The following is a 72,089-nucleotide window of genomic DNA, read 5'->3' as shown; positions in this document are numbered from 1 at the left end:
ATTACTTTCACTTAATTTATTTTAATATTAATATAATACTATTTTACTGTATTCGGTTATTAATAATTATAAATATACAGGACCTTACAGCAATAATATTGCTGATCTATGGTACAACGATGGTGTCAAGATGGTACCATGGTTTTGAATGGTTATCATGGTAGACTACATGTCTAAAAATGGTAAAACCTTGGTATATTTCTGAAAGTTATTAGTATAATGGCTTATTAGTTTCAACAAATAACAAACTTGCCTTGGCTGAACCAGACAGCTTCTTCAGTTTAGAAACCGGCATTATGGACACCATTTTTATCCCCCTCCAGCTCTCTCTGAAACACAGAACAGCTATAGAGATAATATCCCACAGGTGTCAATCCTTACCATTCTCTTTCTCCTAGCCTCTCTCCACAGATGTTGCTCGGCCACACCCACATCACCACAACTAACTGAATGTCTATCACTGAAAGCGATGTGACCGCTCCCTTTCTAATTAATAAATCTGTCTACACTTCTGGTGTGCAATGTCAGAAATGCAGTAGCAATACTATTTTGTCACAGAAGGTGGAGTTTTGGCTATTCAGGGCAAGACAGTCTTTGAGTTGGGGAACAAAGCAGAGAGAGTCTTTTTCTACCATTCCCTCAGAGAAATCTGCTGGTGGTGAAATATTTACCTATTATATACTGTATGCCATTGATATTAATAATAATTTTAAATAATTCTATCTTGATTTCTATAGTTCCATGTATTCATCTACTAGACCATCCTAAACTGACGACTGAGCAAAAAAATTATCTTGATTCTGAGTTAACCTTGGAGGAACTTGGCGAGGTAATTAAGGCCTTGCCTACAGGAAAGGCTCCGGGGCCAGATGACTTTGCCGCATAATTTTTTAGATCTTATGCTACAGAAGTGGCTTCACTTTTGCTAGAAGTTTATACGGAATCATTAAAGAATTGAAAGCTTCAACCAACTATGACACAAGCCCGGATCAGTCTGATTCTTAAAAAGTACAAAGATCCAAACGAGTGTAAGGGTTACCGTCCAATTTCCCTGATTCAGCTAGATGTTAAAATATTGTAAAAAAAAATTGGCTAACCGATTAAGTAAAGTTATTTTTGGGGCCATAGCTCTTCTGATAACATTAGGCATTTTGGGGAGTCACGTGGGACCGCCGAGGAAGATGGCAGCATAGTTGTGTAGCTCCATAGACCCACCAATATTTTCAATTTATTCGAGCATACCCACTCCGAATTTGTATATTAAAATTAGTGTTCCTGGTGATATTAAATACTAGTGCAGTAAAAAAGTATATTAGACCGCAAATGTCGACCTCCACATCCAAGTATTTTAAGGGGATAACAACGAGCCGCATGACAACCAGACAGACATCGCCGGCGCATGAGTCGTCATCACCCCAGCTGACAGACCAAGGTTCAAATATGGAAAACTTATTATCCGAAATAAGTAAAATGAACTCTACCTTACAAGTGGTTGCGACAGATGTGTCTTCGATCAAAGAGGTTGTTACGGACCTTAAAAACTCAGTGAATGCAATCCAAGAAAGGCTTGAAGAAGCGGAGGGCCGTATCTCCAATTTAGAAGACGTCACTTCGAAGCTCGTTGGTGATGGTGAGCGACATGATAAACGCTTGGAAGTTTTGTGGAATCGAATCGAAGACTTAGAAAATAGGAGTCGCCGTAATAACGTGAGGGTGATCGGTTTGAAAGAGGGGCTGGAGGCAGGTGGAATGATCAAATGTATGTATAAAGTCTTATCGGAGGGACTGGGTATCGATGCGAACGGAGAGTTCGAGATTGAGAGGGCGCATCGCGCTCTCGCTCCCAGGCCCAGTGTTGATCAGCCACCAAGAATAGTTCTGATCAAGTTTCTGCGATCGTCAGCAAGGGAGAAAGTATTACAAGCGGCCAAAGAAAAAGGAACAACTGAGTGGGAGGGATGTAGAATTTCCTTCTTCCCTGACTTGTCAAGAGAGCTGGCCAGAAAACGAAGGGAATTCACCGCTTCGCGGAGATTGCTGAGAAACGTCAACGTTAAATATACGCTGGCATATCCAGCCTCACTTCGTTTCACATGGCAAGGGAAGAATAAGGTGTTTGTATCGAGTGCGGATGCAGAGCATTTCATTAAAGAACATTGCAGGGCAACAGAATGATGGGACCCAATATTATTTGCAAGATCACCAAAGTGGAGCGTATAGGGTAATGTATGGTCGGTGGGCAGGAGAGTCGAAGGATAACTGTGCTGTCTCGGAACAGCTTTAGCAGCCGTAGCTGATTCGGCACTCCACGGACCGCAATCTCGGGGTGTTTAAACGAAGATGGTCCTTGTTATTTGATATGACCATTTATTTATTTATTTTTTGTTTCTTATTGGTTTTGGTTCTGATTTTTGTTGTTGTTAAGTTCAGGGTAGGGAGTTGTATAGTCTGTTACAGTTTGTTAAGCAATATAACTTTGAAAAAGGTAGTTTTTGTGTTTGAAATGTTCAACTGCTGTTTGTCAGATTTGAAGAGATGTACATCACAGATTAATATGCCATTCACCAATAGGGGGCAGTCACCCAAAACATTTGATTACACGGACGTTTATGTGCGAGTTATTTGTTATAAACACAGGTAGCCACATCAGATTTATAACATGGAATATTAACGGATGTGGAAGTCCGATTAAAAGAAAAAAGTTCCTGTCACATCTTAAACATAAAAAAGTGGATATTGCTTTTGTGCAGGAAAGTCATGTAACAGATAATGAAGCGCTCAAATTCAAATGAGATTGGGTGGGACATGTATTTTATTCATCATTTACAAGCAAACAAAATGGGGTAATAATTCTAATAAACAAGAAGCTGAATTTTGTAATGCTAACAGAAACTAAAGATGACGTAGGGAGGATTATATGTATAGAAACCCTAATTAATGGAGTTAAAGTGATATTATGCAATTTTTATGCCCCCAATAACACAGATCCGGGTTTTATTAATAAAGTGAACAAAATTCTTGGTGACAAAGAGGGGCAAATCATTTTGGCTGGAGATTTTAACCAGGTTATGGACGGGGTTTTGGATAAAAGTTTATATCAGGGACCTTCTATACCAAGGGATAGGGCTGCCCTTCATATGCTAACAGAGGATATTGGATTGACTGACATATGGCGCCTAATTAATCCAACAGAAAGAGAGTATACTTTTTTCTCTCACTGTCATAAATCTCACTCTAGGATAGATTTTTTCTTGCTTTCAAATTGTTTTATTAATCAGGTAGTAGATTGTAAAATTGGAGCTATAGTATTGTCTGACCATGCGACAGTGGAACTGGATATAGCTCTAAACATAGAAGCAGGTAGAAGGGGAAGATGGCATCTAAATACTGCATTATTACAAGATGAGGAGTTTAGCTCATTGTTGGCTGATGATCTGACCTCATTCTTTAAATGGAATGTGGGAAGCACTGATAGATTGGCATCTGTATGGGAGGCCTCAAAAGCCTACATTAGGGGAAAGTTGATTGCACATCCAGCTAGAAAGAAAAAGGAAGGAAGAGATCTGGTTAAAAACTTGGAATCAAACATTTGTGCACTGGAGAAGGAGTTGGCTAGGCATTACTCTAATGATCTATATCAGGATATCTGTAAATACAAATTTCAATTGCATGATATTTATAATAAAAAAGCTGAATATGCACTATTTAGACTACGGACAAGGTTTTATGAAGGAGGTGAAAAAACAGGCAAACTCCTGTCCAGACAATTAAAACAACAAAATGCTGCTAACATTATTCCAGCCATTAAAAAAGGAGATACTATGGTTTCATCAACAAAAGAAATAAATGAGGTTTTTCAAAAGTTTTATAAGCATTTATATACATCTTCAGGTAATCTGGATGTAGAAAAACTGAAACAATTTTTTTCAAATATAGAGTTACCCAAATTAGATACATTGCAATCAGAGTCTCTTGACCTTCCTATTATACAAGAAGAGGTCAGAGCTGCAATAATCTCTATGAAATCTGGTAAATCACCAGGGGCGGATGGGTTTCCAGTGGAATATTATAGAAAATATGTTGACACAGTGGCCCCAATTCTAATAGAAGTTTATTTAGAGGCATTTGAAGCGGAAGTATTACCTACTACTTTCATGGAAGCATTAATAACACTGATACATAAAAAAGATAGAGATTCAGCTGACCCAGCTAATTTTAGGCCAATAAGTCTTATTAATGTGGACTGTAAGGTATTAGCAAAAATTTTAGCTTCACGTTTAGAAAATGTTCTACCAAGTATAATTCATAAGGACCAAGTGGGTTTCATTAAAGGGAGGTCATCAGCCGATAATGTGAGAAGGCTAATCCATCTTATGTGGCTAAATTCTTCAGAAAATTCCTCAATTGCAGCTATATCTTTGGATGCTGAAAAAGCTTTCGACAGGGTAGAGTGGGGCTTTTTGGCCGCAGTTCTGTCGAATTTCGGCTTTGGTCATATTTTTAGGTCCTGGGTTAGTTTATTATATAAAAGTCCTAGAGCTGCAGTGATGACAAATGGTATGACTTCCTCATTTTTTACAATTTCAAGAGGTACTCGTCAGGGATGCCCATTGTCCCCGTTGCTATTTACGCTAGTTTTAGAGCCTCTGGCCATTATGTTCAGAGCAGACCCAAACATTATGGGAGTAAGTGGGATAGGAGAGGGGAGAGAGCACAAGTTAATGTTATATGCGGATGATATTTTGTTGCTATCGCGTGAACCTCTCAAATCTCTACCCCCATTAATGAGCACTATTCAATTATATTCAAGTGTGTCAGGATACAAGATAAATTGGGAGAAATCTGAGGCTATGCCAATATCTAGAACATGTCATTCCCATACAGTGACCCAATTCGGCTTTAAGTGGATCTCAAAAGGTATGAAGTACCTTGGGGTCAAATTAACGCAGAATTTGGAGGACATAATGATGCTAAACTATGAACCACTGCTGTCAAAAATAAAAAACAATGTTGATAAATGGGTACAGCTAAAACTGTCTTTGTGGGGTAAAGTGAATATAGTTAAAATGGTTATTGCTCCACAGTTCAATTATATATCCATGATGATACCTGTGAATATTCCAGACTCTATCTTTAAAAGATATGATACAATTATCAAGGACTTTCTATGGGAAGGAAAAAGACCCAGGATTAAAATCAGCAAGCTGACCTCCCCAAGGCAGAAAGGGGGCCTTGGATTACCTGATGTGAGGATGTATAATATCTCTTTTGAAATGGCCAAACTGGCTAAACACTGGAACGGGACAGAGTCTGAATTGGACTGGGTCAAAATAGAACAGAAACTGGCCTCACCATTTCATCCCATTAGCATTCTTTCTCAATGCTCTGGAGCTAAATGGGACTCTAATCCAGTGACAATACACTCGAGACATGTCTGGAGCAAAATTCATAAAATGTGTAGGTCATCACATTATAGGCAGTTATATGCATCATTGTGGAATAATCCTGAAATTTGTATAGGTAGAGCAAGGGTTTTTGGAAGCAATGGCATCTTAAAGGAATAACTGTAATCAGTGATCTGTTTGAGAATGGAATTTTTATGTCATACTCTGAATTAATGGAAAAATATTGCATTAGGGGCCGAGAACATTTTTGGAAATATCTGCAAATTAGACATTGTGTCAAGAACAAATTCAGTACAAGTGAGAACCCTGTTTATGCCTATCTTCAGTTACCACATGAGGCTCAGACTGCTTCTATGTGTTACAAATCATTGATTAGTGTAACTGCAGATGCATGTGATAACCTGAAAACAATATGGCAGAAGGATTTGGGGATTAATATCCATGATAATGACTGGTTGTACATCCTATCTAATGTGGGTAAGAACATAAGGGAAGCTAGGGAAAATTCATTCAATACAAAATAGTACATAGATATTATTATACACCATCTAGGCTTTACAGGATGGGGATAGCAGGAAATAATTTATGCTGGAAATGTAATAAAGTAGAGGGTACTTATCTACATATGATTTGGGAATGTTCTTTAGTTCACCCATTCTGGTGTAAAATTATGGGAGTTTTGGAAGAGTATATGGGGTCAAATTTACCTGTGGAACCACGACTATGCCTTCTTGGAGATAAATCAGTGATACCCAACATAGCAAAAAAATACATTCACCCTTATTAAGATTGGTTGTATTACAGCGGCCAGGATGATTTTACGCAAATGGAGGTGCCCCAAAACCCCAGAACTGAAAGATTGGATTGATGGGATGATTGAAATTGCCTCATATGAGTGTACGTTAGGGAGACTGGATAATGAGGAAGAAACTAAAAAAAAAACATGGGATACATTTTGGCAACATATAAAAATGTTGTGAATGAGTAGGATTGTTTAACATTTTATTAATTTCCATGTTCTTTTGTTTGGATTGTATTCTACTGATATTGACTTGTGGCTGAATGTGTAATTGCAAAGGTAATTACTGAAAACTGTGGTGATGTACTCTGAAGTTGTTGTTTTTTTTTTTTTACTGCTGAACAATAAAAAGTTGAATTACAAAAAAAAACATTAGGCATTTTATCAATATCACGTGGTCAGTGGGGAATGATCAGACTCTGGACGCTGTCATCTCACTTGATGCCGAAAAGGCGTTTGATATGGTAGAATGGGATTATCTGAAAATATGAAGATTTTGCAAATATATAGGTTCGGAAATACTTTTATTGGATGGATTAAGTTACTTTATAAAACACAGTAGTGGTGGTACAAACAAATTGATTAATTTCTGATTATTTTACTCTGGATAGACATCTGGATACTCTTTCCCCATAATTGTTCTGTCTTGCCCTGAAACCATTAGCAGCCGCGATAAAAAAGTAGGATGATTTTCCAGGAGTAGTGGCGGGAGGTCTGGTGCATAAGCTTTTGCTTTATGCAGATTATATTTTATTGTTCGTCTCTGACCCTAATAGTTCGATGCCTTGCCTCCACCGAATTATTAATTCCTTTTCTAATATCTCAGGATACAGAGTAAATTGGTCAAAATCCGTAGCTTTGGCTCTGACAGCATACTGCCCAGTAACAGCTTTTCAGCCGGGCGCCTTACAGTGGCCCAAACAGGGCATTAAGTATTTTTTCATTTTATTCCCAGCAAATTTGTGTGATTTAGTTAAGAGTTAATTTAATGGAAATTAATCTTTTCTCGAAGGGCCCTTCCACAAGACTGTTACCAAAGGGTACATTCATACAGTAATACCATGTTACCTTCAGAGTACCCACTTCAAGCAGGGGTCTGCACTTCTGAGTGAATAGGGCAAAGGGAGGATTACTTGCAATTGGATTCTGCCTCCAATCGGCTGTACACTCTTAAAGGCACTTCCACTTAATTTTTTTTTAAATATGCCTGCGATTTACCCCCCAAAAAATAAAATTATATATATATATATATATATATCATAATAACACATTATTACTGTTATTGTGAGTTTATTACAAGATCTTAAATTTGTTTTATTGAACTATTTTAAATAAATTCTTAAAATGTCTTCCTTTTTTCTGGATGACCAAAAGGGTGCCTTTAGATTTGTGAATGATATGGGCGGGGTCTTAACCCCCCTTTGTGCACATCACAGACCTTTACTGTATTAGTTGTAGCTGTGGTGCATAGCAAATTTGATTTGCTTACTATAAAGCATTTTTGAAATACACTCAGTCAAGTGCTATTATTTAATTAGTCTGTGATGTCTTAAATACAGCTTGTCAGATTTTCTTTATTTTTTATTGAAGAAACAGAATTAGGGGGGAGTCCATAATTAAACAATCATGATTTGATAATTGAATGTGACAGACAGTGTTTTATTGGTTACCATGATCATAGTGCACAATGTGTGCATTAGTTAAGAAAATATTAAATCAGGTGGCATTTATTTTAAAACTAAACATTTCAAACATAATATCCACTAAAAATACTTAATGGAAAATTGGTTAAATGTAATACCAAAAACACTTGTTTGAACAAGTACACACAAGAACAGTTGTTTGAAAATACATAATCCTTTATTTTTTGAAGTTGTACATAATTAGACATTTATCTATTTATGCCCATATAAATTGTATAATTCTGTGTAGTACATCAGAAACATGCTAGCCCTCATGAAGCATTGTTCAAGAACAACAGGTAACAGACTCAACTGATTACATAAAACATTCCATCTGTTTTTAAATACATGCGTTATAGTAAATAGTTGGAACAAATGGTATTGTCAAGACCACGCTTACTCAATCCGTCTTGTCTACTAGTTTTGTCTCTCTCTGGTTTTGGGTTCTTTAAGGCATGATCTAGCCTCTCTGCTTTCAGTAGACCATCAGGCTGCTTTACTGAATGCTAAGTTGCCGTGACACAGAACTATGTACAAGTAATGTTAATTTGAAACACTCTTAATTTAATCAATCTTAACTTGCACACCTTATTTTTAACCTTAATGTGTATATCTGTATGCTGATGGCTGAGTGAAAGGATGAAATCGGAGCATGTATATTTCACACAGACTGTCAATACGCATGTCCATACATAGCCCAATGCGTTGTTTCACAAAAGCTTAACATAAGCATATACAAACTGTACCACTTGTATGCAAGGCCCTTTGTTCCTCATCATGCATGGTACGGGGCCTACTCTGTATTTATTTTTGAACCAGTGACAGATCAAGGATTATGTGACCATTTCCCAAAGATGCATTCATTGATTATTTAAACATAAACTTAAGGTGTCTTAAGGGTTCACTCAGTAATTTTTTTGTTACGCTGGCTGATGTGTTAGATGCTTGAACTTATAATGACACCTAGTGGTGTGTATGCAGCATCACACAAAAGCAATACCTATAAATTACATAATGCTACTGTGGAAATGTTATTTGCAATCAGCCACAATTGATTTAGTAATATTCGGCTTGTCATGTGATCTTAATATGTTGGCGCCAAGGCTGTTTCTAGCTATAAGCGGTCACATAAGCGGCCACTTAAAGGATTTGTTCACCCAAAAAATGAAAATTCTCTCATCATTTACTCACCCTCATGCCATCCCAGATGTGTATGACTTTCTTTCATCTACTGAACACAAACAGCTCTGTATGTCCATGCAATGCAAGTGAATGGGAGCCAAAATTTTGAAGCTCCAAATAAGGAAAAATAAAAGTACTCCAGACGACTCTGGTGGTTAAATCTATGTTTTCTAAAGCAATATGATAGGTGTAGGTGAGAAACAGATCAACATATAAGCCCTTTTCCATTCACTTTCACTCCTTTTTGGTGATTCACATTCTTTGTGCATTGCCCCCTACTGGGCAGGGAGGAGAATTTATAAAAATAAATAAAAATAAAGACTTAAATATTGATCTGTTTCTCACCCACTCTTAACATATTACTTCTGAAGATATGGATTTAACCACTGGAGTGTATTTCTTTTTTTACTTTTATGCTCCCTTAATGTGGATTTTGGAGCTTCAAAATGTTGGCACCCATTCACTTGCATTGTATGGACATACAGAGCTGAGATATTTCTCTAAAAAAAAAAATCTGAATTTAAAATTTCTTCTAAATGTGTGTTCTGTAGATGAAAGTAAGTCACACACATCTGGGATGCCAGGAGGGTGAATAAATTATGAGAGAATTTTCATTTTTGGGTGAACTATCCCTTTAAGGCACCTGCCAACGCAAATCAAGTTAGTTATTTATGTATTTAAATATACTGCACTAAAATCTGCAAGTAAGACTCAGGCAGCTGTTATAGCTCAATTAGACAGTTATAGGGAGACCCCTTGTGACCCTTGAGGGAAGGGAGAACGTAACTATTAAGAGAGAGTTGTAGCTAGATGTGACTTTTTTCATTGTTCATTGCACACACTTCAGCTCTCACAAAAATGCAAACAGACATTCATATGAATTCATATTTAAAATATATTATACATAAACATTTGTTTAGAACACAAAACAATTACTTGTAACCCAAGTAATGTATTTAAAAGTAATTACCTTAATTGAAAGCCAGTAACTGTAATCTGATTACAATAATTCTGTCACACTTTTATTACTTGAAAGTAATTAAATATTTAATTTAATAGTATAATTAAATAATATTAACTAATTAATTTGTAATCAAATTCCACCCAACACTGATGTTTACATAGATAAACAGTGCAGACAAGTTTGGTGTGAACGGCCCCTTAATTGTTTTTTTATGTAAAATAATTACTGAGTGCATTTTTAAGTAACTTAAAACTGATTGTTAATAGTTCTTGATAATACTCCAAAACTGTACCTAATTATATGTTTTGGATAGTAAGTCTTGATGGTCATGAAATTATTATGCTTTTATCTCCAAAATGGGAGAAATTCTATCTTTAGTCTAAAAATGATCTTTCGAATGGTTGATACATCTTAATAATAATAAATAAAGACACACAAAACAAATTCACATCTGTTTGCTAGTAAATCCTGATAGTTTTAGCAGTATTATACTTTTCTGCTCCACAATGAGAGAAAATATTAAGCTTTTTTAAGTATTTGGACATGGTTTTTGAATATATTTGGTTTCTAAAATAACAAGCTTCTGTTCCTCAAATTAGTTTAGATTACCATGTCGCTGTATGCATGTCTCTTTTAGTCTACATCATAAAAGAAGCATCAGAAGCCTGTCCAACACTTTCTAACAGATGACAGAAGCGTGAGAGCACAAAATGTGATTACACATATCCTAAATCTCTCCAACTGTGTGTCTTATAAAGGCCCTCCAGTGGGTCACTAAGAGGAGAATTATGCTCTTCAATAAGTAGCAAATGAGCTGCCTATCTGAAATCCAGACATTTCGCTCTCATTCTTTGGAGAATTCTCTTTGAAAGAACTTTAAAGTAAATCTTGGATTGCGGGAGGGGATTACATTGCTCATTTTGTAATGTGAAATTGGGATCCTGATTGCATTACACTCTATAATAAGGATCGACTGCAGGCTTTCATTTTTTGGGGGCACCATATTAGCTGATTTTTATGACTATGTTCAGGATGGCATACTACTTGCACTGTATTTATTCTGCAGTATTCAATATGTACTCAATATGTGTGCAGTATGGAACATTTCTGTATTTCTTTATGAGTGTATCTCACAAAATAACATGTCTAGGTCACATTTCAACCCAAAATCTGAATTTTATATAGATTATAATTTTACAAATATGAATATAAAAACATATATATATATATATATATATATATATATATATATATATATATATATACACTTTATTTCTCAGACTACTGTGTACCAGTTGCTAAATGAAACAAGGAACGCAGTGAAGTTTTATGACAATGGTAGAACATACTAACATTAGAAGGATTTATCATTGCATAACTACAGTTTCACATACTATATTCTTTTAAAAAAGTTATAACTGTCAAAAATAAAATGTGTAAGCTATATATATATATATATATATATATATATATATATATGCCTGGCAGTCAGTGTACTGTGCAGAAAGCAGTACACTAATATTCCACTCCAAACATTGACTATATCTCTTCAGTGTGGCACTTGTGTCTATTTCTCATGAAATATTCAATCATTTATTTTAAGTGAAAGTGCTGCCAGTTAACACTGAATAGAAAACGCATTGACGCTCCTCTCTGGTATGACTCAGTACTGAGACCCAACCTCTTTCCTTCCCTTCTGTTTTTTTACATGAGACAGAAAATTGATATCAGCCATTTTTCATCCAGCAGTCTGCCTGCTCACTCCCCCATGGCCAAGGTTAATTAGCATTCATTAAAGAAGAAATATACGCTTTCCTCCACTGGGCAAAATGAAAAACGAGAGTGCAGATGATGACTTAGATGGATGTGGACTAAGAGGACAGTCTATTAGGCTGTCACCATGGTGATAGAAATGAGGAGGTAATGGTCACCAATGCATTGTGCTGAGATTCCTTCAGGTTGCTTTCAACACGGGTGATTAAGAGTGTAATCCATCTGAACAATGAGATCTGAATACAAACGGCCACCTAACCTGACCACCAATCTCAAATCCTCAAGCACATGTTACACTCCTTTTTACTGAAAGTAAATAGCAATTTCTATGCTTTTACACTGAGTTGAGGTCCTGGAGACATTTTGAAAAATGATAGGCCTCTATGTCAATTCCACTGCTCATTGTGTACTTTACATAGGTTGGTTTTACAATTAATGTTAGAGGCTTTGTTTTTCATGATAAAATACATCAACACTCTCATACATGTTCTTAATAAATAACCTCATTAAAGTCAGGCTGATGCAATGTCACTGTGGCTATCATGAAGTGTCCCAAATGACCACCGTCTGTCACATAAAGAAATCAATGCTTTCAAGACCTCTGACCTGCAATCCCACAGTTCTTTTCTAACTGAGACATGGGGGACATATTTTTTTAGCCCTAGAGTCTGACTGATAAGGACACCAGCCCCATTCACAACAGCACTCTAATGGACAAGCTCATCTGACAGAGAGTTCGATGTCAAACTGTTCCTCTGGTTTAATGTAAAGTATGATAAAAAAAAAAACATTTGCAAGCTTATAACTTCTAAATGAGAGGAAAAGGGATTTAAAGTCAACACGAAAGTGTTTGCAACCAATTTTACTTCCGTAATGTGATGAATTTCTCAGTGAATCGTGATATTCAATGAGAAAAAAATGCATCATGGATTTAAACGGTTGGGAATTGATTGGATTGTGAATAGAAATGAACATTAACCAATATTAATATGCTCTGTAAAAGCATTGATCATCGTTAGTTCATGAAAACTGATGAAGTAATGTCAACAAATACAGGCCCCTATTTTAAGAGTTCTGTACCTTAAGCGCTGGTTCTAGTCCAATTACTGCATCATCTGCATCCTATTATGTATGTCAAGCAACATTAATATAAATGAAGACAGCCCATTCATATGAATGTGGTTGTGTTAATGGACTGTATGCAATGCATCCCCTGCTATATTACTGTTTTGTTGTCTGTGCTGTTCCAGACCTCAATGTATGTTTTGTAGCCTAAATGTTCTCTATCGGATTCTTTCAGACTGTTGTCTCTCTTCCTGCTCGCCTGTGTCTTACCTGCTCAAGATATGCTTCCCATCCCTACAATATAACTATTGTATATTTGTTATATGTTTCTTTGTTTAATGTTTCATTTTTGTGCAGCATAGTTGTGCTTTGGAAAGGCATTATACAAATTAAATATATTATTATTATTAACCATATTGATCTAATGACAAACAAATCATGGCTCGTATTAAAAGTTATTGATAGCTTTTTAATATCATCTGCTGCTGGAATCCTCAAACTGCAAATGCAGGAACAGACTTTAGACTTTGTGTCGAGAATAAACGTGGTTCTCAAATGTCACTTTGTGGCATTATTTAACATACAATACACCCAGAATTCATGGGCATACACCCACAGATAGCGCAAAAACTCCCACCCACACCTACTTGCACTGGCACGAAAATTGCTATTAGAATTGGCGCTCTCACAAAAATGTGATAAGACGTAGTGCATGGTCGTTGCACTTAGTGCTGCATGTAGTGTGGTTATGAAAAGCCTATAGACCCTATATCCTTATTGTCAAGTGTTAACATTATTATTTATTCACTTAAAATGCTAAGTTTCAACTTTGAAGTTAATGTTGTCCATAAACAATTGATTTGAATGAGAAAAGTAGTCTCTAAATGACAGATGGTTGATGGGGGGCCTGGGTAACTCAGCGAGTATTGATGCTGACTTCCACCCCTGTAGTCATGAGTTCAATTCCAGGGTGAGCTGTGTGACTCCAGCCAGGTCTCCTAAGCAACCAAATTGGCCCAGTTGCTAGGGAGGGTAGAGTCCTCGTGGTTGCTATAATGTGTGGTTCTCGCTCTTGGGGGGCATGTGGTGAGATTTGCGTGGATGCCGCGGAGAATAGCATGGGCTACCACATGCGCCATGTCTCCGTGGTAACATGTTCAACAAGCCACATGATAAGATGCACCGATTGACAGTCTCAGACATGGAGGCATCTGAGATTTGTCCTACCACCCGGATTGAGGCGAGTCACTACACCACCACAAGGATTTAGAGTGCATTGAGTATTGGGCTTTCCAAATTGGGGAGGAAAGGGGAGAAATAAAAATTAAAAGAAACAGGTGGTTGATGGGGAGGAGTTGAAAAAATATGGTTTATACTACCAGCCAAAAAAGAATGTGATTTCAAACGTGGAGCAGTTTATTATATTTTTTAGGAAAAATAACAAAAACTAAAAACTGTATTCTTTGGAATAACGTGCTCCAATGAATTATTCGTAATAATACCAGGAACATGTATTAAAAAGTAAATAGGGTCAATTTTGATATCATGTTGACTTATGGGAAGTAAGGCAAAAAAAATCTAATAAAAAAAGAACAGTTGAAAAAAGGCACACAGCTCTACAGTATGTTGCAGCAGCACACTAAAGCGGTAAATAGAATAGCCATATTCATAAAGAATATTCCAATGAATGCAATATAAAGACCAAAATAACCATCACTGTACACTAATGTGCTCATTAGAGACGGCAAGCTGTTGAATTACTTGTGACACAAGCAATTAGAAAAAATTTCTCTCACTATTACAATGTGGAGATCTTCATCAAACAATGAGTTTGCAGTTCGGTCTGAGCGGTGTAATTTGGCCACAGGTAGGTGAATGAGACGCGGCCAGTGTGGTCCATCGTTTCTTCTGTGAATGTTTTCCTGAATGCCCTGAGAGTGAAAGTGCTTAGAAGAAAGATTCCACTGCACCATTTAAACCACAATTGTCTGGACTGTTTGTGATTGGCAGGATGTTGTATGGAATAGGAAAGGGACTGCATAACCAGTGTTGGGTGGTAAATTACTCATAAATATAATCCTCTACAAATTACTATTCTTTAAAATTATAATCAGATTACACTACTCATTACTTCACAGAAAACTAATCACATGACTAATTAATTTTCTTTTATGTTACTTTCTAAAACCCCTACTTCCACTTTTCACGGAAAAGTTTTTGTTTTTCTGCTCAACAAATTAAAAATAACGTCTATTTTTCCTCCTCGTCCATTGACGCATGCAAGCGAAACACTCGTTTCTCCCTTGCAATGACACGTTATGTCACAGAAACACAAATCAATGCACTAATTAACATTTGTAATGTTTTTAATGTATTGCATGTAAATAATATTATTTAAAAAATGTATTACGCATGTAATATAATTGTAACATTACTGAAAGTAACTGTAATCTGATTACAAGAATTTAAATTCTTAAACTTCATTACACTACTTTTTGACATTAAAAGAAATTAAATTACAGTAAATAATTACTTTGTAATCCCATTACACCCAACACTGTGCATAATATTTTGAAGAGCCAAGTTCTGAAACAGATGGAAAGAAAGATAAAGTGAAAAGTCTTATTGTCATCATTGTTAGAGTTTTAATTATAGTCCAGGTGCTATCTCAGTGCTGATAATGGTTGTGAGCTCAGAAAAGAACTTTCCCGCTTTTTTCCGCAACACAATATCCTGGTTTATTTAGGACTTGCCACATGGGGTGACAGGTTTCTCCTCATCTGTGTGAATCTGCACAGAAGCCAAAGTCACTGAAAGGTGGAAAGTTGTCTCTGGTCTTCCAGCTCACAGCAGGTTTGAGTTCCTCAGCTGAGGTACCCTTTCAAGGCAGGAGCTGTGTCAAACTTCTAAAACTTCCAGTGTGACAGCTCTGGAGTTCACTTGTCCACTTTGTCCTCCAGTTTGTTTCAATGTGTCAAACCCACAAGCACCAAAGAGTTCACATTGGTTGATGGGGACACTAAAAGGTCATTTGATTGAAGATGAAAGGTGGGCTTCACGACTTTGTTATTTGATGGCTTACTTGTTTTGTCTCAGAGCACTTTGGGGAAGACAAAACAAAGAGTTGAAAAAAAAAAAAGATTTGCATTTTCCAAAAGAAAACAGTAGTGCTTGTAAGGCAGCAACATTTTTTGACTTTAGTCCTGAGATTCAGACTTTGGTCCTGTGTAAGTGTAGGGCAAAACCTAGTGAGCTACCTCTATAGACAACATTTTAAGGTGCCATAGGCATGCTTCCAACACAAAGGCTATTCCAAAAGGTAAGTTGCTTCGCGTTCAAAGAATTCTAAGGCTGGATCATGTGACTTGACTGCAAGAATGAATTTAATATGGTGGATAAACTAATATTAAATTGTAAATTTACTTATAATTCATTAAAAACTGAATAGTATCAATAAAAAAACATGATCACATGAAAATTATTTGACTGTGGTGACATTTTTGCTAAATTACATTATGTGGTTCATTACACATATCACAGCAGTTCCGAGGTGAAACGTAAAAGCGAGGAAACTGGTGAATGCAAAAATCATTTTGCAAAATTATAGGTATAGTAATGTGATTCTCTGAGACCAGGATGACAAAAATACTTATTGTATACTACTATGCTTTTAGCTTAGCAATATGCTAAGAGCAAATTGTTGAGTCTTAGTCAAATCTTACGTATATTTCATGTGAGGAGCGAATGTATGATGCATTAACTGAAGTGGAAATTATGTGTTAATGATGTGTGATTTTGTTGCACACTGAAGAAGGCACACGCCGAAACGCGTCTGTGCAAAATAAACAATATATGCATAGTGCGGCCACTTTTTCCATTTTAATGATGTGTTCCAAAGCAGTCACTTATGAGGTTCCATTTCAGTTATTCTGCTGCCATTGAAGGTGGTAGGCAGTGAGGTAGCTTAATAAGTGTAAAGAAGGCTATAAACAGTAGCTTAGTAGATGTAAATAAGGCTATAAACAGTTTAGTATTTGTAAGGAAGACAAAACCAAAGTACATCATTGCTGTCGGTGACATTGTTTTCAAGAGAATAACATAGTGCTGCCGTGCAAGCATGTACAGTAATACAATTTCCCAATGTGTATTGCAGTAATAACTTGTGAATAGTGAGTAGGGAATTTTTAATTAGAAAAGAAAACAATGCAACAAGTCTTAAAGGAATAGTTCACCTAGAAATTTAAATTATATCATGTTTTACGCAATTGTCATTTTTCAGTGAAAATATTAAAAGTCTGTTGCATGTTTATGAGCATTATTACAGTGGCTTATGTTTTCAGGAAATTGTTGTTTAGCACTAAAAACAATAACAAGCAATAAGAAGTCATGAATTCAGCTATCCAACTTATAAAAGAGCTAACTTCATGCATTTTGATTTCAATTCAAATCAAGCAGGCACATAAACAATGAGCATACCTGTCCTGAGGCTAAAGCCTATTATTGCCGACAGAGGAAGGCATTATTAGACCTTGCTGCGAAGTAGTCCTCCCGTAGGGTGCTCTGGGGTACTGCACTCTGACGAGTTCTTGGCTTTGTCCTTGTTATTGTTGGGCTCGTTGTCTTTGATGATGTCATATTGGCGACAAAAGAGAGCTATTACACCTGTGTGCAAATGGGCATGAGTGAGAGAGGGTTTAGTTGAAGACAGAGATAGAGAGAGTTGTAGTGATGGATGGGAGGTTGTCGGAATGAAGAATGGAAAAAAACTTTATGATGGATTGCGCTGTGTTTCTGCCTCAAATAATAACATACCATTTATAGCTTGGCTAGAACAGAATGGTGAGCTGCTCTGAGGACTTCAGTTTAAGATGTTCCACAACTGTCCTGTTTGATGATAAGTTCTCTAGTCTTCTTAAAGGCTTGATGTGGATTGTACACAGATAATGAAGACCTCGAAGGCCAAATTATAACTTTACATAGAAACACATGCTTTCCTTCTCCACTAAACTACAGACCACTACAGACCCTCTATATCGGTAACATTTTATTATAATTTCCTTTACAAACTTTTCAAATCAAAAGCTGATCACTACAAGAAATAGTTAGAAATTCCATTAAACTATTTCTTTTTCATATTTTTTTTTTTTTTCATATTTGAATGTGCACAAACTACTGAAGTTTTAATATTTATAAAATATTTGTTACTGACTTATTAAAGTAAAACATTTTAAATGATCAAAATGATCAACATCTTTGTCATTCCAAATAATCAGACTTTAGGGTTAGCTTTGGGGATAGGCTTATAGCTGGAAGTGGCATTGGGGGCTCAACAACATTCTTATCACCCTATCTTGCTCTGATTTTGGGGTAGTTAATGGTTTGGGTTGGGGTTGGATTTGGAGTTAGGGTTAGGACTATGTTTGTTTGACAAGAATATTGTTCCAGGTCCAACAAAATTCAGCAGCATGTCATACTTGGTGAAATCAAGGTAATCAGTTGACGTGATTATCACCTACAAACTGGTTGATTATTAGTCTTACCTGCCCACATGACGAGAACCACAACAATAATTATGAGCTCCCCAGCCCTGAGCTGGGCAGCCTGGCCAACCTCTTCCATGGTCACTTCATCTGTGTGGAGCAAAATCAAACGAATACAATTCACAGGCAACATATTTTTAAAAGCAAAAAAACTAAACAAAAAAACAACAGTTTAAAGTAGGATCCAAAAGTCTGAGAACATATTGAAAATGTGGGATTCAAAATACAATTTCAATCTGGAAAAGAACAGAAACAAAAAATGAACAGAAAAACAGAAATGAAAAACGTTACGACATAACTAATATTAACTAATTTCTTAAGATTTTGCACTATATAGTAATTTATCTAATAAACAAATGTGTGACACTGGCCAAGTTAACTCCTTTGTACAAAAAGTCAGATTGTCTTATATTGAAACAAGCAAGTTGCTCTTTGGAATGTTCATAAATCATGCTGTATAACAAGAATCATCAGGTTTGACACAAACTTGTGGACTCCATGCCAGCTCGAGTACTTGCTGTCATTAAAGGTGCACTCAGTAATTGTATGTGTTGTTTGTCATGTTGACATTTCACTGACACCTTGGGGCCTGGATGCAGCATCATTCGAATATAATAGTTTTAATTTATCAGTGCCACTGTAGAAATTCACTGTTCACAGTCAGCCATGATTAATCCACGAGTGAAAGTGTCCAATAACAAGGTGGTTACTGAGATTCAGCAAGTAGCATTCAGCTGGTCATGTGTTTCTAACATGGCAGCCCCATGAGGAGACCCTCTCCATGTAGATTTAAACAGCTTATTACTGATAGGATACTGCTATGACTGTAGTCTTCATCTCATGTGAGTGGTCATGATTTAAAACATATGTTTTAAAATGAATAATCCGTAAAACTGTTTAATGAGGAAAAATTGCATCTATAATTTTTGTGCACTTGAAAAGCAAAGGGGCACAAAACAAACAAATTAATTCGTGAAAGTCGTAGGAATTCAAACGAGTGCAGTAGCCAAATTTGGAAAAGTCATTTGAATCCTGAGGATTTCGCTTTCGCTAATTTATCCTTTTATCTATTCAGCTTTTCAATTAAACATTTATACTAATAATATAATTAATATTTAAAAATATAAAATTATATATATAAAAAAACATTTTGACCAGTGTTCTCAGACTCAAAAATTTTATTAAATAATTTATTTTAGAGAGAAAAATTTTATGTTTATAAGCTAAAAATGTTATTCTACATATTAAGGAATAAATAGGCATACTTGGTAGAAAATAATAATAATAAGATAATTATTTGTCACAAAATGTGTCTTGGACTAATGAAATTATGTATATGACTGTGTTGAATATCTTTGAATTGCAATTCAGTAAATTCCACTTCCTATCATTCCAATTCCAATTCTAATTCAACTTCCTGTGGGGCATGACCAATTCAATTCAAATTCCAACTCATGATTTGAAAGGGAGTTCATTATGAAAATCAGAATTTTGCACAACACTGGCCTAAGAACATTTCTACTATTCCTTGAATCATCAGAAAGTCACTTTAAATAAAATGTCAGCAAAAAGAACCATTGTAAAAGTAAATATTGTTTAGAGGTATTAGCACAATAATAGCAATATTTAATAGATCCTGTATAATGGAGCTTACGGGTCTTGGAGGTGAAGTGTGTAATTTTTTAAATGTTAAAATTCTTTCTCATATCCCAGCGACATCTACAACACCTAAGTTAGTCATTTGTAGGTTGACTTTCCGAAGAAAGTAAACACTTCTGTAGCTCTTTCAACATTTTACCAAATATCTGAGTTGCCGCAGATTCACCACTTATTCATTTTCACATGCAAATTAGCTTTACTACCAGTGACTACTGGTGAAGAGCTGCAAACTTCTGGCAAACATTTGTGGCAAATAGCAAGCTCATATCTCAAGCTCAAAATAATGAGTGGCCAATTTGCAGCAAGTTTGTGGAAATCCGATTTTTTGTAAGGGTAGCTCTGTTTGAGTGGACCAACATGTCCACCTGGAAAACAAATAAATCGTTAGCAGCCACCTAACCAGCCTAAGCATAGAATTAGCTTAACCACCCTAAAGACTACTTCAGAAACAGCATGGCACCATCTCATCCCTGAAAACACCAAAGCAACAGTGTAAGCTTAGCATTAGTTTAACAGCCCAGAATACTTTAGTAACCCCTTAGCAAAAGGGGTTACTAAAAAACACCTTAGCAAAAGCCTAATCATGCATTAGCATATGCTGCCCTGAATACTTCAGTAACCGCTTAGCAATCACCTAGTAACCACTAAAAACACCTTCGCAACAGCCTAAGCCAAGCATTAGCTTAGCAGCCACCCAGAATACTTGAGCAACAGCTTAAACATCTCAACACAGAAAACAACTTAGTGACAGCTTAAGCCTAGCATTAACTTAGCAACCACCCAGAATACCCCCTAACAGCCAACTAGAAACATCTATCTATCTATCTATCTATCTATCTATCTATCTATCTATCTATCTATCTATCTATCTATCTATCTATCTATCTATCTATCTATCTGTCTATCTGTCTGTCTGTCTGTCTGTCTGTCTGTCTGTCTATCTATCTATATGTCTGTCAGTCAGTCAGTCAGTCAGTCAGTCAGTCAGTCAGTCAGTCAGTCTGTCTGTCTGTCTGTCTGTCTGTCTCAACCTAGTATTACAAGTATGGAAGGCTTTTAAAAGTGTTAAACATGTATGTCAACATTGAAGTTTGTATTGACTTTCCTTAATATGTAGTGACACACATGTGACACACTTCACATTTGATGATTACGACCTTTAATTAACTGACACATGTACAGGTCAGTATTGTAATTAACTTTGAAAACCATGACGTTCTTGCACTGTGGTGAGTGATGTAAACCCAGAGCACTTGCTTGCCCAGTCTCACCATGAGTCCAAACCAAATGTTTCTAATAGGGTTAATAAATAAATAAATACAAATAAATACATGTAATTACTTTTTCTGGAACATTTGAAACTAAAACATTGAGTAGTTCTCTGATCCTCAAAATGTGAGAGGCAACAAAGGTGTATAATGCAGCTACTGAATGCTTGATATTTCACTGATATTTTGAGGTAACAACCTCACACAATGTGGAACCTGCTGTCTCTTAACTGCATAACTGAGGATTTTACATGAAATGTCAATAACACTGTCCAGTGCCAAGGACTGATGCTCATCTATAAAATGGCAAGTGTTCCTGGAGCATAAGCCTCCCCTTCAGAGTAAGTGGGTCATCAAAATGGATTACAAAACATAAAATTGACTGTATTGTGAGTTGTTCTATATAGTCAGGCTCTTTAGAAACAGCTAATTTATTAGGAAAACGCACAAAAAAAGAGTACTTTGCGCCCTGAATTATGACACAGGGCCATTTTTAGAGTAGTTGTATAACCGCCACACCGCTATGGGTCTTGTTTCCTCTATTGGAGCTATGGAAATGATATGACTGTTAGTCATCATTCAAATGAAATCTATTCATACAAAAACTGAATGGACCTTGAAACATTAATGTGTTTTATCTGTATTTTATCGCTGCAAATAAATATGTCCAGTAAATGTATGCAAGAAACATAATGTTTAATTTAAATTTCAGACACTGGGTAAATTGAGTGCACTTTCTAACAAAAAATAATGTGCTGGTACCATGGTACAGTAATGGTTTCAGATGGTAATACCATGATACTTTGAAATATGCACTGTAAAAAGTGATAACAATAGGTTACTATCGTAACCCCGGTTCTCTGAAACATCGAGTGGAGAGATCCACCTATGGGAAGGGCATCCGCACCTGACCTCTGCAGAAGCATCCAATTGCACCAAGTCTGGCCTGACAGACAGAAGCGCGTGTCCAATGCTCGGTAAGGGACCCGCCCCTTACCAAGTGCATAAAACACTCGTACGCGCTATCTTACCTCAGTGAGCATATTCACTTCTCGTGCAGCAAGCGGGGCAAGCTTGGTGGATCTCTCCACTCGATGTTTCAGAGAACTGGGGTTACGATAGTAACCTATTGTTCTCTTTCATAATCTCGTGTTCGAGATCCACCTATGGGAGATATGGACAGCTCCCCGATTGCCCAATACACTACAATGAGGCCCTGAAAGCCAGAGGACGGTCACCTCGAAAGGCGGTGCATGACACGTCACATGGAAACCACCCCACAAAGTGAGGAAGCCACTTTAGCAACAAAGAATAGCATATGGTAACATGCATTCGTGAATAAACCTGACCGCACTCTCATGGTGAATATATGGTGGCAGGTGTAGAGTAGAAACATGCTTAGTGATTTTAAAGTGCTGGACTAGGCAGCCCAGACTTAAGGAGGGGTGGAGGGCCTAAGAGCACAAAGCTACAAAGAGCCAACACCCAGGACAGAATGAGCTACCGGGGTTCTGGTGACATCTAGCCGGTAGTATCTGGCAAACGTATGGTGAGAGGCCCAGCTTGCAGCGGCACATATGTCCTGCAAAGAGACTCCCTTAAATAGAGCCCAAGAGGCAGCCATACCTCTAGTGGAGTGAGCTCTGATGCCCTCTGGGGGCTGCACTCCCTTTGATTCATATGCCAAAGATATAGCTTCCACAAGCCAATGAGAAAGGCGTTGCTTGGAAATGGGGTTCCCTGAGTGCGGGGGCCCCAAGAGATGAAAAGCTGGTCGCTTTTTCTAAACGAGCTGGTCCTGTCTAAGTATGCCACGCAGGGCACGTACAGGACACAAAGCGTTCAACCTCTGATCCTCTGTGGAGGAGAAAGGAGCTGGGTGGAACGCGGAGAGCTCAATCACCTCACACGTGAATGCCGGGAAGCATTTTGGCATAAAGGCCAGGTTGGGCCTGAGAAAAACCTTATCTCCACTGAGAGAGAATTTAGTGCACGAGGGATGAACAGAGAGTGCATGCATATCACTGACCCGCTTGGCAGATGCCAAGGCCAAGAGCAAAGCTGTCTTGAAAGACAAATTCTTAAGGGAAATACTCCCCAGGGGCTCAAACGGCTGTTGAGACATTGCGTCCAGCACCATGGAGAGGTCCCATTCAGGAACGACTCTCCTGGGGACTGGAAGAGAGCGGCGTGCGCCCTTCATAAACCTACGAATAAGGGGGTGTTGCCCCACCGTAGCGCTGTCGAACCCCACATGACATGCAGCGATAGCCGCTAAATAGACCTTAATAGTGGAAAAGGATCTTCCCTTGTCCATAAGGTCCTGCAAAAAGCATAAGATGTCGGTGATTGAGCACTGATATGATGTTACCCGTCGCCCTTCACACCACTCTTCGAACACACGCCACTTACAGTCATAAAGAGATCGTGTCGAAGAGGCTCTGGCACACTGAATGATGGCCACAACACGTGGGGGGTGCCCCAATGTGTTTAAGTTGGCCCTCTCACGGGCCAGGCCCAGAGGGCCACCCTGTCCGGGTGTGGGTGATAAATTTCCCCGTTCGTTCCTGTGCGAAGTGGGAGGGGCCATGGCTGGGCATACAGCAGAGGGATAACCTCTGAGAGCCACGGCGCCTTGGGCCACCTGGGAGCTATCAAAATCATGGTCAAGCTCTGTTCCCTCACCCTGGCCAGAGACGGCGTTATGAGGCAAAGGGGAGGAAATGCATAAAGCAGCACGTTGGGCCACGGGTGGGCCAGTGCGTCCACGCCGAGGGGGGCGTCCTCGTCCCGTAGCGAGAAGAATATAGGACAATGGGCGTTTTCGCGCGAGGCGAAGAGATCTACGGTTGGCTGGCCAAACCTCCTCCACAGTAGACACACTATCTGAGGATGGAGACGCCAGTCTCCGTAGAGCGGGTTTCCCCTTGACAAGAGGTCTGCGCCCCTGTTCAGTATGCCCGGGACATGGGTCGCCCGTAACGACAGGAAGTGCTGCCTGCTCCATACTAACAGCCTGTGAGCGAGAGCATGCAGCTTGGAGGAGTGCATCCCCCCCGGCGGTTGATATATGCTACAGCTGTCGTGTTGTCGCAGCGCACCAGCACATGATGCCCCTGCACGCGGGGCAGAAAGTGATTCAGAGCCTTCCACACAGTGAGGAGCTCTAAATAATTTATATGGGCTGAGTGAAGTGTGCTTGGCCACACACCATTCACTGTTCTGCCCTCTTGCGTGGCTCCCCACCCTGTTAAGGACGCGTCTGTCGTCACTACTTTCCGCAGCATAATCGCCCCGAGAGGGGTCCCATGCGCGTAGAACTCTGCGTTCCTCCAGTGGCGCAGCGCTGCTGTGCACGAGCGCGTCACTGTGACAGAGCGGCGGAGATCGCTTAAAGGGCTGAGATGAAGAGTTAAAACCCACTTCATGAACGCCCTCATTCTCAGAAGGCCCAAAGGCAGGACATGTATAGCCGCAGCCATAAGACCCTGTAGCCTGAGACATGCATGATAAAGTATTCTCGTTCCTTCTTTGAATTGTGAGAGGCAATTCATTAAGGAGAGAACGCGTTCTTGTGAGAGACGCGCGCGCATTGTAACCGAATTCAGCTCCAGACCCAGAAAAGTAACTCTCTGCGCGGGAGTGAAATTGCTCTTGCTCACGTTCACTCTGAAGCCGAGCGCTGTGATGTGAGCGAGCACACGGGCAGTGTTTTGCAATACGATCTCTCTCGAATCGGCTATAATCAGCCAATCGTCTATGTAAGTCAGGATTTTGAGCCCCGCTATTCTCAGCGGGGCTAACCCTGCTTCCGCACACGTACAAAACACTCTTGGACTGAGTGCTAGGCCAAATGGAAGCACTGTAATTTCGTAACATATGCCTTGGAAGGCGAAACGAAGAAACTTCCTGTGTGGCGGGTAAATGTTGATGTGGAAAAACGCATCTTTCAGATCGATTGACGTGAACCAATCGCTCTGTTTTATTGCACGAGAGAGAACGTTGCGGGTTAACATTCTGAAATTGTATTTCGTTAAATGTTTGTTCAACACTCTGAGATCCAGAATGGGACGAAGTGAACCGTCCTTTTTTGGAATCAGGAAATAACGGGAGTAAAAACCCTGTTGACACTGATGCGGAGGCACCGCTCGCACCGCCCCCTTCTCGAGAAGAGAAGAGATCTCGTCTTTCAGAATGTGCGCGGAGCTCTCTTCTGTGTGAGAAAAGATAACTCCGCTGAAACGTGGGGGTTTCCTGGCAAACTGAAGTCTGTAGCCCTTCGAAATGGTGCGAATCACCCATTCTGGGGCAGACACAGACTGCCAGGCTGTCACGTGTGATGTGAGAGAGCCCACACTCACCGGCGAGTTGCCTAGGGCAGGCAATACAACTGGATTGTTCATTTGTGATACAATGGCGCCATCTAGTGGACAACTTGAAAGGGGCGACATGTAGAATTTCAGAGGAACAACAGTACTTGGCAGAGCTTTCGCTCTCAGTGTTTGATATTTTTGTTGTTCTTGTTTTTTTGTTGTTTTTATTTTTGAAACACACACAGGGAATTGAACCTTTATTGAATGTGTGTGAAGTGGTTTGTGCAAACTGTGAAGAGACTGTGGTTGAGCACTTTTCAACAGTGGTAGGGCAGTCTTGGACAGTGAATTTCCCCCCAGTTCTGGAACTGGAAGCTGGGAGGGGAATTCTTTTATGGACCACACCTGAACTTGTGACATGTCCATATTGAACTGGGGTTGGGCACCCGAACGAGGGAAAAGGGGCCCTCGAGCTGAGGACTTCCTCCTTTTGGGTAAAGGGGGGAAAAACTCAAGCTTGTGTCCACTGGGCTGGTCGCCTGAAAATCTGGATCGAGAAGCCCCTGGAGCTGAGCATCAGGTAGGCCTCTTCCTCTTCCCGTCCGACGGGGTAGAGTGGGTGGGCTTTTTCGCTGCTGCCGCCGCGAAGGATGTCTTACCCCAAGGCTTAGGAGGATGGTTGGGCTGCTGGCTAGGCTGCTGGCTGGGTGGCCTGCTGCGAGCCTTAGGCCTGGCTGTGTTATGGTACGGCCGTCCTGTGGCTGGGGCCTGAGGGGGCCGTGCGGGGGGCTGGTGTGGAGTGGCCTTTCTAGGCAGGCACAGTTTAAACGCCTCATCCTCCTTCTTATCATCGCACCGCTGTTGCATAAGTCCAACAGCAGGGCCAAAAAGAGCCTGGCCTGGTTCCACTGGGGCTCCTGCTATGCGTCTTTTCTCGCTGTCGGGCAGACCAGAGAGTTTGAGCCAGAGGGCCCGTTCCCCCACAACACATAGGGCCATGGAGCGTCCGCCGGCTTGGACGGCCTGGCGGGCGTTACGAAGGACCAGGTCGTTCACGGTAACGATCTCCTTCCACAGCGTCGGCGATGGCACGCCTTTCTCCAAATGAGTACTCATGTCCTCCAACAGCTCGGCCTGGTAGGCCGAGAGGAGGGAGGAAACATTTAGAGCCCGTACCGCGAGAGCCGAGGCCTTGTACGAGGCCTGGAAGACAGATGCTGAGAAGCGGTCCATCTTATTAGGGAGAACTGGCTTAGGAGGGGCCAGTAACCCTCCCTGCGAGTAACCCTCCACGCCGAGACGAGCGGCCGCTCACTCACACACCTCGAGAAGGACCGCGTGCGGCAGTGTAGCCGAGCCGCTAACCGGGGGAGCTTGGGCGGACGGGGTGGTTTCCTCGTCGTCCGAGCCCTCAAGTATAGCAGGGTCCTCGTCCTCGCCTGAGCCAGGTGGCTCGTAGTCGAACGAGGAAATACCGGGAAGGATTTCCTCGAGTAGGCCCTCGTTAGACTGGTCAGCCCAACTGAGAGCAGGCATGCTCTGGGAAGTCCCCGGAGCTGTAACGCTTTCACCTACTCCAGCGTCCGAGTCGTAATGTTCGTCCGTGCTTTGGGAGGATGCAACTTTGAGTCTTCGTCGAAGAAGCTTCCTAGGCAGGGCGAGGCAATGGGTGCAGTTCTCAGGAAGTGAAAGCGCTTCGTGCGCGTGTCTTAGTCCCATGCACACCACGCAGAAGGGATGGGCATCCCTTGCGGCAATGAGTGAACTGCAGGCGACAGGGCATGCACGCGACTGCACATCCGGTAGGTTAGTGGGACCGGAGAGCTTGTGATCCATCGGAGAGGTGAAAGCTGAGAAACAGGCGGGCAGCCTGAGCAAATCCAGGTAGCGAGCGTGGGTGGCTTGCAACCCGAAATAATCGCAACTAAACGCAACCGTCTGACAATCACGCCTGGCGGAGGCTGATCGAATGGATATTTCCTCCTGTTGACTGTGGTGAAGTCAGCGAAAACCGTAGAGCTGCGAAGCAAAGAGGTCGTGAGAAGCGAATAACAACTGAGGTAAGATAGCGCGTACGAGTGTTTTATGCACTTGGTAAGGGGCGGGTCCCTTACCGAGCATTGGACACGCGCTTCTGTCTGTCAGGCCAGACTTGGTGCAATTGGATGCTTCTGCAGAGGTCAGGTGCGGATGCCCTTCCCATAGGTGGATCTCGAACACGAGATGATGAAAGAGAACCTGCATTTGTTACCTTAAGGAGCTACTTCTAGCAGACCTTACCTTTAAAATGAGTTTTGTTGGTAACCTAATGTATTCTGGTTGATTCAGACATATTCAATAATATATCAGGGAAAGTGTATATTTTAGGCCACCATAAGTTGTTTGCCATTTTCACCCTTTTGTCCTCACCAGCTCTTTTTAAAGGTTCTGTTGAGTTACAAATAAACTTTTTAAAGTACAACTATTCCATGTACTTTAGTCTCTCGATTAATGTGAGATCATTATAGCGGCAAACATAATAATTATTAAAAAAAGCAATGCTGTTTAAAATAGTTTTAGATGGAGTATAGAATCATATCATTAACCTTCCAAAATAATTTCATGCCAAACCAACGGTACTGAATAACTACCATTTAATGTACTTTGATATTTACCTGGTACTCCAAGGTACTTCAAAGAATATACTAACATGGTAGTGGTACATGTTCAAGCCAAACCGCAACAACAACAACAACAACATGGTAGATCCATGGTACATTTTTGTTAGTGCTGGCTTACTTGGGCTTTTTGAGGCCAGTTTCTCTGACTCTTTGGGTGTGCGGAACAGAACAGTTTCACTGGGAGGGCTGGTGCCGCTCATGCTAATGGACTGCACATGGACAATGTACTCTGTGTCTTCCTCCAAATCCCATAATGCACACGAACGAGTGGTGGTGTTCACTTCCTGGATGAATCGAAACATGCGAACGTCCTTCTTCTGTAATCATCAGAACAAAATAAATCTGAGAGTTGAGAGACTCGTACTGTGTAAAGAAGGATAAATGTACATGTGATTAATGTCACATTCAAAGTCAACATGATAATTCAACGGTAGGAAACATTCTTCCAAGGAAAAACAAAGGTTTGTATTCTGAATCTTTTATCAGAATATAATAACTTGCGCCACATCTAAATTGACTCAAATTTTTGCCTGATATCACCAAGCCCTCTCATTCTTCAATCCCTTTCAAGCAACCATCTGTCATTTAGAGACCAATTTTTATGATCCAATCAATTCCCGGATAAAATCAAGTCCTTGAATGCAATGTAAATCACTTAAGATTTGTAAATCTTTGTGTCATGTAAATGTGTAAATGTAAATTAATTTACTGTTTCACTCACAACAATATACATTATATAACAGCAGTAAATTGGGTTGTAAATACTGTTACATGGTGACTTTAAATGCATACTGCAGAAACTCTGTTTTGGTCTTGCTTCATTTGGTGACAAGCTTAAATGGCTTTGTCCTCTAGCAGATGGTAACTACAGTCCTTATTACTGAGGTCTCCACAGTTACTGCTTTCATCAAATCTGCTCAAACTCATATGCAACCACTTATGTATGCATGCATAAAACATTTTTTGAAAGCTGAAGGCGACCTAAAACATCAACAGCACATACCCTACATGAGAAAGTGGACCACTTTATATCTACATATAACTAACATGCTTACACAAGCATTCACCCACAGCATTCCCACACTAAACTAGAATTCCAATGTGATTTTCCTGAGTTTTGAACATGAAAGGATTGTAAATGGAGCAACAACTTGTTCAGTACCTGCTGGGTGATGGCAAACCCAATGACTGGGTCCCCTTCCAGGATCTCCCATGTCACTATCGCTGAGTTCCCCTCCAGTGCTTTGATGGTCACATTGAGCGGAGCAGATAAACTGTCTGATGGGACAAAAATAAATAAATACATAAATAAAATATTTATGACAAAAGATGTCAATTATATTGTTAATGTGGCATATATTGTAAGGACCATCTCTTGTAGAAATTTGTCCTAACCTAAGGTGAGATGCGACAAGTTTCCAGTTGTCTCAACTGAAGCTGTTGCACGACATGACACAATTACAGCCAGTCAGATGTTATATGAGGTTTAATATAGTTATAAGTAGCAGATTTTAAACCAGTAAGCTTTTATAGTGGGCTGGGCTACCCAGCACAATGAAGCAGATAACATAAGCCAATCGATCAACAAAATGTCACTTTATCATATTGCGTATGATTAGGACATGGCAACTAGAATCTAGAAAATGTGATATTCCTTCAAGTCTATGCAGTTTTCTCACCCGTTTTATATTTTGCCAGTGAAAATGTATAGAAAAAAGTAATATTCACAGCGATTTGCCGTTATAAGCCAACAAAAGTTATTCAATATCAGTGACAGTTGGTGATTTTGATGCGACAAAGTGGTGTTCAATTTATGCAAATGAGCAGCGATGGGTTGTGGCAACTACCAATAAGAATGCAGAAAAAACCCTGAGCATTAACAAGCTTAGAAGTGATGCTTGCCTTTTGCAAGCACCACTAAACGGCTAAGGGACCATTAATCCTGAACGCGTTCTTGCGCTAAAAAACCTAGACATAGGGCAACGAAGAGATCAAAACGACGGTGTCTCGAGATGCAATTTTAAAAGTTGGATTTCTTTGAGCTTGACACAGCAACTACAAATGTGGTACTCTAGCACGAGACATAAAAAAAAAAAACAGTGAGACATGGCATAATGGTCAAAAACGTCTGTTTAGCACACGTTACATTAAATAATTGAAAAACAAAAGCAAAAATGTGTTTGGTGTGAATGGACTCTAAAACATTATTGTGTAGGAATTATTATATATCTGTCAAATGACCAGATAAAGTTAGCACAAAATAATTTTCACCCAAAATAGTTTGTTTTCAGTCTTGTCTCAGTATCTAGCTCATTTACTGATGCCAAGAACGACAGTATAGTTTAGTGGAAATTGCCCTGATTCTCAGCTCTATGTTTGCTCTAGATCAATATTACCACTGGTCTTTGCTTTTATTTACCGTGTGGGAACACTGAGATTGTTATCTGAACTGGCCTCTTTGTCTTTGATTGTCATCAAACAAAGAAAATGGCCTGGAATAAAAGCCAGCTGCTGTTTGGCCATTGGGCAATGTATTTATGATTTTAATGGAAATGTTCTGCAGTGACTTAGAAGACTTCAGGAGTAGTGTTGTGTCATCACTTGTCTGAATGATGATGTGCCATCACATAAATCGGTGCTGTGAAGATCTAATCATCAGTAATGTTAGTTGACTACAAAGTGAATTGGTTGTCTGCTTAACATCATTCATCACAATGTAACAAATTCACAAGATGCAAATGGACAAATGATGCATTTAAATGGGTTGAAATATAGAGAAAGCCAGTCATCCTTGAGGACACAATGTGTCTCCCACTAGGAGGGTTGTGCTTGTAACAGTCATATATTACACTTTAAACAGGGGAGTAATGTAAGGTACATTCAAACCACTGGCAACATGCTTTGGAAGTTTAATGATGCCTATGTAGTGGTGTTCTTTAGAATCCTAAAATTCAAGTTTTATGGATTTTAATGTTAAAATACTTTCTCCTGGGACCATTTGACATACAGGGCCCTATTTTAAGAGCGCTTGCATTAAGCACAGCAGTCTTTACACTGATAAAGTCAGTGGGCATGGCCATGAAATTCTGGTATTTTCTTGCAGTCTAGGTGCATGTAGGTTTGGCGAAATGTAAACACTGTTTCAAAATATTGCTCTGTTCTATCATGTCAACTTCTAGCAGTGGTGACTGATTTAAGACTACACAGGAAGCAGGACCTCTCCTAAATTTTAAGAAATGCAGCAATGACAATTTTACTATAAATGCAAATAATCTATGTAAATTATATATTACTGTTTGTGCATTTCTTTTGAAGCTTGAAAATAGTCATCATAAACTGCCATTGTATGATCTTAATTAGCACAACATTTTCATTTTTAGATGAACTATCCTCAGAGGTTGTTGGTATATTGGTATTGGTATATATATATATATATATATATATATATATATATATATATATATATATATATATATATATATATGTATGTATGCTCTTTTGGTAACAACACAGTGGGTAAGGAAGCTCAGATTATGCTAAATATTATAATTTTAAAGCATTATTTTGATATACAGCAATATATTACTTCAAAAATCTTCTGGCAGGCATTTTCAGTTGAAACATGCTGACATTTTTGTCCTTCTGTATAGAGCTGTATATTGTCCTTCTCTAAATTATATTTTTAATTTGCCTTTACATATGGACCTTTTACAGCTTCAAGTAGGAAAATATGTGAGTTACTTTCCCTAATGTTAAGATTATAAAAATCCGAACTGACACATCGGACACATGATTTTGAATGAAAATTACAAAATTTCATTCAGAACCAAGTCGCTGTGGGGGCAGATGGACCCTCCTCTACATATAAATGCCCATGGCCTTTTTGATGCCACATCAAATAAGAAAAGGATATAATGGGCATATACAGTATCTCTGTTTGCCTAACTTCATTCTCCACCTCTGTTACAGCAGATTTCATCATATAATTCACATGAATAATCAAGTGTCGAAAAGCATTACACTAAATCTATGGAAAATATGACTACTGTGAAAGTTTCACAGTCACCGTTGTTCGAAGGACTCTTATTTTGAAATAGTTTTTGTCTTGTACCCAAACTACATTTCCCAGGATTCACTCACAGCCACCTGTTCCCATTCCCTCATCAGCACCTTGTGTATAAATACTCTCTAGTTTTTAACATAATTGTCAGTTCGTTGTTGCATAGTTCATGTCTTGTTTTGTAACCTTAGTCATCATCTTCTGTGTATTCACTTCGATCCTTCTTTGTCGCCTCCTCATCTATACAAAATGTAACAGAAGAACTGACCCCACAAAATTGATCTACTTGCAGTTAGAATTCTCCTCCTCGAGCAAGGGAACCGTCAAGTTGAGGATCACGTCCGAGTTTCAAATTTAGTGCACTAATGAAGACTGCTCTCTGGTGATTTTATTCAGAGCTGGTCTGAATAGTGCACTGAAGGAACTGATGCCTCTGGTGGATCCTCACTGGACGCTGGCCGACTATGTGGAGGTGGCTCTGGAACACTGTGGCTCACCATTCACTTTGTGAAAGGAGGATGAGGACAACTGCTCCAAGCATGCCATGGCTCCTTGCTCCAAGGTAACTCCTCTCCATACACTCCCCCAAAATAAATTTTCTGCCATGGTGAGAATACTAAGCCAGTGCCCATGCCTGTGGCCTCAACCGTCCCATAGCCGATGCCTGTAGCCTCTACTGTTCTCATAACAAAGCTCCCAGCTGTCCGGAAAAGGAGAAGGAAAAGGACACTTTCTCCCCAGTTGCTGCCAGTACTCATGACCACGGAAGTCGATCCCCAGTCTCTGCCTGTGCTCTCAACAACGGGAGCCAGTTTCCAGTCATCCATGGCTTAGTCCCAAGCCTTCCATGGCTCTTAGTCCCAAACCCTCCACTTTCCACGGACTCGTCCCTCATGCCTTCCATGGCCTCATCCCTCGAGCCTTCCACGACTCCTCCTCCCATGGCTCCGCCTTCCATGGCTCTCCCCCTCGAGACCCAGGCCTCCTGACCCTGTCCCTGCTCTGTGACCTCCTCCCAGGCCTTCTGACTCTACTCCTGTCCTATGGTCTCTACCTGGCCTCCTGATCATTCCTAGACTCCTCACTGGCCACGAGAACATCCGTCAATCCCTCCTGGACTCCATGGTCGTCTTCCTGGATCCTCCCCTGTCACCTGATTCTTCCTGCCCTCCTTCACAGTAGTTTTTGTCCCCAAACTACATTTCCCAGGATTCACTGCCCTCATCACATCCACCTGTTCTCCATTCTGTCAGCAGCACCTTGTATATAAATACCCTCTGGTATTGTTCCATCATTGTCAGTTCTTGTTCGTTGTTGCATAGTTTGTTACCTCAAATGACTGTCTTGTTTTGTAACCATAGTTATCGTCTTCTGTGTATTCTTGCCTTCTTTTTATTGTGAATTTATAGGATTGCTGCACTTAGATCCTGCTCTCTTGCCTCATCTATACAAAACGTGACAGAAAGATCCCACAATCGAAATAGGGTTCATTAATATAGTATTAGCAACTGTGCTTAATGGAAGATGATATGATGCTAAGTCAAGTTACTGCAAAGTTAGTTTTCAGAGACCCAAATTTTAAACGGGGAACATTAAATGGTGTGAAAAAAATAAAAATAAATCACAATACATAACATACATTACATGCAGTAAAATCAAATGAGCTTGCACATGGTAAAATTACCTTAAACAAATCATAGTAAACCTACATAGGCTATTGTTACTATTAATAATATTTATGTAAAATGAATGTATGTAATAAATGCATTGACCTATAATAAATGCAGAAACACAACAAAATGGTCCACTTATTAAACATTAATGTGGGCAAGAGAGGTCTAATATAAATATAGTTCTCTTACGAGAGGTTCTCTCGTATTGCGTAAGCTAGCTTACGCTACGGGAAAGATTCATCTTTTCTGAGATATTGAAGCCAAAAAATTATCCTTAATTTTGTATCATTTGTCAACGCAGTGCAGCAACTGCAGACCTTGAGCGGGCTAGCTAGCGAGCTCATTGGTTGCTCTGTGGCAACTGCTGCAGCCTATAGACGAACTTGGGCGAATTCACGTCCAATGAGAGGCCTCCGCGCGCTTACTGCATCAAAGCCCGCCAAAATGGGCGTGGCTAGAGTGCATATAAGCGTAGTTCGTAGGCTGGAACCCTGATTTTCATCTCTTCAGCGAAGCTCTTCGCATCTCTGAACTGGAAGCCGTGTCGCCGTTCGAGGGGCATCTAGCAAGCTTGGACAGCGCTCGAAGAAGCTGGCCGTCTTCGCCACCTTCAGCCATCCTGCGAGCTACGCCATCCGGCGACGTATCCTTTTTTAGAGCAAGCTAATTTCCTCAGCGAACTTCACAAAAAGAGTATTGAGCGTCTTTTTAAAGATGCCTCGCACTTCCTGCGGCTCATGCCGCGCTCCTCTCAGCACCGGAGACTGCCACCTCATCTGTGCTCTCTGCCTGGGACGGGAACATGCAGAGCTCGCCCTCGCTGACGGCGGATGCGACCTCCGCGAGGAGCTTCCGATGTCAACCCTGCGGGCTCGACTCGAAGCATGCAAAACCGAAGCCGCCGCGCCGCCTTTCGTTTCGCCACGCAATAAGAAGCGCTGCTCCCAAAGGCTGCCGGAACCGGTGTTAGAAGCGACTGCCTCACCGGAGCCTCTCCCTCGAGTCTCGCTTTCACCCTCCCCGCCCCCCCGGGACACGCAGTTGCCGCCGAGCGGCCGAACTGCTGCCATCTAGGATGACGAGGTGGCGGATAAGGGTTGCTGTTCCATCATGGCTTCGGACAGCGAGGAGTGGTCAGGCTCCCAAGCCTCCTCCTCAGCCCAGGAATCCAGAGGATTCGGTAGCAGCACACCTTTGCCCGCCCTCCGCGAGATGGCAGTCTAAACCGGTGCTCCCGTCTAGGCCTGCAGAACTACTTCCGCCTGTGTTGGTCGCGCCTATGCCGCCGCCGAACAAGCCGCATCTGCTCTGCATTCCATGGCCGTCTTACAGATCCTCCAAGCGGACCTCCTTCGAGAATGGGATGAGAAAGGCGGACACCCAGAGGCTGTTTCAGATCTAAGGAGCGCGATGGACAACGCGCCGCTCTCTCCGTCCGGTCTCTTCGGTTCCGCGGTGAGTGGTATTGTTGACCGTTTCACGGAAGTCCAGAAAGCCACCCAAGCCATGAATCTCTTCCTGCCTCGTCGCGCTAGCTCCTCTGCAGGCAGCCCACGTGACCAGCCTCCTGCACGAGCCTCTTCACAGCGCCCAGCTCAGCAAAGCCAGACTTTTCAGCGTCGACGGGGCGGCCGCCCTAGGTCACGCTCAGACAGCCGCCGCAGACCGCCGCCCCCCCGCGGGCCTCGGCCTAAGATTGCGTTGAAACCTGAGCAACCGAAGTCCTCCTAGCTTTGTTGAGAAAACGACGGCTCAGTCCCGCCGCAGCCGGACAGCCGTCAAAGCTTCGCCCTCTGTCAGTCCCCTTCTCTCAGGCTACTGCAGTGGTGGATTCAGCAGCCAACAAGCCGGTGATACTGCCCGCTTGCCTGCACTCAAACGCCGTTTTCACGGCGACCCAAAGAAATCTTGTAAAGAGCAAACATGCCTTATGTGTAGAAAATGTGCCCACAATCCAGTGTTCACCCCTACACACAAGCATTACACTTCCCGTGTTCCTATCAGAGCCCACTCACATAAAGCGGACACAGCCCGCTCGAGTGTTAGAGTCAATAAACGCGCCCACGAATCCGTGCGCGCGCCTCTTCTCTGGCCGCTCTGTCACACGACCAGCCTTGTGTAGAAAATGTGCCCACAATCCAGTGTTCACCTCTACACACAAGCATTACACTTCCCGTGTCCCGATCAGAGCCCACTCACATAAAGCAGACACAGCCCGCTCGAGTGTTAGAGTCAATAAATGTGCTCACGAATACGTGCGCGCGCCCATTCTCTGCCCGCTCTGTAACACGGCCAGCAAACACTTCTCTGTATGTAAGTCGTGTGCCCGTGACTATGCTCGCGCATCACTTAACAGATGTGACTCTTTCCCCATTCACCTCAATCGGGAAGTCACTCACAGAACAGCCTGTCCCTGCTGTCTGCGAGCAGTCATGCATAAGCACAGTAAGCGACGGCCAGGTTTATCAATACACCGTCCTTCCGTTCGGCCTGTCTTTAGCACCCCGTACTTTCACGAAGTGCATGGATGCGGCGCTCGCACCCCTGCGGAGTCAGGGCTTGCGAATTCTGAACTATTTGGACGACTGGCTGATTATGGCACAGTCACATACGGAGCTTCTGTCTCACAGAACAGTTCTCCTCAGCCATCTGAACAGTTTGGGTCTTGCAGTCAATTGGACCAAGAGCTCACTACAGCCCAGTCAGGCAATTTCCTTCCTTAGAATAGAACTAGACTCCGTGGCAATGACGGCTCGCTTATCTACACAGCGCGCGCACCGTGTTCAGCGACTAGCCGCGTCCTTTCAGATGAACAGCCTCACGCCTCTGAAAAATTTCAGAGAGTGCTAGGTTACATGGCCTCAGCCGCAGCAGTACTTCAGCTGGGTTTACTGCGCATGCGCCCGCTTCAGCATTGGATAAACACCCGCGCGTCTCGCCGGGCTTGGGCCACAGGCCGCCAGCCGATCAAGATGACTCAGACCTGTATTTCAGCTCTGCAGCCCTGGACAGTGGCTGAATGGTATCAGCGGGGAGTGACGATGGGAGCTGTATCTCACCGAAAAGTCATCTCGACAGACGCATCCAACACGGGTTGGGGCGCGGTCTGCGAGGGCTCTCCGTTTTTTTTTTTGGCCTATGGTCAGTTCAGGAAAAGCTCCTTCACATAAATTGTCTGGAAATGATAGCGGTCGAGTACGCGCTTGTGCACTTTCTCCTGGTCATTCAGGGTCACCACGTCCTGGTCCGTTCGGACAACAGATCTGTGGTATCCTACCTGAACCGTCAGGGCGGTGTCAGATCCAGGAACCTCTTCCATCTGACGAAACGCATACTGAGTTGGTCCCAGTGCCACCTGCGCTCGCTGAGGGCGACGCACGTGCCAGACCACCTGAACGACGGCCCAGACAGACTGTCCAGAGACAATATTCCCTCAGGGGAATGGTCCCTGCACGCTCAAACAGTCCAGAAGTTATGGCGCATATTCGGCAGAGCAGAGATAGACCTCTTTGCGTCAGAAGAGAACTCTCGCTGCCCAAAATTTTTCTCAAAAAGCAAGGATGCGCTGGCCCAGGACTGGCCCAACCGCCCACTTTACGCCTTCCCTCCCGTCTCGCTATTTCCACAGGTAATGCAGAGGATCAGGGAAACGCGTCACTCGGTGCTCCTCATAGCCCCACGTTGGGAGAATCAGACATGGTTCACGGAGCTTACGCAGCTGTCACTGACAGCGCCGTGGCCCATCCCAGTGAGAGCAGGTCTCCTCTCTCAAGCTCGCGGCACGATCTGGCATCCCCACCCAGAGTGCTGGGCGCCGCACGCGTGGGTGATCAACGACTACCCGTCGCTCTGCCAGAAGGGGTAATAAACACCATCATACACGCTAGAGCCCCTTCCACGAGAAGACTCTATGCGTCAAAATGGTCTGTGTTTTCAAAATGGTGCACCGACAGAGACCTGGACCCACGGACATGTGGGGTGTCGTCGCTGCTCGTGTTTTTACAAAGAGCTGCTGGATAAGGGCAGATCCCCATCCACGCTCAAAGTGTATGTGGCGGCCGTCGCGGCGTTCGCTGAACCCCTGCACGGCCAGTCACTGGGAAAAAACGAGCTGGTCATCCGCTTCCTCAGGGGAGCTAGAAGGATGAACCCCCCGCGCCCCCATCGGTTCCTATCTGGGATCTTTCTATAGTTCTCGAAACTATGAAAGCCCCCTTTCGAACCACTTAAATCCGTGGATTTGAAATACCTTTCACTCAAAACCGTTTTTCTGACTGCCCTGTCATCAGTCAAACGTGTGGGAGACCTTCACGCGCTGTCTGTCAGCGCTGCGTGTCTTGAGTTTGGACCAAGTGACTCCAAGGTCATTTTAAAGCCTAGACACGGCTATGTTCCCAAGGTGATCGGTACTCCTTTCAGAGCACAGGTCATTTCCCTATCGGCGCTGCCAGCATCCGATAGCGAACGCGACGCCAATCTCCTTTGCCCAGTCAGAGCACTGAGATTGTATACTGCACGCTCCGCCTCTTTCAGATGCTCTGAGCAGCTTTTTGTTTCGTTTAGAGGGCGCACCAAAGGTCTCGCCACCTCGAAACAGACACTGTCTAGATGGATAGTGGACGCTATTGCTGCCGCATACGCGTCAAAAGACCTGCCATGCCCGTTGGGCATTAGGGCTCACTCCACTAGAGGCATGGCCTCATCGTGGGCATGGTCCAGCGGGATTTCCATTCACGACATATGTGTGGCAGCGGGCTGGGCTTCCCCCTCCACCTTTGTCAGATTTTACAATCTGGAAGTGCCCACCCTGCAGGCAAAACTACTAGCGGTTTAATACTCTACAGCTCCCCTGGTGAGCTGCACTGATGGGACTCATTCCACACAGACCGGCACCGCCGCTCTGTCGTTCCCTTCCCACTATGTGCTTATGTATTACACACACACTGGCCCGCACTCTTGCCGCAATACGAGAGAACCTCTCGTAAGAGAACGAATCGGTTACCTAACGTAACCTCGGTTCTCTCTAGATGAGGGAACGAGTATTGCGTAGCCGGCCGTGCTCGCGCCACGAGCGACTTTCGCTTCATTCAATGAAAACCAGGGTTCCAGCCTACGAACTACGCTTATATGCACTCTAGCCACGCCCATTTTGGCGGGCTTTGATGCAGTAAGCGCGCGGACGCCTCTCATTGGACGCGAGTTCACCCAAGTTCGTCTATAGGCTGCAGCAGTTGCCGCAGAGCAACCAATGAGCTCGCTAGCTAGCCCGCTCAAGGTCTGCAGTTGCTGCACTGCGTTGACAAATGATACAAAATTAAGGATAATTTTTTGGCTTCAATATCTCAGAAAAGATGAATCTTTCCCGTAGCGTAAGCTAGCTTACGCAATACTCGTTCCCTCATCTAGAGAGAACCGAGGTTACGTTAGGTAACCGATTCGATTTTTAGCTGCTTTAACAAGTATCGTAAAACTTTATAGTTCAGTCATGACAACTCTCTAAATGTATTGGCACCTTAATGTGGGTATTGTCACAAACTGCCATTTGTTTCCCCTTGTGCATGGACTTCATTTCCCAGGATGCACCTTTGTTGATTACCCTCACCTGCCCTCCATCTTTCACAGCTGTTCCCTGTTCCATTGTCATCCTTCTGTGTATAAATACCCTCTGGTTTCTTGTTAGTCTTTTCTTGTTAGTTTGTTAACTTATATGTTACAGACTTATTTAACCAGCAAAGTGCATTACGTTTGTCCCCCCTCACTTTCCGGTCTCGCTTCTCCCTTCAGCGTAACATGTATGACATATTGATAAGATATTGTTCTTAGTAGACTAGGTCTGCTATGCTGCTGCAGTGCAAGTATTGAGATTTGCTACTGCTAGAACATTCACGGACATGCTGACTGCTGCAAAATTAGAAAAACAATGTTCTTAAACAGTTCTTAGGCTACATTTCCTAAGTTCCTAAGTCCAATACTTGACAAAATCTTAAGTTCTCAAATATTTTCTTAAGTCTTTTTTCTTAAGAATAAAATGACAGGCCTTGACATTGTCTGATTATACTTTCAACTCATATGGTTGCCTTGTCTAATACAATAAATGAAATAATTCAACACTGGTAATTCGAAACAAATGCATATATGAACTTTTTTTTTAAGAAGCGGGCATTGGAAAGGAAGGTGAAGGACAGTCCCGGCTTTCTAATGATATCATTGTTTGGTCTAAAATAATATTTCTACATAAACAGCCCATAAAGCAACTTTCGAATCAACATGATAGAACAGATCACATTTGAAATTTAACCCATTAATTTAAATTTGGGATTTAAGACAACTATAAGGATATCCTAACTTTTAAGATGGTATTTACAACAATTTTAAGAATTTGTTTTTGTTGAGATTCTTACAAATATTAACTTATGTTAAGTTAAAAATTGTGACGAAATTGATAGTTAAATCGAATTTTTGTGAATCCGGCCCCTGACTCATAATTTGCAATTTGAAAAAGTAATCAAAAAGTATGCAATTTGATTGGCTGCCCATCAAAAGCAGGGGCATATGTTCTGGGGGTATTGGGGTGAGGTAACCCTCCCAAAAAAAACAAGCAAGTACAACCCCCCCAAGAAAAATCTATGTGTTCAAGAAAAATCTATGTGGGCTTGGGTAGCTTGGCAAGTATTGGCACTGACTACCACCGCTGGAGGTTTCGTTTGAATCCAGGGTGTGCTGAGTGACTCCAGTCAAGTCTCCTAAGCAACCAAATTGGCCTGGTTGCTAGGGAGGGTAGAGTCACATGGGGTAACCTCCTCGTGGTCGCAATTGGTGGTTCTCGCTCTCAATGGGGCACGTGGTAAGTTGTGCATGGATCACAGAGTGTAGCATGAGCCTCCACATGTGGAGTCTTCATGGTGTCATGCACAATGAGCCATGTGATGAGCTTCGCAGATTGACTGTCTCAGAAGCGGAGGCAACTGAGACATGTGTCCCCCGCCACTAAGATTGAGGTGAGTAACCACGCCACCACCAGGACCTATTAAGTAGTGGGAATTGGGCATTCCAAATTGGGAGAAAATGGAATCAAATAAATAAATAAAACAAATCTACGCCCTTGCGTCAAAGGGCCTATCAGCATACAGCATGTGAGATGATTGGCTTGACATAACTTTTCATCAAGCAAACTCTCACTCCTAAACCGAATCAATAATCCTCGCTATGCATCACTGAAAAAGGGCATGTTTTTCTTCTTTGCCTCTGTTTCCATGATGAATTGTGGATTCAATCTCTGCTAAGAGTTCAGAGTTTCAAACTTAATGTTTAGTGAACTATCCACAAACCGATATTGTGGAAGTTTAATCAACTCAGAATTCAGGGATTTTATCAGAGTTGGTTAACTGTGCCTTTTGGAATACTCTTGTTAAAATGATTATTATGTATTTATTTTAAAGGTAAAGTTGATCCAAACCTAACTGTTAGTTAACGTTATGAAATCACGTTTGTTCTTCCAGCAGACCTTACCATTTTTTTATTTGAATATAACCCTGACAATAATGCATTAAACACACTGTATTAACAGTGTTTAGTTTATTTTTCATGTTAACATGTTACTTGTAGTGAAAGCGCTCGCTAAGATAAATATGGGGAAATGTTTGGCCCCCATCAAGTTTTCTTTTGGATAATTTGGCCCCCACAAGAATGTAATTGAAGAGACCTGGCAGATGACATGAAACTATGAACCAAGGTTTGATACATTAATATTATTAACTATTTCTAGTTGTTATGACAGCCAACAACTGGTTGAGCCTGAACTAATTTTTACTTCAACTAACACTTAAAATTGTTATTCTCTGTCTGGGATGCTTGTATTGGTAGTTTTTATATTGCTTCTTCTGGAGACCGGAACTAGAAAACAGTTTAGCGGCAATTAGAATCATCATGGCTCCGCCCAGTGGTTGGTCAGGAAAACTATGGATAGAGCATACCAGGACTTTTCCAGACCTGGGCCAAGTTGTTCAAAAAGTGATCCGGATTTGGAAATCCCATGTTTTGCTATCCAGGCTCAGGTAATCCATCTTACTTTTGTGCCAGTTTTTCAAAGCAACATTGCTCTGATCCAGATACAAGCTTTTCAAGATTACCAAATCCGGATTAGCAGAGCTCTACATGGGACTTCATATCACACTGTAAGCTACTAGCAATATAAGAACAACAGGTAGAATAGCCAGCATGGGGTCACTTTAAGTGTTTTTATTTGAAGAGACAGAAAACATCACAATAAAACAATACAAACATGCCCTTCCATTTTCAATTTCTTTTAAACCGCCAGCCCCCTTATCTGACCCACAACAAATAAATAAAAACAAACAAATATACATTATTCACAAATACATTGTTGATATTTTGAACATGTTTTAAATCATATAAATGTCCCTCTCTCAGATGATGTTTATGATGCACCTGAGCCTATTGAAGACCCATACCACCCTTCAGAGTTCTCTCAGAACGAGGGACTGACAATATGGGATACAATTGTTAGAAACTACTTTTGACTGGTTCATCTCTAATGATTGTGTCATAATTAATATACAGTGATAAATGACAGTTAAAATGAAATATATTATTTCTGTTTGATATTGACAGCCGTTTGGTTGATTACTTTATGGGGACATACTTTTATTTTTACTTTACTGTACTGAAAGTCTTAATAGGTTGCCAAATGTCTACTTTATCTATGTTATCACTGTAACAGTTAAACATATTAAGTGCAAAATATAAATACATTTATACTACATGATAGAAATGTTGTATTATTTGACCAACAAAGTTTTATTACATTTTGTTCCTGAAATCCACACTGAATCCACCCTTCTACTGGGATCAGGATAATTTTTTGGATCAAAGGTATCCCATTCCTGCTAAAAAGTTTTGAACAACACATACTGAATGTTGCTCCAGAGATCCAGAGCAAAACCAAGACTGGATTACATGACCTAATCCTTTTTTTCTTTTGAACAACCCATTTTCAAGATTTCATCCAATCTGATAGCAGAAATCCAATCAGATTTCTTCTGAACATCTGGGCCCTGGAAATCACAATTAAAAACATTCTGTGAAATTTCCAGGATTTCCATGACCATGGAAACCCTGTGTAAGGCTGCTCAGCGTATCAGGATTAAAGCAGGGCACCTTCCTCCATTAAGATAATTTGACTTTTGTCTGGATACTTCTCAAAAGTCTTAACACCAGGGTTACATTGGATTTTCCTTGGCGTAGCCTTTCAACTTAAATTACTCTCTTAAAAAGAGGAAGGTCAAGGTGTTTTGAATATATTTTTCACCACCATTGAAAAGTTAAGGGGACATAGTGTTAACGCCACTTCTTGTCCACCACTTTAATGTTACTTCACGAGAGGTTTAAGCCCTTTAAGTTAGTCTTTCTGGATCTCATTGCTTGGAAATGGCAGCTCTCCTGGGACTCATGCTTTAAACTTTAGCATGTTCTATTGTTCTTTGTAGTGATGGGTCACTCATGAACGATTTGTTCATTTTATGTGACTCAGAAGAACGAGTAGTCTCAGAGAGTGATTCATTCATTTTGTGTTGGCCACGCATGCAGATTGCACAACCTCCGTTCATTTGTTGCGTGAAAACCTCATAGGTGCTATACAGGAAACAGAAATTATTAATTCACCTTTCAACTCTTTTGGTCCAAGTCGTTCGTTATTTTGTCACGTGACAGCCGTATACGCTATACATTGCTCACACAGGAAACATAAATGATTAGTTCACCTCTCGAGTCATCTGGTCCCAGCCGTTCGTTCTTTTGTCACGTGACAGTCGTATACGCTACACATTGCTCACACAGGAAACATAAATGATTAGTTCACCTTTATAAATGAAATCTTTTACAACTTCTACAGCAATCTGTATTCCTCGAATCACGAACCCAGCCAATTAGAAATAGACACTTTTTTTGATAAATTAGACTTATCCACACTACCTAGAGAGCAAGCCAACATTTTGGACACATCACTCACTTCTGAAGAACTCTATAAAGCCCTAAATAAAATGCCAAACAATAAATCACCTGGACCAGATGGACTTCCGGCTGAATTCTATGAACACTGTTGGGATATTCTATCATCACTACTTTACAGAGTAACAATAGAAATCAAAGATACCTCGACCATACCCATGAATACTGCTGTTATAACTGTTTATTAAAACCTAATAAAGACCCAACACACCCCTCCAGTTACTGCCCTCTCTCACTTATTAATATTGACTTAAAAATTATTACTAAAGCCCTAGCAACTAGAATTGAGACCACAATGATAATCCACTGAGATCAGACAGGCTTCATCAACCTCTGTAGACTTTTTAACTTAATTAATATATCACAGCAAAAACAAGACAAAAACAAAACTGTATCATTAGAAGCAAAAAGCATTTTAAAAAGTCAACTGAACTTTTCTATTTAGCACCCTGCGCAAATTTGGTTTTGGAGAGTCGTTTATCCATTGGATTAAAACACTGTACACCTCACCTAGAGCCACAGTAATCACAAACCAGATCACTTCACCTAGCTTCACATTTCATCAGGGAACTAGACAAGGATGCCCACTCTCACCATCCATATTTGCTATTTTTATCGAACCACTTGCAGCCGCAATACAACAAAACAATAAAATTAAGGGAATCCAGGATACCAATTCACAACATAAAATGTATCTTTACGCAGATTATTTATTATTAAACTTACAAAACCCACATGTGTCACTACAGGAAACATTAAACATCATTAATAAATTCTCTATTATTTCACACTACTCAATAAATTGGAACAAGTCAACTATACTACCACTATCTGTAGATGCTTGGGATTCTGCAGCCCACGACTTCTCCTTCCCTCTTCACACTGGTATCATAAAATATTTAGGCATTAACATTTCACATAAGATGTCACATCTCTTCAACCTCAACTTCATTCCTCTGTTAAATAAAATAGGAGATGACTTTAAACGATGGACCAAACTTCCACTCACTCTCATTGGACGAATCTCCTCAGTTAAAATGAAAATATTACCTCAGATTAATTACCTGTTCTCAGTGCTTCCCATCACTCCTACTGACAAATGGTTCAAAACATTAGATTCACTAACCACACAATATTACAGGAAAAACAAAAAACCTAGAATTTCACTCTCTACATTACAAAAAAGGAAATCACAAGGAGGCTTAGAAGCACCACATTTTCTTTACTACTTCTTGGCAAATCAATTACAATATTTATTCAATTGTACCCGAAAGCACAACTTCAATAACCCATGGCTAGAACTAGAACAAAATCAATGTACACCCACGTCACTTTCAGATCTTCCCTTCTTACCAGCGTCAATCAAGAAATTGAATTACTGTAAGAATATTACAATCTCCTCAACTCTCACAGCCTGGTGAAAAGTTAATAAAATCTCTAAATCATCACTAGCACCATGTAAATACACCCCAATCTAGCACAATCTGGATTTCAAACTGCATAACACCCCAGTCTATTTTACATCATGGCAGCACTGCAGTATCACCCACCTCCACCACCTATTCGAAAACAACCAACTCATATAATCGAATACACTAATCCAGAGGTATGGGGTTGGGAAAGACCAGTTCCTCCACTACCAACAACTAAAATTCTTAATTAAATCCAAAATTAACATTACAAATAACACACTACAACTGGCAAAATGAAGTGAGGAGATATCAGAATGAACAAATTCAAAAACAATTATCACCAAACTTTACAAACTCATATTAAACATTGATACTTCCATAACACTCCCAACTATAAAATGGGAAAATGATGTAGCTGTCTATCCCAACTCTGAGATCTGGTCACAAATCTGCAATAATACTTTCTCAATCACCACCAATGCAAACTTGCAACTCATACAATATAAAACTATCCACAGAACACACATCACACAAGACAAAATGTTTAAAATGGGACTGCCCGATACAGGTATTTGTTCACAATGCACTTTAGGTAACACAGATAATTACCGCCATGCCACTTGGACCTGCCAACCAGTTCACCCCCTCTGGATAGCAGTAATTAAAAAACTATCTCAGATCTTGGGATGCAGAATTCCATTGTCCCCATCACTATGTCTAATGGGTAATACTACACAAATTACTCTACCAAATAAATATTCATTAATCTACTCACAGAATATATCTCAATAGAAAAAATAACCGCTTACAAAACAAGCAATATATCAGCCTTTAATGAAACGTGGGATATATTTTTAACCTCTTTCAAATCAAATCCACCCCAAGGCCGAGGTCACGTACATATTCACAGACCCCAGCTATAACATCCAATTCCCAAATACTATAATACATCATACCCAGTAAGCACTTTCACAGACAAATAATTTCCCCTTCCTTCTCTATTACTCTCTTTATATATCTCTTAGTTTATTATTTATATTCGCAATGCTGTTGTTTAATTTTGTTTTTCCATTTTCCCAATTTTATTCTCTCTTTTTTTCTCTTTAAATTGTTAACATCCACACCCAAATCTTATGCACACATGCATGCATACATACATACATACAGACATGCATACAGACATGCATACATACATACATACATACATACAGACATACAGACATGCATACAGACATACATACATACATTCTACATGCATACAGACATGCATACATACATACATACATACATACAGACATACAGACATGCATACAGACATGCATACATACATACAGACATACAGACATGCATACAGACATACATACATACATTCTACATGCATACAGACATTCATACATACATACATACAGTATGAACTATTTTGTTTATTTGTTATCTTATTTTTCATCTTTTTCTTAATGTCTGTTTTGAAAAATATGTTATTGTCCTGTATGTTCTAGCATATACCCATCTTTCCACTACATGTACCTCCAATCTGTTTGATTTAAATAAAAATAAAGTTGTCCTCCGAAGAGGGGGACACCATGCACAGTGCATAGCGTATATGACTCAAAAGATCCAAGTCAGTAAAATGATCTGATCTTCCCATCACTAGTTCTTTGGCTTACAGCCAGAAACCAAACCTAAAGTGTATTAGTCTGTATGCAACGACAAATGTGTTTTGAATTTATAGACTCTTGTGGCATTCACTTTACCAGCAATCGTGCAATGAGCATTGCTGGAAATATTGTGGCTTAAAAAAGTAAATTTTTTTAGGATGTCAGTGGAATAACGATCACATTTGCTAGTCGCCCTTGTAGGAAGCATGGGGGTTATAGACTGTTTCTCTCATGCCTGAGGAGTGTGCAGTCAGGTGGCCAGTGCATGTTCGGTGATAGTCATTGTCTAGACCTGCAGTGTTGATTTAGAGAGCCCAGCTATGAGGTCAAAATCCTGGCTTAGCTTGACTGCATCTTCAGTCCCTGGTCATGGCAGGCCTCGTAAATATCTTAGCATCACATTCTCTTATGAATCCTTGAGTGAATATTTATTGGTGTACTGTCAATTTTGGTCAAGTGCCTGCAACAAAAAAAAACGAGCCAAAGCTCATAAGGTAAGTTCGCTGTAAAGCCTGAAGTGTGTAATTTCTGTGGCACTAGCGTCACCAAACAGAATTGCAGAAATAATCAATGTTTTTAACACCTTTTCCCAATTACTACACATATCTGAAATTAATTCAGTTAAACAGATAGTCTCATCCCAAACTCAAGCCACTGGCTAAGCCAATGTTACTCTGTTGCAAAGCAGTTTAACATAGTAAATGTTACACAAATTAGCTTAGCAAAATTAGATTACTGTTCTAATTTAAAACAACATCAAAAAGCAACCAAAGCACATTACTGATTTTGCAATATCACTTTGCTCATATATAATTTCTTATTTTTCTTTTTATTCAACAAATATTGTGCAGAGAGAGTTGTTGAGACTCAACCTGCTCTGGCTGCATATGCACCAAGGTGTAACGATTGAGGACTGAGGCTGACAACGGTTGAGGATCCAAGTGCAGTTAACTTTATTTAAACGAATGGAAACAAACAGAGATGAACAAACAAAACTACCACGATGGGCAAAAATGAAAACAAAACACGAGAACACTGGAACTGGAAACACAGGCATGGGAACGAACATCACCAACATACAACCACGTTCACAAACAATCAACGAAAGACAGGGACTGAACCAAAAAACAGGGTATATGTATGATATATATATATATATATATATATATCATACATACATGAACATAGAACTAAGGGGCCAATGAACAAACAGAACGCCAAACAAGATAACAAGATGACAAATAGAAGCAAATGGCAAACTTAACGAGGGCAGGTGAAAACAATGAACAGTGAACACGAGGGCTGACAGGAAGACTATGGAGGTACAAGGGTGACAAAAGTGAAAACTAAGGAATAACAAAAGTGACAAAATTACAAACAAAGGGCAACACTGAGACAAGACAGGGTAACCGTTACATAGCCCCCCCCTCAAGGATCGGATACCAGACGATCAATAAAAACAAAAACGGGAAGAACAAATAACCAATGACTGGGGGCACAAAGGGCAGACAGGCAGTCCAGGGGGCAACGAGGGGCAGACAGGCAGTCCAGGGGGCTACGAGGGGCAGACAGGCAGTCCAGGGGGGTAACGAGGGGCAGACAGGCAGTCCAGGGAGCAACGAGGGGCAGACAGGCAGTCCACAGGGGGCACAAGGGACACGGAGACAGACCAAGGAGGGCGAGAGGGCAGATAAGCAGTCTCTGGGGGTGTGTGCTGGGAACCAGGTCAGGTGGCCTGGGGAGCTTCCACCGGGTAGGGGCGGGTTTAGGTGGACTGGGAGATGGCCGCAGAGCAGGGGCCGGTTCAGGGCACCTGGGAGGTGGCCACAGGACAGAGGCCGGTTTAGATGGCCCGGGAGCTGGCCACTTGGCAAGGACAGGGACCGGGTCAGGGGGCCTGGGAGGAGGCCACTGGACTGGGACAGGTCTAGGAGGCCTGGGAGGCAGCCTCAGGACAGGGACTGGTCCCGGAGGCAGAGCAGAGAGGGGCTCTGGAGACGAGGCTGTGGGAGGTTCTGGAGGCCCAGGAGGCGGAGCCAAGGGAGGCGGACCCATGGAAAGCTCAGGAGGAGCAGGAGGCGGGAGGGAGGCTCTGGAAGCTCAGGAGGCGGAGCTGAGGGAGGCTCTGGAGGCTCCGGAGGCGGAGCTGAGGGAGGCTCCGGAGGCGGAGCTGAGGGAGGCTCCGGAGGCTCAGGAGGCGGAGCTGAGGGGGGCTCCGGAGGCTCAGGAGGCGGAGCTGAGGGGGGCTCTGGAGGCTCAGCCGTAGGAGGCTCAGGAGATGGAGCTGAGGAAGGCTCAGGAGACGGAGCAGAGGAAGGCCTAGGAGGTGGAGCCAAGGATGGCTCAGGAGGTGGAGCCGAGAGCGGTGGCGCCATAGGCAGTTCTAGAGGCGGAGGCCTGGAAGGCTCCGGGGACGGAGCCGAGGAAGGCTCAGGAGACGGAGCCGCAGGAGGCTCGGGGAGACGGAGCCGTAGGAGGCTCTGGAGGTGGAGCCGTAGGAGGCGGAGCTGCAGGAGGCTCTGGAGGCGGAGCCGTAGAAGGCTCGAGAGGCAGGCTCTGGAGGCAGAGCCGTAGGAGGCTCTGGAGGAGGCTCGGAAGGTAGAGCCGTGGGTGGCTCGAGAGACTTGAGGGGCGGAGCCCTGGGAGGCTCGAGAGGCTTGAGGGGCGGAGCCCTGGAAGGCTCAAGGGGCTTGAGGGGCGGAGCCCTGGAAGGCTCGAGAGGCGGAGCCCTGGAAGGCTCGAGAGGCTTGAGGGGCGGAGCCCTGGAAGGCTCGAGAGGCGAGGCCCTGGAAGGCTCGAGGGGCTTGAGAGGCAGAGCTCTGGGAAGCTCGGAGGCCAGAGCTCTGGAAAGCTCGGGAGGCGGAGCTCTGGAAAGCTCGGGAGGCGGAGCTCTGGAAAGCCCGGGAGGCGGAGCTCTGGAAAGCCCGGGAGGCGGAGCTCTGGAAAGCCCGGGAGGCGGAGCTCTGGAAAGCCCGGGAGGCGGAGCTCTGGAAAGCTCAAGAAGCTCGGAAGGCGGGGCTCTGGAAAGCCCGGAAGGCGGAGCTCTGGAAAGCTCGGAAGGCGGAGCTCTGGAAAGCTCAGGACGCTCGGAAGGCGGGGCTCTGGAAAGCCCGGAAGGCGGAGCTCTGGAAAGCTCGGGAAACTCGGAAGGCGGAGCTCTGGAAAGCTCGGGAAACTCGGAAGGCGGAGCTCTGGAAAGCTCGGGAAACTCGGAAGGCGGAGCTCTGGAAAGCTCGGGAGGTGGAGCCCTGGAAGACTCGAGACTTGAGATGAGACTTGGGAGGCGCTGGCTCTGGGACGGGCTCGACCACTGGCGCTGGCTCTGGGATGGTCCTGGCTACTGGCGCTGGCTCTTGGACGGTCGAGGCTACAGGCGCTGGCTCAGGGATGGTCGAGGCTACGGCGCTGGCTCAGGGACGGTCGAGGCTACAGGCGCTGGCTCAGGGACGGTCGAGGCTACAGGCGCTGGCTCAGGGACGGTCGAGGCTACAGGCGCTGGCTCATTGACGTTTGAGGCTATCGGCTCTGGCTCACTGACGTCTGAGGCTACTGGCGCTGGCTCGGGGACGGTCGAGGGCTCAGGTTCGCTCATCGTGGCTGACGAGGACTCAGGCTCGCTCACAGTGACATGCGTGGGCTCTAGCTCACTCACCGTGACATGCGTGGGCTCTAGCTCGCAGACCGGGATAGGCGCGGGCCGGGAGGCGGAAGCCCGTCTTCTCTCCCTCCTCCGGGCAGACGAAGTGGGCCGCGCTGGCTAATGGAAGGTGACTGGCGACGCTGGAACGCTGTTCCTGGTCGGCGTGACTTCAGGCTCGCTGGCCGGGGCAGGCATAGGCTCTAGCTCGCAGTCCGGGGCAGGCGTGAACGGGGAGCCGCACAACAGCAAGGTTAACTCCAGGAAGTCGCGGAGAGTCCAGCCGCGTGATGCCGGCGGCAGCCGCTCCTTCAGCCAGCCACTCAGGTTTTCCCTGAAGAAGACCACCAGGGAGCAGTCCGAGAAGTCCGCAACAGCCGCCAGTTTAAGGAAGTCGCGGACGTGGGCCTCAATAGGACGGTCCTCTTGCCTCAGGCAGAGCAGATGATATCTGGCGCGTAATACTGCTGGATCCATGGTGTGTTCTTTCGTTCTGTAACGATTGAGGACTGAGGCTAACAAAGGTTGAGGATCCAAGTGCAGTTAACTTTATTTAAACGAATGGAAACAAACAGAGATGAACAAACAAAACTACCACGATGGGCAAAATTGAAAACAAAACACGATATCACTGGAACTGGGAACACTGGAACTGGGAACACTGGAACTGGGAACACTGGAACTGGGAACACAGACATGGGAGCGAACATCACCAACATACAACCACGTTCACAAACAATCAACGAAAGACAGGGACTGAACCAAAAAACAGGGTATATATACACATGAACATAGAACTAAGGGGCCAATGAACAAACAGAACACCAAACAAGATAACAAGATGACAAACAGAAGCAAATGGCAAACTTAACGAGGGCAGGTGAAAACAATGAACAGTGAACACGAGGGCTGACAGGAAGACTATGGAGGTACAAGGGTGACAAAAGTGAAAACTAAGGAATAACAAAAGTGACAAAATTACAAACAAAGGGCAACACTGAGACAAGACAGGGTAACCTTTACACAAGGCTGAAATTGTCAAGACGACATGCACCAACCACTGTGCCACAACTCCAACCACATGTTAACATTTATTTAAAAAAAATTCAGAACACTTCCAAACAATCAACCAAAATTAGGCTAAATGTATGTGTTTTTGTATGTATACAGTGCAGTGTGTGTATATCTGTGAGGGAAACTAGTATCTTGTCTAATTGTTTGATATTTGATAAGTATCAAACAACAGAGGCTTGATCAAGTATCAAGCCTCTGATTAACAATGTCAGGGATGAAAGGAAGCAGTTTTGGCTGAAGCGAGAGGAATTGAAATGTAACCAAAAATGTAAACAAAACAATACAAAATTATATTTTGCAATATTATTCACATTTTTATTGCTAAATGAAAAAAAAAAAAAAAAACAATATTCATAATTTTAATTGTAAAGCACAATTGAAAGTGTATGTATAAGATAATTTAATATTTATAATAATTTAATATAATATAATAATTGTTATAATTAGATTTTAAAACATTTTTATTTATTGTATTTTTATTATTATTATTATTATTATTATTATTATTATTATTGTAGCACATTAATAAGAACACGTAATGTCAATTTGGGGGAGAATTGTGCCACTAAGAAGACTCCTCATCTATCACTATGGATTCTCTCATCCACAGCCAGGTCTGACCTCTAGACTGAGAATATTACACCCTTGAGATTCAAATCCACATCTCTATAATCCACAGATCCGTGACCTCCCTTGAACTCACAGGAGGTGATGTGGTAACCCTCCAGCATCTAATAACATTTTAGCTTGGAGCTTGCTTTGACCTGATCATCTCTTACTTTTTCATTTATTTCATACATTTTGTATCGGAGGGTCATCGTTGTACAACAAGTACCCACCTCTGCATTAAGTGTGTTTATGTGTCCAAATGCAAGCTTTGATTGATAAACTGGTAGATTTGTACTAATATGCAATGCACAAGGCTGATAGCCATCCAGAGCATCACTAAACCACATCAGACTCATAAAATATTCACAATGCTCTCATGTAGCTTTGATGAGAAACAAACATGTGAGAGCTCAGAGCGAGGAACTCTGCTTTTCAGCACCTCTGCTTTTCATCGCAGGCGTCAAAACAAAACACAACAGGCCAGTAATATGACAAAGCCCAACGTACAACCTCAAAAGCTGATCAGTTATTTTCTGCCATGTTTGAGTAACCTACTGCCTCTGTTGTCTAATTATTGAGCAGGTTGTTTCAAAAATGTGAATGCTATAATGACACAGAAATGCTGCTTGCTCTGTACATTAATAATAGTCTGTATCATTGCTTCTGCCTGAGTATAAAGATGTATAGACAGAGGATTTGTTCCTCTCTGGTAAAATAGTTTAGTGAGCTGAATTTCCCTATAGTCTAAAACAATCTATGCTTATATATGTGTGTCCTCCTCTCTCATAGATATATTTTACAATTCATCTGTCCATAATATTACATATTAGGAGCTCAGAACAGCGACTACATAGCAATAACACTGCACATGCTGTACTCCTATAGTAGTTTAATCCTCTGATGCATGGTGTCTACTTCAATGCAAAGCCATTTTTAACTATTCAGTTGCAATGTTATACAGTCAGGTCCATAAATACTGGGACATCGACACAATTCTAATCTTTTTGGCTCTATACACCACCACAATGGATTTGAAATGAAATGAACAAGATGTGCTTTAACTGCAGACTTTCAGCTTTAATCTGAGGGTATTTACATCCAAATCAGGTGAACGGTGTAGGAATTACAACAGTTTGTATATGTGCCTCCCACTTTTTAAGGGACCAAAAGTAATGGGACAATTGGCTGCTCAGCTGTTCCATGGCCAGGTGTGTGTTATTCCCTCATTATCCCATTTACAAGGAGCAGATAAAAGGTCCAGATTTCATTTCAAGTGTGCTATTTGCATTTGGAATCTGTTGCTGTCAACTCTCAATATGAGATCCAAAGAGCTGTCACTATCAGTGAAGCAAGCCATCATTAGGCTGAAAATCAAAACAAACCCATCAGAGAGATAGCAAAAACATTAGATGTGGCCAAATCAACTGTTTGGAACATTCTTAAAAAGAAAGAACGCACCGGTGAGCTCAGCAACACCAAAAGACCCGGAAGACCACGGAAAACAACTGTGGTGGATGACCGAAGAATTCTTTCCCTGGTGAAGAAAACACCCTTCACAACAGTTGGCCAGATCAAGAACACTCTCCAGGAGGTAATGTGTATGTTTGTCAAAGTCAACAATCAAGAGAAGACTTCACCAGAGTGAATACAGAGGGTTCACCACAAGGTGTAAACCATTGGTGAGCCTCAAAAACAGGAAGGCCAGATTAGAGTTTGCCAAACAACATCTAAAAAAGCCTTCACAGTTCTGGAACACCAACCTATGGACAGATGAGACAAAAATCAACTTTTACCAGAGTGATGGGAAGAGAAGAGTATGGAGAAGGAAAGGAACTGCTCATGATCCAAAGCATACCACCTTATCAGTGAAGCATGGTGGTGGTAGTGTCATGGCGTGGGCATGTATGGCTGCCAATGGAACTGGTTCTCTTATATTTATTGATGATGTGACTGCTGACAAAAGTAGCAGGATTAATTCTGAAGAGTTTCGGGCAATATTATCTGCTCATATTCAGCCAAATGCTTCAGAACTCATTGGATGGCGCTTCACAGTACAGATGGACAATGACCCGAAGCATACTGCGAAAGCAACCAAAGAGTTTTGTAAGGGAAAGAAGTGGAATGTTATGCAATGGCCAAGTCAATCACCTGACCTGAATCCGATTGAGCATGCATTTCACTTGCTGAAGACAAAACTGAAGGGAAAATGCCCCAAGAACAAGCAGGAACTGAAGACAGTTGCAGTAGAGGCCTGGCAGAGCATCACCAGGGATGAAACCCAGCGTCTGGTGATGTCTATGCGTTCCAGACTTCAGTCTGTAATTGACTGCAAAGGATTTGCCACCAAGTATTAAAAAGTGAAAGTTTGATTTATGATTGTTAATCTGTCCCATTACTTTTGGTCCCTTAAAAAGTGGGAGGCACATATACAAACTGTTGTAATTCCTACACCGTTCACCTGATTTGGATGTAAATACCTTCAGATTAAATCTGAAAGTCTGCAGTTAAAGCACATCTTGTGTGTTTCATTTCAAATCCATTGTGGTGGTGTATAGAGCCAAAAAGATTAGAATTGTGTCAATGTCCCAATATTTATGGACCTGACTGTATGCAATGTTATATCACCCACCAAGGGTGATTAACTGTGACACTTTCTCATAATTTAATACGATTGCCCTGTTAATATGTCATTGTGTTTTATTATATATTTATGATGTTGACAACATAAAATAAACAAGGCTGGTAAAATGTTGATGTACCAATTTCCTCTGGACAGAGGAAGTAAAAAAAAAAAACATAATTATGGAAAAGAAATAGAATATTAGCAATAGTCATATTAGCAAATTCTAGTTTTGGCAAGTCATATAGGACATCTACTTTGTTCATGACACAAGTAATTTTTAAAACAATTGTTTACAGACAGATTGTTTCAATTGATTATATCACAATTCCAGTGGGTCAGATGTTTAAATACACTAAGTTAACTGTGCCTTTAAGCAGCTTGGATAATTCCAGATAATGATGTCAAGACTTTAGACAATTAGCCAATTAGCTTCTGATAGGAGGTTTACTGAACTAGAGGTACACCTGTGGATGCATTTTAAGGCCTACCTTCAAACTCAGTGCCACTTTGCTTGACATCATGGGAAAATCAAAAGAAATAAACCAAATTGTTGACCTCCACACATCTGGTTCATCCTTGGACAAATAGCTGAAGGTACCACATTCATCTGTACAAACACCATGGGACCACGCAGCCATCATACCACTCAGGAAGGAGACGCATTCTGTCTCTTAGAGATGAATGTAGTTTGGTGCGAAAAGTGAAATCAATCCCAGAACAACAAAGGACCTTGTGAAGGTGCTGGTGGAAACAGGTAGACGAGTATCTATATCCACAGTCAAATTAGTCCTATATTGAAATTACCTGAAAGGTTGCACAGCAAGGAAGAACCCACTGCTCCAAAACCGCCATAAAAAAGCCAGACTACAGTTTGCAAGTGCACATGGGGACAAAGAGCTTCATTTTTTGGAGAATTGTCCTCTGGTCTGATGAAACAAAAATTTTACTGTTTGGCCATAATGGCCATAGTTATGTTTGGAGGATAAGGGGTGAGGCTTGCAAGCCGAAGAACACCATCCCAACCGTGAAACAAATGTGAAAAACTGGGCAGCATCATGTTGTGGGGGTGCTTTGCTGGTGCACTTCACAAAATAGATGGCATCACGAGGAATGAAAATTATTGAAGCAACATCTCAAGACATCAGCCAGGAAGTTAAAGATTTGTTGCAAATGGGTCTTCCAAATGGACAATGACCCCAAGCATACCTCCAAGGTTGTGGCAAAATATCTTAAGGACAACAATGTCAAGGTATTGGATTGGCCATCGCAAAGTCCTTACCTCAATCTGATAGAAAATTTGTGGGCAGAACTGAAAAAGCGTGTGCGAGCAAAGAGTCCTACAAACCTGACTCATTTACACCAGTTCTGTCTGGATGAATGGGCCAAATTTACAGCATCTTATGGTGAGAAGCTTGTGGAAGGCTACCCAAAATGTTTGACCCAAATTAAACAATTTAAAGGCAATGCTACCAAATACTAGCAAAGTGTATGTAAACTTCTTCTAAAGTAAAAGCTGAAATCAATCATTCTCTCTACTATTATTCTGACATTAGTGATCCTAAATGACCTAAGATAGGGAATGTTTTCTAGGATTAAATGTCAGGAATTGTGTAGTGGTGGTGTAGTGGTCTAATCACATAACTGGTAATCTGATAATCAGAAGGACACTGGTTCAAGCCCCACAGGCCACAGCCACCAACATTGTGTCCTTGAGCAAGGCACTTAACTCCAGGTTGCTCCAGGGGGATTGTCCCTGTAAAAGTGCACTGTAAGTTGCTTTGGATAAAAGTGTCTGCCAAATGCATAAATGTAAATATATATATATATATATATATATATATATATGTATATATATGCACATAGTCATATTTAGTATTCTTGTTTTGAAGGAAAAAACAATACATTAAGATATTTATTTTGTGATTTAATAAATTGTGCATCAGAGTCAGAGAGATCCGCAGTACATGGAAAAGCCATATAATTTCATTGTTACTGCTTTGATTAAAAAAAAGTGTCTGTTGTATATTTCTAGTCGAGTACAGTACTATGTAATTTTCATATTGCCAAACAGGTTATTCTGAAGTGATATAGTAGGCTGCCCTCCCTCAACAAAAAACTGTAATACATTCAAATCACAGGTGATTTCCTTAACAAAACCATACATTCATCTGTACAAGGATCAATAGCTAATGGTGCAGTTTATGATTATATATATCATAATGATCTGGTTAAATCCAGGCCAGAGAAAAAAATATACTATAAACTGACATGTATTAAATTATATTGCTTTTAATGTTACAATTAATGCATACAAATATAAGCAAATGAGATGGATGATGAATTCATCACGTTGATAACCAAATCAGTTAACTTGTATTGTATTTATTTAGCCACAGTAATTATCTGACTATTTACCATTTAGCAGAAGCATTCTTATGACAGTACAGACTGCAATAATGTATGTCTCCAGCCAGGCAAATTCCCTAAATCCCAAAGCCCAAAAATGATTGAAGTAATCATTTCTGCCCTGACCACCAGCCTTATATTATCTCTATTTATCTCAATAAACATAATCAATTAGGTGCACATGGATTGGTCACAGCATTTACATGCATTCTGAATGAATAGTGGAAACGCACGAGCGTCTTCTGATTCCCAGTGAAGGGCTGAACAGGTAGTAGCGCATCATTTATTCATCTGATAGCCGCAGCTGTCTGTTCTGTGCCATTACGAACATGCCCGAATGCACTGCATCGTGCATGTTGTTTTTAGATTAAAAGACAAACCCTTTGCCATCATCTGCTCATTCATGCAAATTCAATGTAAACTGGATGGATTTCTTTTTCCATCAGTTTTGGTGCGCGAGAGCCCCAAAAACGGTCATTACAACAATGGCCATAATAACGGCATCACTGACTAAACGAATAAAATTCACGCAAACTTACCGGCATTAACCGAGGGCACGGAGATATAAGCCAACAACAACAATAACAGCGCAGCGCACGAGCCTTTAATTGCCCACATCCTTCAAGCAATTCTTTACATTCTGTTCGGCAGACGTTGAATCCCATTTACTCGCAAAGATCTATCAACTTTAAGTCGGCGTCTGTGTGTTTAACATTCGCGACTGGTTGCCACCGTTACTCCTGCACTGTTAAGAACAGCGCTAGATCTAAACTCCGTACTTGCCGCAGAAAGTCGACAGGAGAGGACTGCATGTTGCCCATTGGGCGGCATATGTCACTATATGTCACAGGGACATGGAGTTTAATTCCTCCAGGGGGCGCTCGGAGGCTCAAAGCCCCAAATCCTTCTTTCAGCCGCATTTAAATACCAGGGCGTTTTGGAGGGATATTTGCACACGATATAATTCTAATTTATCAGGATAATTAATTCAATATTTAGATTCCAAGATTTCAGATTTTTCGTTAAAACAGAAACCACCGCAGCGATCTGTGTATTCCTTTCCAGCGCTGAGAAATGTGATGCGTTTTGACGCGGTCTTTGTTCCTGATAGAACACGTAGTGGAGCGCGGGGCGCAAACTAACGTGGGGGTAGTTATTTAAAATGAGGCAAACTTAGTATCATTTTAATCTCTCAGATAGCCAGCAGACGTGACCAGCAAGTTAAGTGGTTTACAAGGACTTGTTTAGGTTACAAACTGGTAATTACAAGGGTGCTATAAATGTGGTTTATGAGGAAATTTCTAGTGTCCCCATAATTCAAATAGCTTAAAAAACACACAAAACAATGTTTTATTGAAAATGTAAAAATGCTGAAAGTTTTTTGGTGAGGGTTAGGGGATATAATCTATAATTAGTACAGTATAAATATCATTATGTCTATGGAGAGTCCTCATAATGTTAGCTGCACCAACAGGTGTGTTTGTGTTTTGCCATCAATCTATGCATTATTTCAGTCAATGCTGTGGCTTTGTTGTGTATTTATTGTCAAGTGTAAAAATGATTGCTATATTATATATGATAAAGTTTATAAATGGCATTTATTAACATGAAAATTAATAAATAGGCTTTTTAATGAGATCAGATACAGTTGTTAGAGGGGTGTTTTAAGCTGTTATATGGTCTTGTTACAATGTGCCTCCTGTTTCACTTTCTTTCTATTTTTAGGTAGATTGTGTAAAAAGTATTCGCTGGATTCATGAGACAAGACCACATATGTGTAATAGACACGTGTGAAATGAATGCGAAAAAGAAAAATATATCGAACCCCAAGTACATTTACACAAACTTCAGACAACCAAAAAGGTTATCTCATTTGTCTATTATATGTGTGTTTACATCTGCAATACGTCTATAAGACGTTTCCTGTCGGATCTCTGAGAGCACGCGTACATCACCCAGACGTCTATTTTATGTGTTTACATCTGGAAGACACACTTTTTAGGTTGTTTGCTCATCTGCAGTATGTCAATAAGACATTCAGAAGATGACTTTGAGACATTTATGATATAGAATGTTTGTAAATCTGATCTTTTTAAGATGTTTAGCAGATGTTAATTAGATTGTGATTCTTTCCAGATGAAACGCTCATAAACAGACATCTCAGAGATGTACTTGTGCTATATGGTGAGCTACCCAACAGCTGTCAGGACGATAATTTACACCAGAATAGTGACTTTGTGAAATATTAATATCTGAAAATACACAGAGAAGAATTTACAACATCTGGGCCCACAAGTCCCGCCCATTTTATTAGACTTGTTTCATGCTAATTGCCATTTTACCTGTATATTCTATTTCTATGGTGTAACATGGAACATGACAGCATCAGCGTTAGTATGCACTGAAGTTTGCGGTGTATAACCGCAAATAAGCTCAAGATGTGCTGACTTAAAGCTGAATGGACAGTTCAGTCACTTCTTCTCAATGGTGAAGCACTGCATCCCCGTTCAATCTCATACTACAGAGTGAAAAGTGCTGGCACTGTCTTCAATCTAATTCATACATTCATTCTCCCTGCCTCTCTATCTCTCTATGCCAGGTTGCTCACAAGGGAACCACATTTTCAGGGGGCCTTTCCAGCTCTCTTCTATTATTTGCGTATCTGTGCCAAGTGCTGAGGACAGAAAATACCGCTCCATATACTGAAAGATCATGCAAACACAGGATGACACCACTTTGTATTTCCACAATGAACTTTCCATTAACACTATCTGACACATTTACACTATTCTAAATAGATTAATGTTGTCAGTAGTCCAAATACAATATTTGAATACCATATATATATGGAAAATGTTTGCTGTTACAGTGAAATTTGTACAAGTGCAGCCAAAGATTGTATTTGTAAAGGTTGTCCCAGCCATCCAAATAGTAAATAGTTCTTCTAACCTTGCAAACTTGCAGAGCTTGGCTTCATCCAAAGAACAAGTTCAGTGCATTCTAATTTTAATGACAGAATGAGAGAGAAAATACTATGTAGAGGCAGCAAGTCCCTGAACACAGTTCCAGTGCTGTCGTCTGTTTGGGGACTCTTTGTCCATTTACTAAACCCCTTCTAGCCCCTGAGACAGGAACAATTGTAGCACATTTCAGGTGCTATTTTTTGGGCAAACTTGACATTATTTTCATATTTTTGGCAGTTTGCTGAGTTTTTTTTCTTCTTCAATGGAAATCAGATATTTAGCATTATTTTATGTTCAGACTAATGGACAGTTTGGACAGATAATTTAGATGATTTCAGGATTTAAAGGAATATTTCACCCAAGCATGAAACTTCTCTCATAGATTATTTCTGTTGATCTAAACCCATTATACTTTCTTTCTTATGCAAAACACAAAATATGTTTTAATTAGGGCTGTTCAATTGTGATTTGATTAAACTGTTTGATCAAATTAAGTACATACCGTGAAAGGCCCCCAAATAAAGGAAATGTAGAAATAGAATACAATAATTAAAATAATTTTTAATGATATATACTGTAATATATATTATAATTCAAATACTTTTCATCATATACATTTATTGTGGCAACAGACAAGTAAAGCATTATGAACAATACAAAAAGTGGCTTAAAGTAAAAATGTTTCCATATCATTGGACATATTGGGTCTGTTTCAAAACCTAGTGAGCTTCCTTAAGAGGCAGCATTTAAATGCATCATAGGCGCGCTCCTGACGTGAAGGCTGTTCCAAATGGTATCTTAATAATGTTGCCTCAAAAGATATCTCGTTTTGGTCAAATTCTAAGGTAGAATAAGATGTATCCTTCTGGGTAGGCTATCCCAGATTGCACTGTGATGAGCTCGGCTAAAAATAAATCCAAGATGGCAGACGAAGCAAGAGAAATTTGGATTATAAATATAATTATAACCCATTCAATACTGAAAAGAATTTATAAAATATAGTTTAATATCATTGAAACAGACTATTTTACCCATATTGCTCATTAGAGTATTGCATTGTTCCTCTTGCGTCACCTGTATTGAAATCAGTTGCAACTTGAGTCTCCCGTGCGCTGCAAGTGAGAAGCGCTATTTGAATAACGTGTAAAGCTGCTGTCTATGAATTGCTCTCTTACTAGTCATCATTTCAGTTAGGATGCTGCCCTAGAAGACAGAGAGGCAGCTCACTATAGAACTGACCCAATAACTCTGTTATTTGCCTACTTCTCTCTGCGCTATCTTTAATTGTTGGTCTATGCAGTCATGCGTCAGATGGATGCTTTTTGTCTCACTAGGTTTCAGTGTGTCTAGTCATAAGTGCTGTGTTTTTAGGATGCTGTGTTAATTTAAATGTAGTTTTGTCCTGCACAGCCCCAAGCTGAGCCTGCGCTGACTGCGCAAAGGTAAATTCAAGCAGCTCAAAAATCACAATTGTAAACCACAATTTACATTCAATAAATAACCTTTTCAACCTTTTCAATCAGAATATCTCTTCAACAACAGTTTCAACAAAATAAAAACGTTGTACGCAATTAACATATCAATTGCGTTTTGATTCTTGTTATGTTTCTTCCTTTTTTTTTTTTTTTTTTACTTAAATTGTCCGAGTCCAGATGCAATATGAAACCCTTTTAGATGCAACATTGCAGAACTACCATTGGCTGTATGTATAAATTAACTCTGTGGCTGTGTGAACTTGTGGATTGCCTTCGATGTAGGGAAAACACTGGGGAAAGTTGAGGGCAATTAATGTCTGTCTAATCCACCTTTTGATGAACACAGTAGTTCTTCTTTACAGGCAAAGAAACAGTTCAAAGAATCCTCATCAAATATCGTCCAGTGGGTGACTCGGCATCTTTTATCAAGAGCAATGGTAGTAGATTAGGTTACAACACCACAACTTTCACAGCAAACTCAACACACAATAACTCATACAAACAAAATAATCATCAACTTACCTTCAAGATCAAATAACAAAACCTTTTCTCCAGACTTGTCTATTTTTATCTTAGATCTCACTTTCTGCTTGATATTTTATCAGTCGTTTTCTCTACGTCTATTCTCTTCCCAATTACAGACTATGTGTGGTGTCTCTTAACTGGTCAATACTAGAACTCTCTGCACAAATCTTAATTTTTCCATTAACTAAATTACATGCTTTTAATGTTTTCTTCTCTATTTTAACATCAAGTATATGTTATTTTTGTTATGCTTGAGCAGCGAGGCAGACGAGATGAGGATCCAATTGCAGCTAGGACTTTTATTAAATAAACAAGAAAACACAAAAGGAACAACCCTCAATGGGGAAATAAAACATAAAATTGAAAACCAAAACACGATGAAAACAAACAGAGAACTCTGGCAGGGAACACATACCGGGCTAACACCAAACAAGGACCGACAATGACTAAACCAAGAACCAGGGTTTAAATACACAAAGGAACAAACGAGGGAATGAGGGACACCTGGGGCAACAATCAGGGGAAAACCAATCATGAAAAGAAACTACAAAAGGACTACAAAAACCAAACAGGAAACAGGAACTAAACTAAACTTCAACATAAAAGCACAGAAACAAAAGACAACAGGGAACATAACATAACCCCCCCTCAAAAGGACCGGATTCCAGACGGTCCTAAAGAAAACGACAAGAACAACAAACACAAATAAATGTCCAAAGGGTGAGGGACTGGAACAGGGGGAAACAGACAGACCAAAGGGGCACAAGGGGTACAGGGACAGTCCAAGGAGGCACAAGGGGCAATTAGGCAGTCCAGGGAGGCCAAGAGGGCAGACAGGCATTCCACGAAGGCGCAAGGGGCTGACAGGTAGACCAGGGAGGCCGAGAGGGCAGGCAGGCAGTCTATGGGGGTGTGAGACGGGGCCAGGGTCAGGTGGCCTGGGGAGCCTCCACCGGGTAGGAACAGGTTTAGGAGGCCAGGGAGGTGGCTACAAGACAAGGACCGGTTCAGGAGGTCTGGGAGGTGGCCACAGGACAGGGACAGGTTTAGGTGGCCTAGGAGGTGGCCGTAGGGCAAGGGCTGGTTCAGGGGGCCTGGGAGGAAGATTGGACACTAGGGGAGCTGGCGGAGCCAAGGAGGACTCCTGAGGCGGAGCAGTCGAAGACTTGGGTGGCGGCGCCGAAGGAGACGTAGGCAAGGCCGCAGGAGACCCTGGGGGCGGAGCAGAGGCAGGCAGAGCCGTGGGAGACACTGTGGGTGGAGTAGAGGCAGGTTGAGCCGTGGCAGACTCAGGTGGTGAGGCCTTGGGTGGACCAGGAGGCGGAACCGTGGTGGGCGGGGCCAAGAAGGACTTTGGAGGCGGAGCCGTAGAAGACTCAGGAGGCGGAGCTGTGGGAGGCAGAACCATGGAAAGCTCTGGAAGCTCAGGGGGCAGAGCCATGGGAGAATCAGGAGGCAGAGCTAAGGGAGGCTCGGAAGGCAGAGCAGAGGGAGGCGGAGCCGAGGAAGGCAGGGCCGAGGAAGGCTCGGGAGGCTCAGGAGGCGGAGCCGAGGGAGGCGGAACCATGGAAAGCTCTGGAGGCTCAAGGGGCGGAGCCGTGGGAGGCTCAGGAGGCAAAGCAGAGGAAGGCTCAGGAGGCGGAGCCGAGGAAGGCTTTAGGGGCGGAGACCTGGAAGGCTCTGGAGGTGGAGCCGAGGGAGGGTGCGCCGTAGGATGCTCTAGAGGCGGAGCCCAGGGAGGCTCGAGACTTGAGGGGCGGAGCCCTGGGAGGCTCGAGAGGCTTGAGGGGCGGGGAAGGCCCTGGAAGGCTCGAGAGGCGGAGCCCTGGAAGGCTCGAGAGGCGGAGCCCTGGAAGGCTCGAGAGGCGGAGCCCTGGAAGGCTCAGACTCTTGGATGGGCGTGACCACTGGCGTTGGCCTTTGGACGGGCGTGACCACTGGCGCTGGCCTTTGGACGGTCGAGGCGACTTGCGCTGGCTCAGGGACGGTCGAGGCGACAGGCGCTGGCTCAGGGACGGTCGAGGCGACAGGCGCTGGCTCGCTGACCTCTGGGGCTAAGGGCTCTGGCTCGCTGACCGGGGCAGGCGGGGGCTCTGGCTCGCTGACCGGGGCAGGCGGGGGCTCTGGCTCGCTGACCGGGGCAGGCGGGCTCTGGCTCGCTGACCGGGGCAGGCGGGGGCCGGGAGGCGGACGCCTGTCTTCTCCTCCTCCTCCGGGCGGACGAAGTTGGCCGTGCGGGTTCAAGGGAAGCCATAGGCATGGGGGGTTGTTCGCTGACAGGATGGGCTGGTGTGTCAGGGAGCGGTGAGCTGCACGCTAGTAGGGTCGTTCCCAGGTAGTCACGGAAAGTGCAGCCGGGCGCTGCCTGTGGCACCTGCTCCCTCAGCGAGGGGTTCAAGCTGCTCCTGAAAAAGATCATCAGTGCAGAGTCCGGGAAGTCAGTAGCGTTCGCCAGGAGGAGGAAGTAGCGAGCGTGGTCTGCGAGTGGGTAGTGTTCTTGCTGCAGATTGAGCAGCCGACATTTGGCCCGAATAGCTGCTGGATCCATGTGTGGTCGGTCGTTCTGTTATGCTTGAGCAGCGAGGCAGACGAGGAGATGCAGATCCAATTGCAGCTAGGACTTTTATTAAATAAACAAACAAGAAAACACAAAGGAACAACCCTCAATGGGGAAATAAAACATAAAATTGAAAACCAAAACATGATGAAAACAAACAGAGAACTCTGGCAGGGAACACATACCAGGCTAACACCAAACATCAACCGACAATGACTAAACAAAGAACCAGGGTTTAAATACACAAAGGAACAAACGAGGGAATGAGGGACACCTGGGGCAACAATCAGGGGAAAACCAATCATGAAAAGAAACTACAAAGGACTACAAAAACCAAACAGGAAACAGGAACTAAACTAAACTTCAACATAAAAGCACAGAAACAAAAGACAACAGGGAACATAACAATTTTAGGGTGCTTAATGTTATTTATTGTGTTTCATTCTTAATTATGCTTTAATAATAAATTACTTGAATATATTTCCTGTGCTTTTTCCTTTATTAGGATTCTATTTTAAACTGGTATCTACACTGGGTTACATCAACCTTAACCCATATTATTAACTAGGTGCAATGGAACATATTTAAAGCAGCTTGTCAAAAAAAAGTCAGATTTACAATGGTCGTTGTTGTTTTTCGCTTTGTAATATCACACCTGGTTAGGACATGGTGTTAGAAGCTGAATCAGGCTTTATTATCAAGTCTCCATTAGTGATAAAGCTCTGTGGCTAGAATGCGGATCTCTGAAAAATTAAATATGGATGGATGTGCCAAGTCATTTTTAAATCAGTAACATTCTGCAGTGTTTCTGCTGCCTAGAGCTGCTGTAGAATGAATATTGAGTACTAGATCAATGGGGAAATAGCTTTTAAATGACAAAACAGATCGATACATAATTAGCATTTCCATCAAACTGTTGTTAAACTCTCTTTTCACAATGTTTTACTAAAAATTAATAAATTAGAAACATCAAATAGCACTTGAGGGAAGGAGCAAGACTTGCTGACTTGCCTGCAATAAAAACATGCTTTTAATGTAAAGTGTCCCCTCAGGATAAATAGAGGTTTTTGTCCGAGAAACTATCATTGAGATGTGCTGTCCACAGTATGAATGTTTTTCAGCACTCTCTCCTCTTGAGCACAGAGAAAATGTATCAGAGTGATCTTAGAGCAGTCTTCAAGAGACCCTAAAATGAGACAGTCACATTTATGTAATGACCATATGGCTTCTGTTACACTTGGACACACAGTCGGATATTATCTCTTTCTCTTTCTTTAAGGAATATTTCACCCACAAATTTAAATTCTGTCACTATTAAGTCAACCGCGAGTTGGTCCAAACCTGAATGTTATTTTTTTGGCAGAGGGCCAGAGGCTATTTGCACTTAGTGCAAAACCAGGGTGCAAATGGCATCTAACACTATTTGCACTTGGTACAAAGAAGATTCTTTTGGATGGTTGCTATGTACACTAAGTGCAAAATGTGATACATGCTATTTTTACTAAGTGCAAATAGCGATACATGCTATTTACACTAAATGTAAATAGCATGTAAATAGCATGTTTTTATTACAATCCCTTTTTGAAGATAACAAGATAAATGTGGTTCTGCAAACACAGTTCAGGGCAGTGGATGTAGAGAGTCTATAAATTGGTATGAATGTGAATCTCTGTCTTGTTTTAAGTCGATGAAAACAAATATTCCTTTTTTGGAATGCGACCATTGTCTGCTTACTGATCCATTTTACGTTCCTGCAGTGAAAGCAGCCAGCCCTGCAATTGTCTTGCATGGCCAGACATTTTGCGGCAAAAAGTCTGGTAGACAATATAGATTATTCTGGTTAAAACTGTCCATTTAGACAGGAAGCGCATGTAACCAGTCCTGCTTGACCCACTCCGAGTGTGATTCAAGCTGGCATTGTAGTAGTTTTTCATGCCAATTTTGTGAAAAATCACTCAGCATCTTTGGGGTTTTGATTTCAGAAGAATAGACTTTATTATCACACAATAAAGCCGAGTTGCCTATGGTGGAACCACAGTACCAACAACAACAACAGCAACAACTGAACCATCTCTGGTTTGGTTTTACTTAAATACACCTCCTCAAACAAGGTGGGGTTACATGCATTATCTATCATGCTCTTCATTGACTCTGGTCTTGACCATATTAAGAAGTAACAGAATGTCCTTCGGAAGAGATCAATTCTCCCCCCTAAGTAATGCTATTTATGTTTCTGCACACACAGTCAAATTGTCAAACATATGTGAGCACACATTCATCACGTCCACAGGCCTTTACACACAGTAAACTGCATGTTTGCCCCTCAGACTTAACTGTGGTATAAATCAACAATGTTTTTCATTGATTATTCCTGATTAACTTGATAAAAATATACTACAGCATCAGCCAGGGGAGTGAGGTTTACACCTGGTACACTCAACCCCAGTGGCGGACCTAGGGGGTGGCTAGGGGTTGCTGTGGCCACCATGGACCGAAGCCTGGCCACCCCACTCGCAATTGCCATTTTGGTAATTTTTTGTCATGGGCACAATTTCGTTTTTAGTGGTGGAACCGTCTCTGTACAACCGTAACACACAGGAGACTTAACAAGTGTGCACACCAAGGTCGCCTCACCTTCCATCCCGGGTGTCACTGTATCCACTCCCCTCTGTTTTTGTATCCACGCACTTTCTACAAACCACCCCCCATCCAACGATATGAAAATTCTGCCCTAAAATTTCTGTGCCACCACAGACTGATCACTGGCCCCTGCCCGGCCACCCCTGTGAAAAATTCCTGGTTCTGCCCCTGCTCACCCCCTTAAACCTCACTTCCATTCAGGGCACGGCACCACTGTAACTGGACCTGCAATACCCGCACTGAGAGGGATTCGAACCGACATCAGCCGGCATGGGAGGTGGACGTGATAACGAAGAGGCTAAAGGATACAGCCTTTAGCATCAATCACTAGTGCGCCTCTTGAGGCCAGTGAGATTTACACATACCACACAGCTATCATGTACCAGCTGACCCCCGCAACTAATGTGACTGACTAATGTGTACGTTAATTTTGCTTTTATGTGCCGTTTAACCATTCTATTTCAGATAAAATTCACAACAACTGTTGTGTTTAGGACAAAAAACAGTACAGTAGACATACAGCTCCTCCGTTTTGGTTATAAACATGAATATTACTACAGGCTTGTTTTTCACATTAAACTCAAGCTTTTAAAAAATAATTTAGACTTGAAATATCACAACATACTGTATATATCAGTGGTGGTATTATTTTTTTTTTTTACAGTAGATATATGTACAGTAAACTCTTCATTTTGAGTAATACTAGATGATACTTAGAATACTCACAAATTGTATCAAATTGTTTGAAACAAATCATGGTTTTTATTCAAAAACATTTTTATTTCAGAATATAAATTTCTGCCTGGCAGACGAAAAATTATTAAAAATACCATAGACTGCCACTGAAAAGTTCCCCCCACACATCTAAGGATCAGTATGTCATAGAGACTTGGGGATGGTCCCTTTTCACTTGGGACTTTAAGCAACTGTTTAGTAATGCCCTAACAATGTCCTAGTAATAGCTAAAAACACACTAACTTTGCATAAAAATATAGGCACAGTGCTGTGAATAAGTATTTGCCCCCATCCTGAACATTCTACTGTTTTTGTGTACAGTATATCTTATACTAAATTGATAAAAAAAAAAATGTATACCAAAATCTAACATAAATGCAATCTGAGTAAACAAAAAATATAGTTTTTAAATGATAATGTTATTTATTGAAGCAAAAAAAGTTATCCAATACCAACTGGGCATGTGTGAAAAAGTATTTGCCCCTTAGTTACTAAATCCACAAATCTTTGAAACCACACCCAGGTCTGATTACTGCCAGCCCTGTTCAATCAAATCAACACATCAATAGAACATTTTCATTATCACACTATGCCATGGCCAAAAGAAATTCCAGGAACGATGAGGAAAAAGGTGAATGAGAAGTCTGAGAAGGGTTACAAAGCTATTTCAAAGGCTCTGTGACTCTGAACCAAGGGAGGGCCATTATCTCCAAACCGAGAAAACTTTGCACAGTAGTGAACCTTCCCAGAAGTGGCCGACCTTCCAAAATTCCTCCAAGATTACAGCGACGACTCATCCAGGAAAGCAGTTCTGAAAGAAGAGTGGACCAACAGCATTTTCAAAGACTGATCTTCAGTTATCAGAAGCGTTTGGTTGCAGTTGTTGCTGCTAAAGGTGGCACAACCAGCTATTAAGTTTAAGGGGTCAGTTAGTTTTTCACATGGGTAAGTATTGGATAACATTTTTGCTTCAATAAAAAAAAAAAATAGCTTTGAAATAGCTTTGTAACCCTTCTCAGACTTCTCATTCACCTTTTTCCTCATCGTTCCTGGAATTTCTTTTGGCCATGGCATAGTGTGATAATAAAAATGTATAAATATTTGTAATCTTTAGAGACTTGTCCTGTAGGGCTGAAGCTTCCAGAGGAATTATTGCCACTGTGTGTAAATGCGTACTTATGTTTTATGTGCATGTGAATACATGACTGTTTTGGTGCATTTTGTTTGATTAATTCTCCTCTTACAAAAATGCTGAGGTTGATGATGGTAAAGTGAAGAGAAATTTTAGTTTTTGATCTAGACCTCCCGTGCTGATTTTGGCGGGCAATATCTTCGAGAATAAATCATAGATTACAAGATGACGTTTGCTTTATGTTGCAGACGGCCATGCTGACTCACTGATGGGATGCAGTGGAAAGTTCTGGTAACAGGACATGGAATGATAGATAGGCGGAGGTGACAATTTACTCCGCATGCAAATTAATAATTTTCTCCTCCTTTTTTTCTTCACTGGCCTCATATATCTCTCTTCTGCTCATGGAAATTCTTGAGGATTCATGCACTTTAGAGGAGTTCACATGTAGCCTATTAGAAGCTTTAATTGACTGCTCCAAAGAGCACCATGAATATTGAATGGTAGTCTGGTGGTCATTATATTTCATAATTAAGGTTCATGTCAGAAAGTCTTCCACTATTAAGCACATTACCCATCATTGTAACATAATACTAAAGACGTGAATCATGGAATTCTGCTCTGTCTATATGTTTGTCCTGTTGTTGTTTAATGACTGCATTGGATCCCATTTCCGAACTCTAGCAGATCCATCCATCCATCCATCGTCAACCGCTTATCCTGTGTACAGGGTCGCGGGGGGCTGGAGCCTATCCCAGCTAACATTGGGCGAAAGGCGGGGGACACCCTGGACAGGTCGCCAGTCCATCGCAGGCTCTAGCAGATCACCAGAATAAAATGAACATCATGTTTAATACAAAGTTGATATCAGCACGATAGAGTTGCCCAGATGCAGACACAACACAATCTAGTTCTAGAATGCATTTGCTGAATGACAGCAATTCATATAGCTAATATATCTAAAAAATCTCAATGTTTGCATTTTCTGAATAAAAATGTGTTTTTCTGAGTGGTTATAAACAAGGTGTTTTGCCATTGCAAGAGTATTCTGGGAGGTTACTGTAAGTGGTTGCTTACTGGTCCAAGTCAAAAGAGAAAATCCCAAAACCTTTCAGTCTGATTGCTTAGAAATAGCAAGGTTTTAGCCAGGATTTACATGTACAGGTTTAACATTTAAAAGAGAGAAGAGGATTAAGAGACATTGAGAAAAGTAGAGGAATAAGTAGTTGGAGTGTAAGAGAATGAGATGTGCTGTGAGTAAAGACAGATTAATGAATAGATAAAATTGCATCAGGCATAAGAGTACTGACATTCAAAGATGGAGCAAATAGAGCACGAGAAATATAGAAAGAGAGAGCAGCTGCATCCCTTCAGTGCATATTTAAGGTGAATACTTTTGCCAGGTCAGCTTCGTCCACTGCTGTTTTTAAATAAACCAAGTGAGAACCATTATCTCCAAATGGAGAAAACATTGCACAGTAGTGAACCTTCCCAGAAGTGGCCGACCTTCCAAAATTCCTCCAAGAGCACAGTGACGACTCATCCAGGAAAGCAGTTCTGAAAGAAGAGTGGACCAACATTCCACCACAGCATTTTGAAAGAATGATCTTCAGTAATCAGAAGTGTTTGGTTGCAGTTGGATAATTTATTGTATGTCTCAATTAAGGATAATTTATTGCATGTTTCAATTAAAATAATTTTTTGATAGGTATAGTGATAGGTAATGTAATAATTGATATGCAATTATGAATAATTACAAAAAGTCTTGTAATCCTATTATGCACATTTAAAAATGTCATGTGAATTAATTAGAAATATTAGATTTTTGTAATCTGATTATGTAATCCAGTTTACATGAGTAGTGTAGTCTAGGGCATATGCAAGAATAAACCGTATCTTTCTAAGGATTTTGCGTATGCTTACCTAAATTGAATAATGATACATATGGCCGCCTCAACAATGAGTAGGCTTTTGACCCGCAACTAGTGCTGGGTAGTAACAGACAGGGTTGGAGAGTAACGGAGTACATGTAACAGGTTTACATATTTAAAATACAAAATATAAGTAACTGTAATCCACTGCAGTTACAATTTAAATAATTGTAATTAGAATACAGTTACATTCAAAAAGTATTTTGATTACTGAAGAGATTACTTTTCATTTTATTGTCAATTGTTTTATTTAATATTTAATCCTTTCAAATGGAAAACATTTATGCATATAACTGATGTGATCCAAAGTGTATTTGAACAGCAGTGAAACACTTTCTTATGATGTGTTACATTCATAAATTTGAAGTAGGTTTGGAGCAGAAGAAATAAACCTTGTGTAAATTGTCAGATTTATGCTAAGCTAAAATACTATATCTTGCCATTTTACATGCACATGTTACCAGGCACGATCATCATATATTTAAGACATTTGATATTAGAGCAAAAATAATATTCTTGATAATATTTTTTGTATTGTTTTCTTGTAAAAATATCTAAAAATCCTTAGACCAAGATCAATTTGATTTATCTTGTTTTAGAAACAACACTGCATGAAATATTTAGGTTTTTCAGAGAATGTGTT

General features: G+C 41.4%; 1 protein-coding gene across 1 annotated transcript; it reads right to left on the bottom strand.

Annotated features, from left to right (window-relative positions):
* Positions 1-15,310: 15,310 nt before the first annotated feature.
* Positions 15,311-58,151, bottom strand: LOC127650166 (fibronectin type III domain-containing protein 5-like). Its single transcript, XM_052135400.1, has 6 exons — positions 58,028-58,151; positions 29,473-29,588; positions 28,429-28,627; positions 18,411-18,500; positions 17,347-17,532; positions 15,311-15,970 (listed from the first exon to the last, which is right to left on the bottom strand). The coding sequence occupies exons 1-5, from the start codon at positions 58,104-58,106 to the stop codon at positions 17,393-17,395; spliced, it is 624 nt and encodes a 207-aa protein (XP_051991360.1). The 5' UTR covers positions 58,107-58,151; the 3' UTR covers positions 15,311-15,970; positions 17,347-17,392.
* Positions 58,152-72,089: the final 13,938 nt, after the last annotated feature.

The sequence above is a fragment of the Xyrauchen texanus genome, chromosome 10, assembly GCF_025860055.1.
Source record: "Xyrauchen texanus isolate HMW12.3.18 chromosome 10, RBS_HiC_50CHRs, whole genome shotgun sequence".
Taxonomy (NCBI): domain Eukaryota; kingdom Metazoa; phylum Chordata; class Actinopteri; order Cypriniformes; family Catostomidae; genus Xyrauchen; species Xyrauchen texanus.
Note: the sequence above shows the minus strand (reverse complement) of the source record. Positions and strands in the feature narration are given on the sequence as shown.

Coding starts and splice junctions, on each gene's coding strand:
- LOC127650166 (XM_052135400.1), bottom strand. CDS start 58,106: ATGTGGGCAATTAAAGGCTCGTGCGCTGCGCTGTTATTGTTGTTGTTG. Junction 28,628..29,472: donor GGTTTGCCATCACCCAGCAG/GTACTGAACAAG, acceptor TGATGATTACAG/AAGAAGGACGTTCGCATGTT. Junction 17,533..18,410: donor GGTTCTCGTCATGTGGGCAG/GTAAGACTAATA, acceptor ATTTGCACACAG/GTGTAATAGCTCTCTTTTGT.